Source organism: Camelina sativa, chromosome 10, assembly GCF_030686135.1.
Source record: "Camelina sativa cultivar CO46 ecotype springtype chromosome 10, ASM3068613v1".
Classification (NCBI taxonomy): Eukaryota; Viridiplantae; Streptophyta; class Magnoliopsida; order Brassicales; family Brassicaceae; genus Camelina; species Camelina sativa.
In genome coordinates, this window is record NC_141889.1 from 22,658,269 (window position 1) to 22,730,357 (window position 72,089).

Sequence of the window (72,089 nt, forward strand, 5' to 3'; positions counted from 1 at the left end):
CTCTAAGGCAAATGTGGTGTTGACCTCTTCAAGATGTTGCACCTTCCTTTGTTTGGTCTTAGTAGAAAAAGCTTGACCATCAATGGTTGGCCTCTTAATCCCTTTCTTCACATTGAACTCCATCTTGAAATGCTCACCATGTTCTATTCTGATCTTACCTTGTTTCACCTCGATCACAACACCAACTGTTGCCAGGAATGGTCTCCCTAGAATCAGTGGATCGTCTGGTTCCTTGTCCATATCAAGGATCATGAAGTCGGTAGGCACTTCCACTCTTCCAATCCGGAGAGGCAGATTTTCCAGGATCCCAACCGGATGCCTCACTGTTCTATCAACCATAACCAAATACAGATTACTTGGTTTAAAATCAGTGAATCCCATGTTGTTGGCAACTGACAGCGGCATAATGCAAACTGAAGCTCCAAGGTCGCACAAACAGTTCTTGAAGATCCAAAGTCCTATCGAACACGGCAAGGTGAGAGAGCCAGGATCTCCCAATTTTTCCTCAATTCGCAGCTCAAGATCCAGACACACTCCACTTCTGAGAATCTCAAACCCAATTTCCTTGACAGCAATTTCCTCCTGAAGCACGTGTGGTGGCAAAATTTTAGGTGGTGGAGCTTTACGCTTAGCCATTCACTCTGCAAGCGCCTCCAGCTCTATGTCAAATGCAGAGTTGAACCTTTCCTCTAACTCCCCTCCTGCTGTTGCAGGTGGTTGAGGCTGATCTCGCTTCTCAACATCTACTCGATGCATCATCCGATCACCACCATCGTGTATGTCATCGGGTTCCACTTTGGGTTGTTCTTCAGTTTTTGATTCTCGAACCAGTGCTCGATCATAAACTCGATCAGTCTCCTCGGGTGAAGACTCGGGTTCATACTGGAATATATAGTACTTGGCCTCATTTTTCATTGGGTGTTCCACATCCTCCCCATCTTGATCGTCACTGTCCCCAGTGAGGTAGTCCTCATAGTCATCATCAAGGAAGATGGCTTGAGCAGTGGCATAATCCTTGGGGTTTTGAACAGCTTTACCTAGGAGTTGGTTAATCTTTGGAGCTGGTTGGTTGTTGTGGTTGCGTTCCAGGTATCTAACCTTAGTGTTGAGTGATTCGTATTTGGCATTAAGATCATTGTATCCTGAGTCGATCTTGTTGCTCATCTCTGCGAACCGTTTCGCGATGTCCATAGATGTTGTAGCCTGATTCTGAATCATTTGCTGAATGAGGCCGCGCAACTCGGGTTCTTGTGATTGGTTCTGCGGACCTTGTTGTTGTTGGAATCCAGGTGGTTGGTTGTAGGTTCCAAAATACTGCTGCTTAGGTGCATAACCTTGGTTGTACTGGACAAAAGGCTTATGTTGGACCGGGTTCCCTTGAACTGCAGATGGGTAAGTTTGGTCTTGAGGTTTGGCAACATTCGGGTTCCGATAAGACAGATTCGGATTCGGCTTGAAGTTTTTCTACCCTCTGTTGTAACCTCCTTGGTTGTTGATGTAGTTAACATCCTCTATCTGTATAGTCCCCCCATCTTGTTGTAGAAACTGCTCTTCCTCTGATAGGGCATGAACATGCTGCTGCTGGTTGAGGAGCTTGTCGAGCTTGTCAATGAGGGCTTTCATGTCCCTCTTGTACTTGGCATCTTCCTCTCCTATAGATCGCACAGAGCGATCATATTCCTCATTGTAGTTGCCATCAGATTGAGCCAAGTTCTCCACTAGGTCCCAACCTTCATCGACATCCGTGTTGAGGAAGTTACCATGACTTGCGGTGTCCAGCAACATCCGTATCTTGGGGACCACTCCTCTGTAAAGTGTGCTCAGCAATGAAGCATTGCTGAAGCTGTGATGTGGACATCGGGTAGTGTATCCCTTGAAACGTTCCCAAGCTTCACTGAATGTTTCATTGTTCTTCTGAACAAAGCCGGAAATTTCATTTCTCAGCCTTGCGGTTCTGGAGTTGGAGAAGAATTTGGCCAGGAATGCCTTCTTGCACGCTTCCCAAGTGGTGACAGACTCCTTAGGGAGCGATTTCTCCTAGATGTGTGCTTTGTCTCCCAAAGAGAATGGGAAAAGCCTGAGCTTGAATCCATCTTCACTGACTCCATTGATCTTAGTGAAGCTACAGAGCCTATCAAATTCATCCAGATGATCCAATGGGTCCTCCATTGGCAATCCATGAAACTTATTACTCTGTATCATCTGGATGAGACTACTCTTAATCTCAAAATTGTTGTTCTGCACAGCTGGTGGCACAATGCCATTCCTTTGAGTGTTAGTAGTTGGAGCATCTCCTGCTCCGATATTGGTCCTTGCTTGAGGAGCTGGTGGACCGTTCTGACTATTCATCATCTCCTCAATGATTGCTGGTTCTGGTTGAACTTGTTGTTGTCTGAGGAGCCTAGGTCTGTCGATGCTGTCGATGAAAGGACTCAGGTTCTGGCTACCTCTGGATCGTGTTTTCATGCACAGGTAGTTGTCCGAGTGTGTACACGAGGATCAACTCGATCCAGGTGATCGAGTGACGGGTCGGGTGGGTGCTCGGGTTGTACCTGAGATTCAAAACAAACGATGAGAAAGCAAACAAGTCAGTATCCGGACCAAATATAAACAAAAGAACTTGATCTAGCAAGTGCTGAAATCCTAAAGGTAGCAAAATGAAATCAACCAAATGGCAACGACGCCAAATTGATAGTTGAGTTTTCACCCAGGGTATTAATTCCCTATGCAGTTGTAGTACAAAGGGTTATCAATCCAAATGGTTGTCTATTGCTAGCAGGAAAGATATAATCAGGACAATACAAGTCAAGCCAAGCAGATAGGGTTTTTGTTCTAACAGTCCTAAAATAAATAAAAGAAAGGAATATAAACAAAGAAACCACACGACCTAAGCACTCCATGCAAGCAGTCGAGTACATTCGAGTGGGAGGATCGAGTAAGCAAATGAGATATGAACAGCTCGAGGTATTACTCGATGCAGGTTATCGTGTACCTGATCGGGTAAGTGGTCGAGTAAGCAAAGAAAATGTAAACAAATAAAATACAAAAGCTCCTAAGGATGGGGTAATCGAATCCTAAGTATTCTAGACCAGTACATATGCCTTACATGCCTCAATCAATTATTTCCTAGACAATGAATCTCTAAAACTTTGTCACCACACTCTCGCACTAGCAACAATCAACCTTGATCACTTACCACACTCTCGCACTAGCAATATGAACAAGGAGGCATTAAGAACGATTCATTATTGTCAGTAAACTCAAACTCATCTAATCCCTTACTTAGAGTCAAGTAAACCTCTATCACTGGCTAATTCACGCATCTCATCTACACCTCTCGGTTGCTGAACGCCCTAGATCTAATATCAACCTCTCGGTCTGTTGACAGCATTAAGAACACAAACCTAGAAGGAAATCTATCAATCATTTACAATCAAACTAAGGCATCCTAACCGATCAAGAACACAAAATCATCTATCCCATCCCTAGAAACTTTACTACACTACTCGGACATGATTACAAGGAACAAAATAACGAAAATGAATGAAACTTGCATTGTATTAAAAGATAGAGTAGAGTAGAAAGAGTACAAGATAGAAATCTAAGAAACCTATAAAAACTATGAAATAAAAATGCAAAACGAAAAGGAAAATGTTTGAGTCGCTCAGTTCTCTCAGAGAAGCTCTCGCTCTCTGGTTTGAGGGTCTGCGGCGTGCTCCTTTGCGAGCTAGGAGAGGAGGGGGTTTCTATATGGAAACCCTTTTGACCTAGCTTCCCAGACCTGCCCGATGGTCTACTCGATGGGGTACAAGAGGGTGAAGTCGGATTACTCCTCGGGTGGATCTTCGGGTTGTTCATCATGCTCTCGGATCCTCCTCGATCGTGTTGGGGTTCAAACTTGTTCTTGCAGCTTGATGGCTCCTTCGGGTACATGCTCGGATTGTCCATGGTTTTCCCCATTTTTGGCTCTTTAGCACATGTTTTCATCCAAAATAAGCAAATGCATAAATGAAACACCCTAAATATTCTAAAAGTGAATTCCTACAGTTAATGACCTAAAAATGCTAAGTTAGAGGTATGAACAATGCAAAATATGGACAAAAAAAAGATGCTAAAAACATATAAATTAGAGAGTTATCAATAAACTAGAGAACCAGCAATCCTAACAACATTCTAGGACTCAACTCTAGCAACCTAGCAACGCCAAACAACAATCAATCAAGTCCATAGAACATCTTCCTCTGCATTGCCTTCATTCCACGATCACACTTTGCCTCTACCTGCACCACAAACACAAATTGAGATGCATGAGTATTTGATAAATACTCACTGAGGCAATCCTCCCATCTACTGGGCTATACACACAAGCAATAAGATCTCTCATGCCACAAACAACAACAATAAAACTAACCAGGAACATGAACAAGTGACCCGACACGATCCGGTTACTGTCAGAAGAGTGTCGACCGATACCAGAAGGTGGCGACCGACACTAGATATCTGGTGATGACCAACACCACTTGGGTGTCGACTGACACCTGCTCGACACCCCCGAAACCCTAACGGTGTCGACCGACACCTCCACATGGTGTCGACCGACACCTCCACATGGTGTCGACCGACACTCGATAAGTTCCCGTGCCGTCCTCGCGTTGGTGTCGACCAACACCACTGTCGAGCAGTGATTTCATTCGAACAGAACCTCCGAATCTCGCCTCCAAACTTCTCCTCTTCGTCCCACACAATCCCAGGAACGAATCCAAGCATCAGGAGCTACGAAAAACTCACAAACAACCAAAAACAAACAAGGAAGTATTCAAGGAAGTATCTCATGAAAGCCACGTGTCTCTTTGAGTTTGTGCAGCTTGAATAAGGAATAACTATTCAAGGAAGTATCTCATGAAAGCCACGTGTCACATAGAAAAAATATGATGACGAATTGTCATGGCACATTTCATTCAAAACGTTGGCGACTGATTTTGTTATTCAAGCCTCATGACCCCAAATAGGTATATATTTTCTAGTTTTTAAAATATTAATTTCATAAATAATGGCTTTCCCTCTTTAGGACTCTCAATTAGGTAGTGAATCTAGTTATATAGGTAGTATTTTAAATGATAATTATTTTTGTTATGGCTCTAGCTCGATATATATACGTGTTTTCACAAAAGCTCCTTCATCATCTTCATTGTTTTTGATTATATGTTTTGAAATATAACATGGTGAGACCGATAATTACTGATCATGTATTTTTTTTTAAATTCTCTATCAACCTTCAGGTTAGATTTCTCACCTTTTGTAATCTTACCTTATTTTTATTTATGTTTTGCATAACGTTTGTTATCCATGTTAATTATGCTAATATTCTCATCTTAAACTATTTTGTTCTGTTTTAGGGTGTGCCGCCACATGGTGTCGTACATGAGCAAATGAATCCACCTGCTAATGTTGATGTGAAGGAAATAAAAGCTTCGATTGATATAGACCAAATTCAGCAGGTATGTTAGTTGACGTTTTGAATTATATTACTTGAGAACAAACAATATGATGCAACTCAAAGTTAGATATCTTGTTTGTTTCTTGCATAAAAAAAAAAATCTTTACAATCAAACCACCGATTATTTTATTGAGTTTTTTTAATCACCGGCGGTTTGATTGCAAAGGTTTTTCTTTTAAATGCAAGAAACAAACAAGATATTAAACTTTGAGTTGCATCATATTATTTGTTCTCAAGTAATACCAATTAAAACATCAACTCATATACCTGCTTAATTTGGTCTATATAAATCGGAGCTTTCATTTCCTTCACATCAACATTAGCAGGTGGATTCATTTGCTCATGTACGACACCATGTGGCGAGACACCCTAAAACAGAACATAATTGTTTAAGAATAGAATATTAGCATAATTAACATGGATAACAAACATTATGCAAAACATAAACAAAAATTTGGTTGATTTTATAAGGTAAGAATACAAAAGGTGAGAAATCTAACCTGATGGTAGACAAAGTATTTTTTTTAAAATACATGATCATCAATGATCGGTCTCACCATGTTGTATTTCAAAACATATAATAAGAAAAATGAAAATGATGAAGGAATTTTTGTGAAAAACACGTATATATATCGAGCTAGAGCCATAACAAACAATAATTATCATTTAAAAGACTACCAATAAAACTAGATTCACTACCTAATTGAGAGTACTAAAGAGAGAAAGCAATTATTTATGAAATTAATATTTTGAAAATTAGAAAATATATACCTATTTTGGGTCATGAGGCTTGAATAAAAAATTCAGTCGCCAACGTTTTCCATGAAATGTGCCATGACAATTGGCCATCATATTTTTTCTATGTGGCACGTGGCTTTCATGAGATACTTCCTTGACTAGTTAATCCTTATTCAAGCTGCACAAACTCAAAGAGATATACATTTACCAAAGTTGTAGAATTAACGTTCCAATAATTTTTTTCCTCTGTACGATTCTTAATACAAGTATTCAATCTAGTTATATTAGCATTCTCTTAAATGATAAGTATTGTTCGTTATTTACTCTAGCCCTTTATATATATATATATATATATACGTGTTTTTTACCACCACTATCTTCATTCCCTTCGTCATTTCTATTTTTTCATTATATGTTGTGAAGTATGATAAAGTGAGACCAATTCTTACAACCTCAACCACAACTTCATATCCATCTATGGAAGAATCTTGTGTGACGATGGAACCTCATATGCTTATAACTCATAACGTGATATTAGTGTTTATAAACTTATATCCTCAACCCATCCTCATGTTTTATTGTAAAACTAGGCAAGTTAGTCACCAATTTCACAAAAAATATCAATGTTCACTAGTTCCTTAAATAAAAGTTATTTTCTAACTATAATTTTATATGAAAATAAAATATAGATGATCTTGTCCCTTTACTCTTTTCAACTTATCTCTTCAACCACCATTTTCTTCATGATTAGAGCATGAAGAAGAAAGTAGTGATTGTTCCAATTGATATACAAGTGTACCAAACAAAAACCTTTGTTCGTTTCCATTGTATACAACAAGGCACATCATATTGAAGAGACTAGTCATGTTAAAAATACAAAGCCAGGATTAGTTATAACACGTTCAAAATGTTCACAAGCTAATAACTTAAGTTAGATCTAATGATGACATGTATTTGCTCATATTTTCTCGCTCCACTAAAGAAAAACTAAACAAATGAGTTAAGAGTGATAAACAAAAGTAAAATCAAACTATAACCAATGATATCTTGTAAAACGTGTTTTTTGAAAGCATATATAAGAAAAATAATTAATATTAAGTTTTCTAGCCCAAAAAATTGTAAAACACATTCCTCAGTTTGGCCTAGTAGATGCTACCTTTCAACCACTAAAAAGTCAAAACCTTCTGATAACAAAATAAATTCTTCATCCAAAGCAAAAACTACCCAAAATGATGTTTTATATACCTGATAAAGCCTCCTCGACCGTTGCCTCTCCTTTATTATCGTGATTTTATATTGTCCAAATTCTATTTATCATTTCTGCTATCTCCACTTTCTAAAAAAAATTAAATCACCTCCTGTCAAAAACAAAGCATGCACATTTTATAAACTGTCATAAGGGCATTAATTTGAAAGTTAACACACTAGAATCACACTGTTGATGAAAAAAATAAATGGTTCACATTTTTATTAAAGTAGCAAAATTATCATATAATTATGTTATTTATCTTTCATTTGAAACTGCAACGAAAGTCTAATAACATCCTCTAACAAAATGTGGTATGCAATCATCTAATTTTTCTGAAGGACTTCAATGATTTACTTGACACCTATGTGAACACACAAAATAATATTCCATGACTCAATACTTCCCAGTGTTGATATAAATGGTTTTTCATTAAGTCCAAAATTTTCTGAATACGTAAACAAAGTACCCACCTATCCTCCAAATTTTGTCAAACTACCCACATAATATATTAATGCATTTGGATCGACAAAGCAAATAAAATCGACCATGAGATCTTTTTTAAAAAAGTAAACATGAATTGATATAATCAAATTGAGTAAGAGTATTGAATAACACATTTTAAATAATATTTTGTTGAGAAATAAGTTTTAAACATACAGAGAAACTGAAATCACATTCAATAGTATCCAAAATTCAAAGCTTTCATACAATAAAACCAATAGTGCATAATGTTAGATCCATGTACAAATATATTGTTAGATCTATATGCCTTACTACTCATATAACAAAATCAATCTTAATATTTGGAAAACAAATCAAAATAGAACATGAATTTACATACTCAAATACCAAACTTTGAATTAAAAAGGTTGATACTTTGATTAGTCCTCAATTGCAAGAAAATTATACATATACTTCAAATCTTATCAGTTATTGAATAAGAAACATTTACCTTTTTTGGAATTTCTCTTGGATGACTCAGAAACAAGAAAACAGGAAGAGCTAAGAGATTAATGTATATATGAGAGTGGTTGGGTCAAATAGTGTTAGAGCGTTGCGTATAGATTACATGAGACAATGAAAACAGGAAGAACTTAGAGATCAAATTTCTTGAGAGATATATTTGTTCTGGACATGAGCAATTATACTTTTGTTGGATATTTATACAAGACTATTAGTCTCTTGTTCATTAGACAAAAGAAGATTAAAAACCGATTAATTAGGCTTTTAAGAAAAAAGAATCTCTTAATTAAAGGAAAGATATCTTTGCACTTTGAGAATAACTTTTAAGTGATGTTGTATACAATCACATTAAACATTAGTCTCTCTCTCATTAGTCAAAAGAAGATAAGAAATCAATTAGTTGGGCAATTAAAGGAAATATATCTTTACAATTTGAATATAAATTTAAGTGATGTTGTATGCAATCAAATTAAACATGTCTCTCTCTCATAAGTCAAAATGAGATTAAAAAAATCCATTAATTAGTCTTCTCAAAGTAATATGATTTTTTTTTTTTTTACTATGTGTATTTTCCCGTGTTATGCATGTATCTTACAAAAAATATCTTTACACTATGAATTGTTGTTTATGAAATTATATGATTTTTTAAAAAAACATATTTACTTCAATGAAATGATAAAATAATCTGATCTTCCATATTTCTGTTCATTGCCTTGTAACAAAGATTTATGGGATCTTTTGTTGCACAAGAGTTTGTCTTTTGTCTTTATCGAAACAACCCGACCAATTTTTTTGTTTTTAATTATAATATTAAACTAGTGATCTTATACTTACTAGCAAGCCAACCATATTCAAACCAAACAACAGAACTAACGAAACATTAAACCAATAAATTAAATAACAAGACAAATAATTCAATAATAATTCCATAATAACTAAACCAATGAATCACTCCAACATAAACCATAGAATCAGCAACCAGAACCCACATTCTAAGGGCTCAACTCTAGCAACCTAACAGTAGCTAGACAACAACTGATCGAGCCACTAGAACATCCTCCTCTTCATTGCCTTGAATTCACGATCACACTTTGCCTTTACCTGCACCACAAACAACAATTGAGGTGCATGAGTATTGTCATGAACACTCAGTGAGGCAATCATCCCATCTACTGGGCTATACACACAAGAAACTAAGAATCTAATGTTTATCAAACAACAAACAAACACACACAAACTAGGAAAATAGGTATCAGCCGCCTACTGAAAGGGGTGGTGTCGCCTGATACCCGCCTGGTGTCGACCGACACCGGCCTAGTGTTGACCATGGTGTCGACCGACAGTACCTCTAAATGTCGATTAACACTTCTCCGTTGTGTCGACCTATGACAACCCGTCCCGTGGACCCCACTAGTCCCCGTTAGCCGTCCCAACAGACCCCAAGCTGGCCCTGCAGGGCATCGATCCTAACCCCTCACTGTGGATATCCCACTAACAACCTAGCAACAATCAACCACAGCGGATAACAAAACAATTCCATTAAACCAATAAGAATTCCAACAATAACAATCCAATAACTAACAATGCAATAATCCAGAACCAACAAGGGAATAACCAAGTTCCAACATCCTACAATGCTCTATCAACTCAACACTAGCAACCTAACAATAGCTAGACCACAATCAATCAAGCCTCTAGAACATCCTTCTCCTCATCGCCTTGATTCCACGATCACACTTTGCCTTTACCTGCACCACAAACACATATCGAGATGCATGAGTATTATTAAAACACTCAGTGAGGCCGTCCTCCCATCTACTGGACTATACACACAAGCAACTGAGATTCTATTGTTAAGTTGAGCCAAGAAACACAATCAACACATCAAACAAAGCAAAACTCATATTCGGTTAAGAGTGGTGTCGACCGACACCAGGTTGGTGTCGATCGACACTAGCACAACATGGTGTCGACCGACACCACACTGGTGTCGATCGACACTGCCTCTGTAGACGCGAAATGCACGAATCCGAACGTCGATCCTCCGTTTCAAATCACCACGAAACCGTCCCAAATTCTCCCAATCGCCTCAGGAACCTATGGGAAACACGAAAACAACAACCCAACCAAGCAAACAGCACAAATAGACAAGGAACAACCAAAAAAAAGAGATCTCAGGCTTAGATCAACCATGATCAAGCACTCACCTCTTTTGCAGGAAGATTTGATTGACAAACGGTTGAAACAACACCTTAGGAAGCTTCTCCTTCGTTCCCAACAACAGCTCTCCCTTCTACAGCTACAGATCTCGCCAAAAACCACCAAAAACAAGCCAAGATCTCAAAAACCACAAATTCTCTCCTTTCTCTCTTTTTCCTCTGCAAACAGCGATGACAACACCTTTTAAAACCCTTAACTTTTCGCTTCCCCTCTTATATACTCGGTTTAGGTAACTAAACCAAACAAACCAAACCAAAAATTGCGAATTAAAACAAAACCCGACGAACCCAGAAATAGCGGTGTCGATCGACACACCAACAAGGATTCGTCCTCGAATCCCGCAGAACCGTCCATCCATCAAGGACCTCCGTGCCACTGTCAACACGGCCCGCACGTCCTCCGACCGGACTGCACACTGTCAGCCAAGGTTTCGCGTGCGACTGTCGCAACAGCCCGCACACCTTCGACTGAACCCCAAGGTCTCCCTCTAGCCAATATACTCACATCAAAGACGCTATTTGCTCACAACTACGTGCTTCCCCCGTCCATGGTCGCAACCAACAAATCATGCCGGCTCGCTATCAGGCCAACCACCTTAAGCTACGACATTTAGGAAGTCACTCACACACACTCCCCCCACCCTCAGGTCGCAACCCTCGAGATGTACCGGCTTAATGCCGAGCCGCGGCTCACAGCTACAGTATCCGCGGCTCACTTCCTTTTTGTGGAAACTTCTTATTTATGGACACTTTCCAAAAATAGAAACCCGAGCTATTTCTTTTTTTCCCATGACAACAACCGTCAAACATACAGAAAAACATTCATCTTATTAATCTCGAAAATGTCATAATCGTTACAACCTCAGCGAATATACATAAGAAAAATAAGATACAACAATTCAAGCCATCAACCGGCATCCCGAGCACCACCTCATCTTGGTACTTAGTCGCACAACCAACCACCCCTAAGCGACCAAGTATTAAGAGAGATGGGCTGGAATACTCCGTACCCGCTCCAGCCATGGACTACCACTTGGACCCGGCTAGACAAGCTCAAGTCGCGGCCTGCTTCTCAAACCACTTCTTAAACCTTGCCTTCAACCTTGCCTCGGGCTCCCAAGTTTGCTCCTCTACACCATCACAGTCCCACAGGACTCTCATCAGAGGAATCTTCTTCTTCCGAAGTTCCTTGACTCTCCACACGAGCACCCTTAAAGGTCTCGCCTCCAAGGTCATGTTGGGCTGAAAATCCTCAGGAATCTTAGCAAACAACCGATCACCCTCGTGAAGACACTTCCTCAGCATCGACATATGAAAAACCTTGTGGAACGCACGCATAACCTCAAGCAACTCCAGCCGGTATGCCACTGGTCCCACCCGCTTAACCACTCTGAACAAACCCATGTACCTCAGACTTAACTTAGTCTCTGTCAATGACCTATTCGGACCCCGCAACATGGCCATCTTGAGATACACTCTATCACCAACCTGAAACTCAAGATCCTTCCTTCTCTTATCAGCATAGCTCTTCTGCCGATCCTGAGCCTCCTTCATGTTCAGTCTTAGAACCCAAATCTTCTCTGAGGTGTCCTGAACAAAATCCGCACCATAAATGCTCCTCTCCCCCAACTGAGTCCAGCATAACGGTGTACGACACGACCTCCCATACAATGCCTCATAAGGAGCCATCCCAATACTCGCCTGGTAGCTGTTATTGTAAGCAAACTCTACCAGACTCAAATGATCTGCCCAATGACCTCCCCAATCCAACACGCACATCCTCAGTAAATCCTCCAAAATTTGGATCGTCCTCTCCGACTGACCGTCCGTCTAAGGATGGTATGTTGTACTCATATGCACCTTCGTGCCCATCTCTGCCTGAAATGCCCTCCAGAACACCGAAGTGAACTTAGAATCTCTATCAGACACAATACTAGCAGGCACACCATGCAATCTGACTATCTCCCTCAGGTACTTCTTGGCCAAAACTGCTGCTCCATCAGTTTTCTTGATGGCCAGAAAATGCGCAGACTTAGTCAAATGGTCCACAATGACCCAAATCGCATCAAACGTCCTCGATACAGGCAATCCCACCACGAAGTCCATCGTGATCATATCCCACTTCCACTCTGGAATGGGCAAACTCTGCAATAATCCACCGAGAACCTGATGTTCCGCCTTCACTAGCTGGCAAGTGTCACACTTCGCAACCCAATCGGCTACGTCCTTCTTCATCCCGACCCAGTGATAATACCGCTTGAGGTCCCGGTAAATTTTGGTCGCCCCTGGATGAATAGAGAAATTGCTTGAATGAGCCTCTTTCAGTATCTCCTGCCTCAGGTCCTCACCCTTCGGCACACAGACCCGACCATGCACAAGGATAGTCCCATTAGCAGAGACCTGATACTCCGAACCCGCAGCCTTAGAGGCATTCACCAGCCCCTCATCACTCTCCTGAGCTAACCGCACTCTGCTCAACAAATTCGCTCGATCAGCTGCGTCCAAACCCAAAGGTTCCTGTGAGATAGCAAACAATCTCAATGCACTAATCTCACCTACCAATGCCTCCATATCCTGCTCCTGAGCCGAAGCCGCCCGCTTCCGACTCAAGGCATCTGCAACCAGGTTAGCCTTACCAGGATGGTAGGCTATGTCCAGATCATAATCCGCTACTAACTCCATCCAACGCCTCTGCCTCAAATTCAGCTCAGGTTGAGTGAAAATGTACTTCAAACTCTTGTGATCTGTAAATACATGTACCTTCCCGCCATACAGATAAGACCTCCAAATCTTCGGAGCAAAAATCACTGCTGCCATGAAATCCCAAACATCGACAGCAAAAGCACAGTGAACCCTAGACCTAGAACCGTAAGGGCTCTGATACCAAAATGAAACAACCCTTCCCGTTTTATTTATTTTTTATTTATTTTTTTAATAATGATAATTTACTAGTGGTCCCCTACCCACTAAAAACCTAGCAACAATCAACCACAGCGGATAACAAAACAATTCCATTAAACCAATAAGAATTCCAACAATAACAATCCAATAACTAACAATCCAATAACCCAGAACCAACAAGGGAATAACTAAGTCCCAACATCCTACAATGTTCTATCAACTCAACACTAGCAACCTAACAATAGCTAGAGAACAACCAATCGAGTCCCTAGAACATCCTCCTCTTCATTGCCTTGATTCCACGATCACACTTTGCCTTTACCTGCACCATAAACACATATTGAGATGCATGAGTATTATTAAAAACACTCAGTGAGACCATCCTCCCATCTATTGGACTATACACACAAGAAACTACGATTCTATTGTTAAGTTGAGCCAAGAAACACAATCAACACATCAAACAAAGCAAAACTCATATTCGGTTAAGAGTGGTGTCGACCGACACCAGGTTGATGTCGATCGACACTATCACAACATGGTGTCGATCAACACTGCCTCTGCAGACGCGAACTACACGAATCTGAAAGTCGATCCTCCGTTTCAAATCACCACGAAACCGTCCCAAACTCTCCCAATCGCCTCAGGAACCTATGGGAAACACGAAAACAACAACCCAAGCAAGCAAACACCACAAATAGACAAGGAACAACCAAACAAAAGAGATCTCAGGCTTAGATCAGCCATGGTCAAGCACTCACCTCTTTTGCCGGAAGATTTGATTGAGAAACGGTTGAAACAACACCTTAGGAAGCTTCTCCTTCGTTCCCAACAACAGCTCTCCCTTCTACAGCTACAGATCTCGCCAAAAACCACCAAAAACAAGCCAAAATCTCAAAAATCACAAGTTCTCTCCTTTCTCTCTTTTTCCTCTGCAAACGGCGACGACAACGCCTTCTAAAGCCCATAACTTGTTGCTTCCCCTCTTATATACTCGGTTTAGGTAACTAAACCAAACAACCCAAACCAAAAATTGCGAATTAAAACCAAACCCGACGAACCCAGAAATAGTTGTGTCGATCGACACACACCCGGTGTCGGTCGACACTCACTCTAAAAAACCAAAAACTGGTTCGCGGATGTTACAGGTTGTCATATAAAAAAACTGAAACGACCAACCCATTTTTTTTTAATAAATAAATAATAATAATAAATATACTACAACTAGTGGTCCCATACCCACTAGGCTCCTAACCACAATCACAACCAACAGCGGAAATAACCAATACCAATATCCAATAAATATCCAATAATAAACCAATATTATAAGATAAACAATATCCAGAAGTTAACCTTAGAAAACATAGAACCAACAATCTAGCAATGTTTCTAATAACCCAACTCTAGCAACCTAGCAATGTCAGACAACAACCAATTGAGTCCCTAGAACATCCTCCTCTTCATTGCCTTGATTCCACGATCACACTTTGCCTTTACCTGCACCACAAACACATATTGAGATGCATGAGTATTATTAAAAACACTCAGTGAGGCCATCCTCCCATCTACTGGACTATACATACAAGAAACTAAGATTCTATTGTTAAGTTGAGCCAAGAAACACAATCAACACATCAAACAAAGCAAAACTCATATTCGGTTAAGAGTGGTGTCGACCGACGCTAGCACAACATGGTGTCGACCGACACCACACTGGTGTTGATCGACACTGCCTCTGCAGACACGAACTGCACGAATCCGAAAGTCGATCCTCCGTTTCAAATCACCACGAAACCGTCCCAAAGTCTCCCAATCGCCTCAGGAACCTATGGGAAACACGAAAACAACAACCCAAGCAAGCAAACACCACAAATAGACAAGGAACAACCAAACAAAAGAGATCTCAGGCTTAGATCAGCCATGGTCAAGCACTCACCTCTTTTGCAGGAAGATTTGATTGAGAAACGGTAGAAACAACACCTTTGGAAGCTTCTCCTTCGTTCCCAACAACAGCTCTCCCTTCTACAGCTATAGATCTCGCCAAAAACCACCAAAAACAAGCCAAAATCTCAAAAACCACAAGTTCTCTCCTTTCTCTCTTTTTCCTCTGGAAACGGCGACGACAACACCTTCTAAAGCCCATAACTTGTTGCTTCCCCTCTTATATACTCGGTTTAGGTAACTAAACCAAACCAACCAAACCAAAAATTGCGAATTAAAACCAAACCCGACGAACCCAGAAATAGTTGTGTCGATCGACACACACCCGGTATCGGTCGACACTCACTCTAAAAATCCAAAAACTGGTTCGCGGATGTTACAGGTTGTCATATAAAAAAACTGAAACGACCAACATATTTTTTTTTAATAAATAAATAATAATAATAAATATACTACAACTAGTGGTCCCATACCTACTAGGTTCCTAACCACAATCACAACCAACAACGGAAATAACCAATACCAATATCCAATAAATATCCAATAATAAACCAATATTATAACATAAACAATATCCAAAAGTTAACCTTAGAAAACATAGAACCAGCAACCTAGCAATGTTTCTAATAAGCCAAGTCTAGCAACCTAGCAATGTCAGACAACAACCAATCGAGTCCCTAGAACATCCTCCTCTTCATTGCCTTGATTCCACGATCACACTTTGCCTTTACCTGCACCGCAAACAAAAATTGAGATACATAAGTATTTGATAAACACTGACTGACGCATTCCTCCCATCTACTGGGCTATACACACACGAAACAGTGATACCAATGTTCCAAACAATCAACAAACAAAACATACAAACCAGGAAAACAAACATCATCTCGCTGGAAGGGAGGTGTCGACCGACACCAGCCAAATGTCGACCGACACTGGCCTTGGTGTCGATCAACACTACCCCACAGTGTCGATCGATGCCGTTTTGCTGGTGTCGACCGACACCACTTGTTGTCGATCGACACTCCCTCTTCAACTGCGATCTGCTCGAAGCCGAGGGTCGAATCGCGCTCCAAACGTCCTCCAAATTGCCCAATACTCAAAAACCAACCCATATACAAAAAAACAACAAACAAAACAACAACAAACAAGCAAGAAGAAGGAATCAAAGGCTTAGATTAGCCATGGTCATGCACTCACCTCTTTGCAGGAAGTTTCTGAACCACAGCAACGAATCCAACCCTCCTAGCAAGCTCTTAACACCTTCCTAGCCTTAATATAGGGAACTCCAACAATTGTCTCTCGGGTTGCCACCATACAGCGCGCCCCCGGATCGTCATCCGAAGTCGATATACCAAGTATACTCTCAAGCCACAAAGTCTTAGAATATAGCAGTACTAGGAGAACCGAAGTCCCCAAGATTCGTGAGCAAACAATTCTGAACACGCCTACGTCCTATCCCTAAGCAAATGTCCTCAACAAGACCACCACCAAGGCCAAACAAATGTCCTATACATGACCGCCACAAAGGCCACTCGTCCCGAAGGACCGTCACAAAGACCACTCGTCCCAAAGATCCTCAGGAATCATAGCCAACAACTGATCATCCTCACGGAGACACTTACGCAACATAGACACATCGAAAACCTTATGGAATGCTCGCATAACCTCAGGTAACTCCAGTCTATATGCTACTGGTCCAACTAGCTCAATCACTCTGAACGGACCCATATACCTCGGACTAACCTTAGTCTCAGTCAATGACCTGTTCGGACCCCGCAACATGGCCATCTTGAGGTACACTCTATCTCCAACCTGAAACTCAAGATCTCTCCTCCTCCTATCGGCATAACTCCTCTGTCGATCCTGAGCTTCCTTCATGTTCAGCTTGAGAACCCAAATCTTCTCTGAGGTCTCCTAAACAAAATCTGCCCCGTACATGCTCCTCTCCCCCACCTGAGTCCAGCATAACGGTGTACGACACGGCCTCCCATACAAAGCCTCATAAGGAGCCATCCCAATACTCGCCTCGTAACTGTTATTGTAAGCAAACTCTACCAAGCTCAAGTGATCTGCCCAATGGCCACCCAAATCCAGCACACACATCCTCAGCAAATCCTCTAACGTCTGGATCGTCCTCTCGGACGGCCCATCTGTCTGGGGATGATAAGTTGTACTCATATGCACTGTAGTGCCCATCTATGCCTGAAATGCCCTCCAGAACACCGAAGCTAACTTAGAATCCCTATCAGACACAATGCTTGCTGGCACCCCATGAAACCTAACTATATCCATCACATACTTCTTAGCCAAGAAAATGCCAGAAAATGGCCAGAAAATGCGCCGACTTAGGCTACCGGTCCACAATGACCCAAATAGCATCAAACGTCCTGGACACTGGTAAACCTACCACAAATTCCATAGTAATCATATCCCAGTTCCACTCTGGAATGGGAAGACACTTCAGCAATCACCTGGTACACACATCACACCTCACGACCCAGCTAGCTACATCCTTCTTCATCCCGACCCAATGATAGTACATCTTGAGGTCACAGGACATCTTAGTCGCTTCTGGATGATTAGAGAACATGCTCGCATGAGCCTCTCTCAGGATCTCCTGCCTCAACTCCTCGTCCTTAGGCACAAAAATCCGCCCATATACCCAAATAGTACTATTGGCTGAGACCTGATACTCAGAATCAACAGCCTTAGAGGCATTCACAAGCCTCAAATCATTCTCCTGAGCCAACACACTCTGCTCAATAGATCCGCTCTATCAGCTGCAACCAAGCCCAAAGGCTTCTGAGAAACCGCACACAAACTCAAAGCACTAATCTCTCCTATCATAGAATCCTTATCCTGCTCCTGAGCCGAAGCTGCCTTGTTTCGAATCAGAGCATCTGCAACCAGGTTAGCCTTACCAGGGTGATAAGCTATCTCCAGATCATAATCCGCCACCAGCTCCATCCACCCCCAGCTCCATCCACCGCCTCTAACTTAACTTTAGCTCGGGCTGAGTGAATATATACTTTAGGCTCTTATGATCAGTAAACACATGTACCTTGGCACCATAAAGATAAGATCTCCAAATCTTCAGGGCAAAAACTACAACACCCATCTCCAAGTCATGAGTAGGATAGTTGTCCTCATGCTTTCGCAACTGCCGAAAAGCGTAGGCAATCACCTTCCCATGCTGCATCAACACACACACCCAAACCAACTCTGGATGCGTCTGTATAAACCACATAGGGTTCTCCCTGCTCAAGCAAAGCCAACACTGGTCCAGTATTCAACATCTCCTACATGCTTGCAAAGCCCTCCTCGCACTCCTGTGACCAAACAAAAGGAACATCCTTCCCTGTCAACTTAGTCATTCGACGTGCTATGCTCGCAAACATGTACAAACCTCTTGTAGTACCCTGCCAACCCAAGAAAACTCCTGATCTCGGTGACATTCTGCGGTCTAAGCCAATCCCTGATAGCCAGAATGTGACCTAGAAAACCCATCTCATGCTGCCAGAAACTAAACTTGCTCAACTTAACAAACACCTTTTGCTCACGCACCTTCTCCAGAACTGCTCTCAAATGCACTGCATGGTCCTCAGGAATCTTAGAGAAAACCAGGATATCGTAGATGAAAATGATGACACACACGTCCAGAAACTCCTGAAAAACGCTGTTCATCAATCTCATAAATGCTGCTGGTGCGTTAGTCAACCCAAACGACATCACCACAAACTCAAAATGCCCATACCTCATCCTGAAAGCAGTCTTCCTCACATCTGCCTCATCTATCGGGATCTGATGATAACCCGACGCTAGATCTATCTTGGAGAACCAAGTAGCACCTCTCCACTGATCTAACAACTCATCGATCCTCGGAAGAGGGTACTTGTTCTTCGTTGTGACCCGGTTGAGACCCCTATAATCAATACACAAGCGGAAACTCTCATCCTTCTTCTTAACGAATAACCCCGGCGCTCCCCATAGTGATACACTAGGACGGATGAATCCCTTGTTCAACAAATCCTCTAGCTGCTTCTTTAGCTCTCCCATATCTGCTAGAGCCATCCTGTAAGGAGCCTTAGATAACGGTGTCATCCCCGGTTCCAGTTCAATCGTAAAAGGATTAGACCGATATGGTGGTAAGCCCTGCAATGACTGGAACACATCCTCAAACTCCTCCACGGCCTGAATGGCCGAAATCAAATAAGCCTCACGGCCCTTCTCGATCATCTTCCCAGACTGAATGGCCGAAATCATGAGACTCCCCGAAGTCAGTCTAATCCCCTGGAAAACCAACTTCCCTCCTGAACGCTCAAACTCCACTCTACCCCGATGACAATCCAGGTGAACCATATGCCGATGCAACCAGTCCATCCCCAAGATAAAGTCATACAGCTCCACTAGGCTGTAAGCAAATCCGCTCTCCCACGATCTGAATATTGATACCCCTCGTTCGACCAATGACTCTCAGAGACTTGCCTCCAGCAACTCTGACAACTCCCGCACGCTCTCCGGGATCTCCCTCGATACCCACACTCTCTGTACACTCCGGGGTAATGAAGCTATTAGTAGCTCCAGAATCAAACATAACATGGGACTTAAACCCGCCCACCACCAAGGTCCCTACACAAACCTCATGTGTTGAGAACCTAACATTTTTATCACAGGCAAACATAAAATCTGAACTTACTAAGAATTCACAAAGACAAAGTACCAGAAATTATACATGTGATCGCCCCAGCACTGGTTCTACCAGTCTCTACAGTCGTAGTAACCCGTGGCGCCTGCTCAATCCATGCCACCTGCTGCCCTCCCGGCTGCACCTGCTACAACGCTGCCACTGCTACCGGCTGCAATTTGGGACACAAGGGTCTGATGTGCCCAGGCTCCCTGCAATGATAGCATACACGAACTGCTGCCGTCGGAGCACTCCTCTTGGGACAGCTAGCAATCTTGTGATCCTTGCTCCCACACCCAGAGCAACTCGGACCACCCGGCCTCTGCATAGCCTCCCACCTCCTCTTGGTTCCCTGTGCAGGCTTGCTGCCCTTGCTAGAACCTCCATGATGCTCAACCTTCTTAGGCTGAACTGCTGGACTAATCGCCATTGACTGTGACCGGATGTCCTCCTCGATCCATGTTACAGTCTCAACCAGCTCTGCACGCGTAGCATAACTCCGCCCTCTACAGTGAACCCTCAAGTCATAAGGTAGAGCCCTCAAAAACCTCCTGATCTGAGTCACCTCAGACTCCATATCCCGACCCCAATACCTCAGAAGTTGATTGAACTCCAAGTCAAGCTCCCGCACTGGCCGAGTCCCCTGATCTAGCTGAAGGAACTGAACCTCCAACCTATCTAGTGCCTTTCTGGGAAAATACTTGCGGTTGAACTCCAAGACGAAGTCAGCCCAAGACATCTCCCTCTGCACTCTCCTAGGAGCCACATAACCCCACCACAACTGAGCATCCCCAGTAAGGTTGTGACCCGCTATATCAACCCAGAACTCCTCAGGACATCTTAGAGACTGGAAGTTACGTTCCACTCTCGTCCTCCACGCATCCGCCACAATAGGATCATTACCTCCCGAAAACTGCTTGGTACCAATACGGCCCATCTCTCTTAGCATTCTGACATAACGAGAATGAACCTCTACATCCGTAGCCACTGGCTGCTGCACCTCCGCTGCCACTGGCGGCACTACCGGTGCTTGAGCCGGTACCACACTCGGTAACCGCGCTAACAAATGTGTCAACAAACCCGCAAGGTCGACACCCGGGACTCCACCCACTGGGACTCCCACACCTGGGGCCCTAACATCATCAGCTACTGGAGCATCAACACAGCCCCCTCCAGCCACACTCATGGAATCCCCTCCTGGACACCCTGCGACTCGCCAACACCCGCCTCTGCTGTCACACTCTTGTCTACAGTCTCGCTAACCGCTGGAAGTCTGCCCCTACCCCGACCACAACCGCGTCCACGACCACGACCAGCAACAGCATCCTCTCTAACCATTTGCACTACCATGAACAGAAGGCTACACACGCAATTAAAACATACACAAAAACATAAACTCACCGTGGAATCACACTGTAGGCTCGAAGAGGATGTTTTAGGACTCCATGCCACAGAAAATTGATTAACTAAAACAATCAATCAAGACATGCAATCCCAAACATCACAACAGAAACCTAGTGAACCCAAACCTAGAACCGTAAGGGCTTTTATACCAAACTGAAACGACCCGACCCGGTTTTTTTAATAAATAAAGAATAATAATAAATATACTACAACTAGTGGTCCTGTATCCACTAGCCTCCTAACCACAATCACAACCAACAGCGGAAATAACCAATACCAATATCTAATAAATATCCAATAGTAAACCAATATTATAACATAAACAATATCCAATAATCAACCAACAGGAAACATAGAACCAGCAATCTAGCAATGTTTCTAATGAACCAACTCTAGAAACCTAGCAATGCCAGACAACAATCAATCTAGTCCCTAGAACATCCTCATCTTCATTGCCTTGATTGCACGATCACACTTTGCCTTTACCTGCACCACAAACACAAATTGAGATGCATGAGTATTTGATAAACACTTAGTGAGGCAATCCTTCCATCTACTGGGCTATACACACAAGCAACAGTGATACCAATGTTCTAAACAATCATCAAACAAAAAATACAAACCAGGAAAACAAACATCATCTCGCTAGAAAACTAGCCTTGGTGTCTATCGACACTACCCCACAGTGTCGATCGATGTCGTTTTACTAGTCAAATCTCGCTCTGAACCTCCTCCAAATCGCCCAATAGTCAAAACCCAAGCCATATACATCCATAGGAACCTGTAGCAACCAGTCCCAGCAAGAAAACACACACAAAATAACAACAAACAAGCAAGAACAAGGAATCAAAGGCTTAGATTAGCCATGGTCATGCACTCACCTCTTTGCAATAAGTTTCTGAACCACATCAACGAATCCAACCCTCCTAGCAAGCTCTTACCACCTTCCTAGCCTTGGATCTCTCAAGAACAGCCAACAAAACTCACAAATCTCTCTCAAAAGATCAAGAACCAAGTTTTCTTCTTTTTCTCTCCAAAACAAACTCCAAAACCCTTCTTATCGTCGAAATCCACTTATGTAACCCGGTTCAATGGTTTCCTAGAACCAAACCAAACCAAATCGATTAGAAATTCAATATGGTCGAACCAGAAAACCTTGGTGTCGAGCGACACGACCCTTGGTGTCGATCGACACCCACCCCCCAAAACGCAGAGTTTTGGTTTGCGGGCGTTACAACGTGACTATGCCAAGTTCTATGGTCGATCTCTTGACTGATGGTTTATTTAGTCTCGATTACTTGCTTGTCTTGGTTAATATTTTTATTGCAATAAAACGATGGTTGGTCTAAACGATGTGGAAAACTATCCTATGGGTTGTTTGACATGTATGACTTGATTGAATTAGACTTTTGTTGGATTGAGATTATTGAACTGAGCATAGTGAGACAAGATCACTGCTCCACTAAGCAAACTTGTTTGCTTACGCCTCCTTTTATGGTCGCAGGAAAAGAAAGATCCGAGGATCTGGATTTAAGTGGCTGACGAGGTCGCGTGGCGAAGGCAAGGAAGGGAGAGGATGGTGGCTTTGGGTAGTTTTATTTTTTTGATTAGTATTTTAAAACGATCTACTAGTTTATTTGCATGGCTCTCATTGTACTAGAACCCCATATGGTATTTGGATGCATGTTTATGTTTAATTTAACCCGTTTTTACTCAACCGCTATCGCATATTGTTGAATAAACGAATTATAAATTGATAGGCCCAAAATTGACGGACATGTACGGGTTGGTACGGAATTTTAGGGTCGAGATCTTACAGCAGGGCTTGTGGCGATGGTTGGTTGTAGGACATTATGATGTTCTATGTTAGGCATAGAGGTAGTTCTGGTCAGCATGGTACTCGATCGAGCTTAGAATATTTGCTTTAGAGATATGAGATCTCGAACAACTCATGAGAGACGGTTAGGTACCTATGTACCGTTATCTCAAAGTACTTTGTGTCTTGGGGGTATAATTGGTATATCGAATTTGGGTGACGATTCGAAGACGCGCTATAGTGATAACCGAGAGAAATATTAGACTTCCTGGATACCATAGCTTAAGGGATGAAGCATGATAGCAAGCTGGTAAGATTCAAAGGTTGAAACCTGAGAACGAGGGAGATGCATGAGTTGAGAGTGAATAATATAAGAGATGCGAGTTATTGGCCATATAGACTCGTTATGCGGTAGTTGGAGAATGTGCGAATCATAGTGTTGGTTGCACGGGAGATCCTTGAATGTTGGTCTTGGTGCTAGATTTGAGGACAAATCTACGATGGAGAGAGAGAATTGTAACATCCGCGAACCAAAATTCTTGTTTTGAGATGTGCATCGATCGATGAAAGATTTTCCTCTATGGGACTAGTTAAGCTAAACACATGTGTTGCTGCGTTTTGGGGTTTTGGAAATCTACGGGTCGATATAAAAGGCTTATTGTTGACGCCCTTGACTTATTTTAGCCATTTTTACCTTCTACAAAAGAGAGAAAGAGTTTTCCAGAGAGTTCATATGAGATCAGTGCCTTTTCTTGAGAGATCTTTTGCTATGGTTGGAGATCTGAGGCCGTGAACGTGTTAAGAACTTGATGTGGCCTTGTCTCTTATCGTATTTGGTCTATTCGCAAAGGTGAGTGCGTGACCGTGGCTCTGATCTAAGCGATTAGATGTTGCTTGTGTGTTTTCTTACGTGCTAGTAGGTGAATGCTTGTTCTGATTGTTGTAAATTTTGGATTCGGTTTCTGGCATCTTAGAGCCGAGGAGAGTAGGAGTAAATTGTTCTTGGCGTTCTGTCGCACGATTGCATCAATCGATGCAAGGAGCTCATTGGTCGACGCAGTTAGGTTTTGAAGGCGATGCGGAAGGCGTTGCATCGGTCGATGGAAGGAGTGCATCGATCGATGCATCTAGGGATTTGAAGGTATCGCATTTCTCAACGCAAGGATATAGCACCGGTCGACGCAAAGAGTTTGTCGATCGATGCAAGTGCAGAGAGTTGGCGCGTTTGTTCGTGTAACATCCGTGTTCCGGGAATAGAATTTGAGATACGTTGAGTAAACCAAAAGAGTGAATTTTAATTAATTTTGGTTTAATTAAATCCTGGTCTAATCTAATAAAACCAAAAACCCCTAATCTCTTTCTCAAATTCACGCCTCCTGTCCTGTTTTTGCTATTGTCGACATTGTTATGAGAGAGGGAGAGAAAGGGAGAGAACTCTTAGTTGTTTAGTGTAAAGAAGGAAGAGAAGGAGATGAAGCTTTTTCTTTAGAGTAATGAGAGAAACAGAACTGTCAGGGTTTAGGAGAAGGAATATCCGATTACTCAAAACAATTTGAAAGGTATTGATTTTTGGTAGGGTTGTAGCTAAGAGATTTTCGTACACTTTCCTTTTTATAGAAGTGAATTTGCGTTAATATTCTAGGAGTTATTGGCATTTTAGTGGACGTGTCGACCTTGCTTTTCGCTGAAGGGATTAGAAAGTTAATGGTTCGTTTTGATTTCGTGGTTTCACTTGTGAGGTTGTTCTTTTCTGATTTTTCTGGCAGTTTGTTTTCAATGTTTGTTTATTGGTGCGATTTGTTGTAGGAGCGAGTTTGGTTGTTCTTGGATATTGGAGAGTCTCTCACTTGGTTGTTGTTATTTTTGTGAATCACTTGTTAAGGTGAGTGTGTGACCATAAGCTTATCTAAGCGATTGGGTTGTATGACTTGTCTTGTGTGATGATTTGTAGGTGTGGTGAAAGCGTTATTGGTTGTTCTGTTTAATGGTTGGTTTGTTATATTTTATTTGGATTTGTACTCTTGATTTGCTTGTGTGTATAGCTCGTAGATGGGAGGATCGCCTCACTGGGTATTTCAGGTAATACTCACGCATCTCATTGTGTTTGTGGTGCAGGTAGAGGCAAAGTGTGACCGTGGGATCATGGCAATGAAGAGGACGATGTTCTAGTGGCTCGCTTGGTTGTTGTCTGGCTTTTGTTAGATTGCTAGAGTTGATTCCTAGAATGTTGTTTAGGATTTCTGGTTTTCTGGTTTATGTTGATTGGATCTTTAGTTTATGGTTTTGGAATTATTACGGTTTATTTGATATTGGTTATTGGTTTATTGGTTATTTATTGGTTTTATTATTTCCGCTTTTGGTGTGATCGTGGTTAGGTGGCTAGTGGGTATGGGACCACTAGCTTATATGTTTATTATTATATTATATTTATAAATTTATTATTTATTAATTTAAATAAAAAAACGGGTCAGGTCGTTTTAGTTCGGAGATATTTGGTTTGCTTGTTTCTTTGTGTATTTGATTGTGCTTGTCTTTTCACTTCTGTGTATAGCCCAGTAGATGGGAGGATCGATGCAAGTGCATAAAGTCGGCGCGTTTGTTCAGATCCAAACTGTCCCGCTATATAACCTCGTCCCTTAAGCATATTAGTCTTATTTATAATAGTTTTAACCATTGTCTAAAATTTTATATCCCATATAGAACGGTATATATATACACTTTTTAAAAAACTCGATTGAGTAATATAAGTCTTTTTTAGAAAATTCAAATTGCAGCATATGCAAAAAAAAACCTTCTATTTTTATTATACATATGTTTTATGTAAAAAATATTTTTAAAAACAAATAAAATCATATAAAAATGAAAGCAGAGAAGGAATTTGAAAAATGGTAATTGAGATTTATTATGAAGTGATTTTAGGAAATTTTTGTTAAATATTATCAATATTAGTTTCAAATTTAGGTAATAGTTTGAATATATATATATATATATATATATATATATATATATTATAATAATACTGGAAAATAACAATTTTAGCCGAAAGAAAATTTCTAAAACATCAGCCACATTTATTAAAACCGAGGCTTATTCTCAAAGACAATTACCATTACTTTTTAAACTTTGACTCAACACTCGAATTTCATAATTTTTTTTGATCCTAGCCAGTGATCAATTAAGCTTGACACATAACCTTACTATACATTAAAACAAGTGAAAGAATTATGTATGAGTAAGTAGGGAAAAAACATTGAAATCTAATTATATATTTTGTATCTACTATTATTTCTTTTTTTGGTTTTGAAGATTTACCATTACTGAAATGAATTACTAAATAACTAACAAGCCGCATTGCTTCAGTGAACCCATAACTCTGTAGATCTTTTTCTTTTCTTTTCTTTTTTGAACAAACAGCATCTTTAGATCTTTGTTATATCTTTCCGTATCAAAAAGATGTAACTGTTTTAATCCAGATTTTAATAAAAAAAGTTAAATACACGAGAAACAAAAAGATTTTAAGAAATGAGGGAGAAAAATTATTTAATAAATTTATCTCCCGGTTTCTAGGAAGTTCATTTTCTTTCTGATATGGTATTTGCCTAACATTATGCGAATAAGGTTTGCCATTATTCATCCGCCCACAAGATTCTTCCATAGATGGATGTGGAATTGCGGTCAATGTTGCAAATATCGATCTCGCCATGTTATACTTGACAACATATAATCAAAACCGGGAACAATGAAGATGATGAAGGGGGCTTTTGTGATAATCAAAATACAGTTATTTAGTATCCTATATAAACGCATGTTTTCACCACCATTATCTTCATCATCTTCATCAGTTCTGATATTTCTTTATCTTTCGTGAACCATAACATGGTGAAACCAATCATTGCGACCTCCACCGTAATTCCATATCCATCTACAGAAGATTCATATGCGAGGATGGAACCTTGTGCGCCTTCTGCGCATAACATTACGTAAATAGCTGATCATACTTCACAACATATAATGAAAAAATAGAGATGATGAAGATAGTGATGGTGAAAAACACGTAAATATATACATAGAGAGCTAGAGTAAATAACGAACAATAATTATCATTTAAGAGAATGCTAATATAACTAGATTCAATACTTGTATCAAGAATCAGAGGGAAAAAAATTATTGGAACATTAATTCTACAACTCTGGTAAATGTATATCTATTTGAGTTTGTGCAGCTTGAATAAGGAATAACTATTCAAAGAAGTATCTCATGAAGGCCATGTGCCACATAGAAATGATGACCAATTGTCATGGCGGATTTCATGGAAAACGTTGGTGACTGATTTTCTTATTCAAGCCTCATGACCACAAATAGGTATACATTTTCTAATTTTTAAAATATTAATTTCATAAATCATTGCTTTCCCTCTTTAGGACTCTCAAATAAGTAGTGAATCTAGCTATATTGATAGTCTTTTAAATGATAATATTGTTTGTTATTACTCTAGCTCGATATCTATACGTGTTTTCACAAAAGCTCCTTCATCATCTTCATTGTTTTTGATTATATGTTTTGAAATATAACATGGTGAGACCGATCATTGCTGATCATGTATTTTTTGAAAATGTTTTGTCAACCATTAGGTTAGATTTCTCACCTTTTGTAATCTTACCTTATGAAATAAACCAAAATTTTGTTTATGTTTTGCATAACCATTGTTATCCAAATTAATTATGCTAACATTCTCTTGTTAAACTATTATGTTCCTTTTTAGGGTGTGTCGCCACATGGTGTCGTACATGAGCAAATGAATCCACCTGCTAATGTTGATGTGAAGGAAATGAAAGCTCCGATTGATATAGACCAAATTCAGCAGGTATGTTAGTTGACGTTTTGAATTATATTACTTGAGAACAAACAATATGATGCAACTCAAAGTTAGATATCTTGTTTGTTCTCAAGTAATATCAATCAAAACATCAACTCATATACCTGCTTAGTGTGGTCTATATAAATCGGAGCTTTCATTTCCTTCACATCAACATTAGCAGGTGGATTCATTTGCTCATGTACGACACCATGTGGCGACACACCCTAAAACAAAAAAGAATAGTTTAAGAAGAGAATATTAGCATAATTAACATGGATAACAAACGTTATGCAATACATAAACAAAAATTTGGTTGATTTCATAAGGTAAGATTGCAAAAGGTGAGAAATCTATCATGATGGTAGACAGAGCATTTTTCAAAAACTACATGATCATCAATGATCGGTCTCACCATGTTATATTTCTAAATAAGTAATCAAAACAACAAAAATGATGAAGGAGCTTTTGTGAAAAACAAGTAATTATCATTTAAAAGACTACCAATATAACTAGATTCACTACCTAATTGAGAGTCCTAAAGAGAGAAAGCAATTAGTTATGAAATTAATAATTTGAAAATTATAAAATGTATACCTATTTGGGTCATGAGGCTTGAATAAGAAAATCAGGCGCCAACGTTTTCCATGAAATGCACCATGACAATTGGTCATCATAATTTTTCTATGTGGCACGTGGCTTTCATGAGATACTTCCTTGAATAGTTATTCCTTATTCAAGCTGCACAAACTCAAATAGATATACATTTACCAGAGTTGAAGAATTAATGTTCCAATAATTGTTTCCCTCCTTAAGATTCTTAATACAAGTATTGAATCTAGTTATATTAGCATTCTCTTAAATGATAATTATTGTTCGTTATTTACTCTAGCTCTCTCTATATATATACGTGTTTTTTACCACCATTATCTTCATCCCCTTCATCATTTCTATTTTTCATTATATGTTGTGAAGTATGATAAAGTGAAACCAATTCTTACAACCTCAACAACAATTTCATATCCATCTATGGAAGAATCTTGTGTGATGATGGAACCTCATATACTTATAAAAACATAACATGAGATCAGTGTATATAAACTTATTTCCTCAACCTATCCCCATGTTTTATCGTAAAACTAGACAAGTTAGTCATCAATTTCACAAATATATCAATGTTCACTAGTTCCTTGAATAAAAGTTATTTTCTAACAAAAATTTATATGAAAATATAGATGATCTTGTACCTTTACTCTTTTCAACTTATCTCTTCAACCACAGTTTTCTTCATGATTAGAACATAAAGAAGAAAGTAGTGGTTTTTCCAATTGATGTACAAGTGTACCACACGAAAACCTTTGTTCGTTTCCATTCTATACAACAAGGCACATCATATTGAAGAGAATAGTCATGTTTAAAATATAAAACCAAGATTAGTTATAACACGTTCAAAATGTTCACAAGCTAGTAACTTATGTTAATTCTAATGATGACATGTATTTTCTCATATTTTCTCGCTCCACTAGAGAAATCAAACTAGAACCAATGATACCTTGCAAAAAGAGTTTTTTGAAAGCATATATAAGAAAAATAATTAATATTAAGTCTTCTAGCCCAAAAAATTGTAAAAACACATTCCTCAGTTTGGCCTAATAGCTTTTACTTTTCAACCACTAAAAAGTCAAAACTTTCTCAGAACAAAATAATTTCTTCCTCCCAAGCTAAAACTACCCAAAATGATGTGTTTGTATACCTCATAAAGCCTCCTTGACCATTGCCTCTCGTTTATCGTCGTGATTTTATATCGTCTAAATTTTGTATATCATTTATGCTATCTCCACTTTCTAAAAAAATAAATCATCTTCTGTCAAAAACAAAGCATGCACATTTTATAAAATGTCATAAGGACATTAATTTGAAAGTTAACACGCTAGAAATACACTATCGATGAAAAAAGTAAATGGTTCACATATTTATTAAAGAAGATAAATTATTATATAATTATGTTATTTATCTTTCATTTGAAACTGCAAAGAAAGTATAATATCTTCGTCTAACAAAATGTAGTATGAAATCCTTTAATTTTTCTGAGGGACTTCAATGATTTACATGACACCTATGTGAACACACAAAATAATCTTTCATGACTCAATACTTCCCAGTGTTGATAGAAATGGTTTTTAATTAAGTCCAAAATTTTCTGAAAACGTAAACAAAAATAACATAAAGGACACACCAATGTACCCATATCCTCCAAAATTTGTCAAAATACCCACACAATATACTAATACAATTGGATCAACAAAGCAAATAAAATCGAACATGAACTCTTTAAAAAAAAAAGTAAACATGAACTGATATAATCAAATTGAGTAAGAGTATTTAATAATACATTTTAAATAATATTTCGTTAAGAAATAACTTGTAAACATACAGAGCAACTGAAATCACATTCAGTAGTATCCAAAATTCAAAGTTTTCATACAATAAAACCAATAGTGTATAATGTTAGATCCATGTACAGATATATTGTTAGATCTATATGCCTTACTACTCATAAAACAAAATACATCTTAATATTAGGAAAATAAATCAAAATAGAACATGAGTTTACATACTCAAACACCAAACTTTGAATAAAAAGGTTGATACTTTGATTAGTACTCAATTGCAAGAAAATTATACTTATACTTCAAATCTTATCAATTATTTGAATAGGAAACATTTACCTTTTCTGGAATTTCTCTTAGATGACTCAAAAACAAGAAAACAGGAAGAGCTGAAAGATAGATGTATACATGAGAGTGGTTGGGTAAAATAGTGTCAGAGCGTTGCGTATAGATTAAAAGAGACAATGAAAACAAGAAGAGCTTAGAGATCAAATTTCTTGAAAGATAGATTTGTTCTGGACATGAGCAATTATACTTTTGTTGGATACTTTCATTAGACAAAAGAAGATTAAAACCCCATTAATTAGGCTTTTAAGAAAAATGAATCTCTTAATTAAATGAAAGATATCTTTGCACTTTGAGGATAACTATACAATCACATTAAACATTAGTCTCTCTCTCATTAGTCAAAAGAAGATAAGAAATCCATTAGTTGGACAATTAAAGGAAATATATCTTTACACTTTGAATATAATTTAAGTTATATGCAATCAAATTAAACATGTCTCTCTCTCATAAGTCAAAATGAGATAAAAAAATCCATTAATTAGTCTTCTAAAAGGAATATGATTTATATCTTTACACTATGAAGTGTTGTTTATGAAATTATATGATTTGTTTTTTAAAAACATATTTACTTCAATGAAATGATAAAATAATCTGATCATCCATGTTTCTGTTCATTGTCTTGTAACAAAGATTTATGGGATCTTTTATTGCAAAAGAGTTTCTCTTATGTCTTTATTGAAACAGTATGACCAATTTATTTGTTTTTAATTATAATATTAAACTAGTGATCCCATACTCACTAACAAGCTAACCACATTCAAACCAAACGACAGAAATAACGAAACATTAAACCAATGAATCATTCCAACATAAACCAGAGAATCAGCAATCGTATCCCACATTCTAAGGACTCCACTCTAGCAACCTAACAATAGTAAGACAACAACTGATCAAGCCACTAGAACATCCTCCTCTTTATTGTCTTGATTCCACGATCACACTTACCTTTACATGCACCACAAACAATTACCTTTACATGCACCACAAACAACAATTGTGATGCATGAGTGTTCTCATGAACACTCAATGAGGCAATCATCTCATCTATTTCGCTATACACATAAGCAACTGAGAATCTGATGTTTATCAAACAACAAACAAACACAAACAAACTAGGAAAACAAGTATATGCCGCCTGTTGAAAGGGGTGGTGTCAACTGACACCCGCCTGGTTTCAACCGACACTCGCCTAGAGGTAATTTTCGTAGATCACCTGTTGGTCTAGGTTTTCCAAAAAGTTTCATGACCATATCGATATCCCACATTAAATAAAAATATACATACAGTTGAACATAGTTATAGAGGTGTAAAAAATATAAGCTATGTATATAAATATGTACTAGGTAAGGATATTTTTTTTAGTGTATGTTGCAGTTTGCTGTACGTACATAACATTTTTTTGTTTAGTGTACGCCCATAAATCAGTTTTAATGAGAATATTATTGTAATTTTGTAGTCATCATTAACATATCTTCTTCAACAACCATAGCTAATATTGTCGTTGTTGTTCACCGGAAATTTTCTCTTTTTCTTCTTCTCGCTAGAGTTCTACACACCCATACACATCAGATATTTCCTCCTCTTCTTCTCACCGAAGGTCTACACACTAAAACTCACCGAAAATTTCCTCCACTTTTTCTTCTCTCTGGAATTATATACACCGAACTCACTGAATCTTCTAACACATCCAAACATGCCAGAATTGTACACATCCCACTCGCTGGAATTTTAGACACCCAAACTGGCGGGATTAAGTAGGCTAACTATTAATCTTACCCAAGTTACCTAATTTTTACTTGGCGAGATGGTGAACTTCGTGTTCTTCTCTCTCTCTCTTTCTAGTTCTCTTAAAGGTTAATTACACATTTTTTTTGTCAACTGACGTTATTGATAAACTTAGTTCTAACCAAACTAGAATACAAGGTAGAATACTACGCCTAAAAGAGGGGAGGTTTAAGCCGGCAACCAACAAAAATGTCCCCGGAAACAAAATAATTATATTTTTAAGCCGACGGACAACAATTAAAGGTTAATTACACCTTTGCTACGTAGACGACGATGGATTTCTTTGTATCGTGGATCGATTGAAAGAGCTAATCAAATACAATGGTTTTCAGGTTAAATCATATTTTCATTTTGCCACTCGGATAAATACAATTAGTTTGCCATGTTTCAAAAATTAAATCACATAATGTTTTGGATTATATAATAGGTAGCTCCAGCTGAACTAGAGGCTCTCCTACTGGATCACCCAGAAATTCTCGATGCAGCAGTTATTCCGTAAGTTCTTAATTTTTCTTTTATAATTTATAGTTCAGTTTATACAATAAAACCAAACCAACCAAACTGATGAATTTACTGAAACAAAACTAACTAGTGGTGGAGGCAATGTAAAATCATGGGGGTCAATTAACACCCATGATTTTTCAAAAATGGTTTAGATTCTAATAAAATTTTTAAATTGACCCCCTTGGTAAAATATTTTTGCCCCCATCAAATACTTATCCTAATATAGTCCAATAAAAAATTAAACCCATATAAAAATTGTATGTTATTCGGTTTGGTTATCAATTAGTTTTTTCAGTTTTATGAATTAATAGTTTTATAAAAAGGTAAAATCAGATGTAAATCGGTTTGGTTTTAGCTTCGTTCCAGTTTTTAGATTATTTGGTATTTTTTACAAAACAAAAATTTATATAAATGATATATCAATCAATCCGTTAACATAACTCAAACCACAAAGTGGTGGGCTAGTGGTTCTAGCTTGGTGGAAGAGTCACCATGTTTGTCCAAGTCATGATCGGCTCTCTCCAAGCGCAGAATTGCTGACTTTATCCATTTGGCCACATGGGTATGGGCCCATTGCTTACGGACCATTTGCAAACCTGGCTAGGACTCGTTCCCTAAGAACTAGTCTCTGATCTCTCCATAGGTCTGGAGATTTACTCTGAGTTATCAAAAAAAGTGTCAACCAACCAAACCAAAGACCGAAAACTTAATAAAAATGACAATCAAATAGGTACTTACGTTAACCACAATTAAAATAAATCATTTATTTTGATTCGGTTTACTTTTTCTGGTTATAGTTTTTTTGTCCACTGCTTTTTTCTTTTATATCATTTTTGTGGTATTATAATAATTTTTCTTTTCTTTTTTCTTACAAAATAATTCTGATTCCTATGACTAAAATTTCTGGCTCATGTAACTGAAACTAATATAAAGTTTTTATCTGTTTCTTTGCATCACAAAGGTTTCCGGATAAAGAAGCAGGACAATATCCGATGGCTTACGTGACACGAAAACCTGAGAGCAATCTTAGTGAGAAAAAAGTTATCGAATTTATTTCTAAACAGGTGTTATTTATGACCACGACCATATATATAACTCAATTCAGTTATGTAATGTTTTGTAACTTAGGTGATGGATTTTAGTTAATATGATAAACAGGTGGCACCATATAAGAAAATAAGAAAGGTCGCATTTATAGACTCCATACCAAAGACTCAATCGGGCAAGACACTTCGCAAGGATCTAGTCAAATATGCCATTTCTAAGCTTTAAAAGAATCGATACTTTGTCATTTTTACTTGTATGATTATTTTTATCTGACATAATAACAGAGAAGTTAGAACTGTTTAGTTCGATTATGATTTATATGATCAGAACTTTCCTAGTCGAATCGTATATGTTTCTATCTTTGTGGTTGACAAATATATATTCATCACAACACTGTATATCGTGGTTTACCGGTTCGACCGCAGGTCGAGGAGGGGTCTGAAAATGCTGGTTCTATAACAAAGTAAAGTTCTGCTCTTGCTTTTATGAAGAAGAAATTTAAGATTTTTCGGTTAATGTATTAGTAAACCTTACAATGAAACCACCTTTACTGCATCGAATACCTCAGGGCACCGCAGATCAAGTTAATTAGAGTAGCCATGTTAAAAATGTAAAGCCAAGCATATAGTAATGTTAATTTTGCTTTTTTAATTGATTGATTGAATTGTTTTACTGATTACATAATTCAGGATATTTAAAAATGTACTTATTCATAAAAAAGAAGATTGAAGAGGATGAAGAAAGCTGTGATGAAAAACATCTTTATATATCAAAAGTAAAGTCATAACAAACATTAATTATCATTAAAAAAGAACCATTAATGATTATTTAATAGACTACCAATATAATTAGATTCACTACCTAAATGAGAAACCTAAAGAAAGAAAACTTTAATTTTAGTCAAAATAACAATTTTGACATGTGTGTACCTTTTTAGACTCATAAAATTTGGATAAGGGTGATTGACAAAAAAAAAATGGATAAGGGTAACCATTAAGTCTCACGTCACGTAGAAAATACATGATAACCTGAAATAAATTCAAAACATGTATATATCAAATAATGTATATATATTAATATTTTTAAAATATATTTTGTGTTTTAACCTTTTATTTGTAAGATTTGCATAATTGATTATTATTCATTTGAATAAATATTCAAATTTGGATGAAATATTTTTAATAAAATCTAACATGAATATTTTACTTTTCTTAATTATGATAATCTGAAAATATCTAAACAGAATCACAATTCAATAACACAACTTTTTATTGTCAATACAATAAAATATTAACATTGCATCATTTCTATTGAAAATATAAAAAAAAACTTAATCAATTAAAATATATGTAACGCCCACAAATCAGAATACAATAAAATATTAACATTGCATCATTTCTGTTGAAAATATATAAAAAAAAAATAATCAATTAAAATATATGCATCGATCGATGTATGGTCCGTTTTGTGCGGAACGACTATAGTGAAACGCGTGTTTTGTTGCGTTTTTTGGTTTGTATGTAAGCCAATAACTCGACACTTAGCCACTTTTTAGATCGTTAGTGAAGAAGGAAAAAAGAGAATAAAAGTTCTAAAGGTTTTCATTGAGTTTTGGGTGAGTTTTGGTGCAGTTCTTGAGAGTTTTCTTCTGTGGGAGTGGAGATCCGAGTTTAGAGAGCGTGTTGGGGCTTGCTGTGGTGTGTTCTCGTGCTTGTAGAGTCAGATCCGTCATTCTCAAGGTGAGTGCATTACCATCGCTTATCTGAGAATGAGATTTTCGAGTTTATATGTTTTTTCAGTGATTTGGTGAATTGGAACCTTGTTATTTGTGATTTTCGTTGTTCCTATGAAGTATATTTGGTCTTTGTGTTGTTTGTTCAATAACAAAGAAAAGTTGTGCTCTTAACCTTACTGATTTCGAAAATATTTTTCTGTCTAACTCTAGCATGAAGAAGAAATTTATGATTTACACCTTTGCTGCATCGAATACATCAGGGCAGGGCAGATCAAGTTAATTAGAGTAGCCATGTTAAAAATGTAAAGCCAAGGATATAGTAATGTTAATTTTGCTTTTTTAATTGATTGATTGAATTGTTTTAATGATTACATAATTCAGGATATTTAAAAATGTACTTATTCATAAAAAAAGAAGATTGAAGAGGATGAAGAGAGCTGTGATGAAAAACATCTTTATATATCAAAAGTAAAGTCATAACAAACATTAATTATCATTAAAAAAGAACCATTAATGATTATTTAATAGACTACCAATATAATTAGATTCACTACCTAAATGAGAAACCTAAGGTCCTAAAGAAAGAAAACTTTAATTTTAGTCAAAATAACAATTTTGACATGTGTGTACCTTTTTGGACTCATAAAACTTGGATAAGTGTAACTATTAAGTCTCACGTCATGTAGAAAATACATGATAACATGTAATAAATTCAAAACATGTATATATCAAAACATGTATCTATATTAACATTTTTAAAATATATTTTGTGTTTTAACCATTTATTTGTAAGATTTGCATAATTAATCATTATTCATATGAACAAATATTCAAATTTAAATGACATATTTTTAATAAAATCTAACATGAATAGTTTATTTTTCTTAATTATGATACCTTTATGAAAATATTTAAACAGAATCACAATTTAATAACACAACTTTTTATTGTCAATACAATAAAATATTAACATGACATCATTTCTATTGAAAATATAAAAAAACTTAATCAACTAAAATATATGTTACGCCCGCAAACCGGAAAACAATAAAATATTAACATTGCATCATTTCTATTTAAAATATAAACAAAATCTTAATCAATTAAAATATATGCATCAATCGATGTATGATTCGTTTTCTGCGGATCGACTAAAGTGAAACGCGTGTTTTGTTGCGTTTTTTGGGTTTGTATTTAAGCCAATAACTCGACACTTAGCCACTTTTTGGGTCGTTTGTGAAGAAGGAAAAAAGAGAAGAAAAGTTCTAAGGGTATTCATTGAGTTTTGGGTGAGTTTTGGTGCAGTTCTTGAGAGTTTTCTTCTGTGGGAGTGGAGATCCGAGTTTGGAGAGCGTGTTGGGGCTTGCTGTGGTGTGTTCTCATGCTTGTAGAGTCAGTTCCGTCATTCTCAAGGTGAGTGCATGACCATAGCTTATCTGAGCATGAGATCTTCGAGTATATATGTTTTCTCCGTGATTTGGTGAATTGGAACCTTGTTATTTGTGATTTTTGTTGTTCCTATGAAGTGTATTTGGTCTTTGTGCTGTGAACGAATTATGGTTATGGAGGATGGTTTTGGGTTGATGACAACATCGAGAATCAATGCTAGGGCAGCTACATCGATAGAAATAAGAAGTGCATCGGTCGACGCAGTCACGAGGATTCACAAACAATCGTGACAATGCATCGATCGATGCATCTAGGGATTGAAGAATTCCATCGGTAGTTGCAAGGTGTGCCTCGGTCGACGCAAGGCGCGATGCATCGGTCGATGTAGGGGAGGGTTCATCGGTCGACACGAGGCGTATGTCAGACGATGCAGTTCTCAACTTACGTGTATGTTATGGCTTGGTTGGATATTATTATTGTGGTTGTTGTTTGTGTTTGGAGTTCTTATTGCTTGTGTGTATAGCCTAGTAGATTGGAGCATTGACCCCAGCCAAGATTATGCTCCTTTATCACGGTTCTGTGCACAACTTCAAGCTCCATGTACAACGCCCTGCGCTGTGCCCTACAGCCGCCACCAACGTACCAACAGCTTATGTGCGTGTATGTGCTTTCTACAATATGTCTGTTTCTTCAACCCTATCTTCCTTTATATAGTGAAACCCTAGAGCTTATGTCGGTTTATCCTTGCAGACTACACAACCCGGATCCTGTATGGGCTACACACCAATATAGGCCCAGTTCATGAATCATGCCAAATAAGCCCATATGAAGCAAACATTTACAATAAACTCCACCTTATGCTTCATTTGGTCCAACTCACAAAATCCCCTTTGTGTTGATTATTTCCTGAGAAGAAAAACCAATCTTGTTTTCTCCTGTAGAACCAACAACTCCCAATGATCCTTATATTTGTCCACCTTAGGAATTTTTCAACTTCATCTTCAGAAACTTCAAGAGATTCGCGACTCTCCCTCAAGCTTCCTTCTCATGATGACTGTAATCCCACTTGTAGACAAACTCTGACCACTAAATCCGAGATCTGAAGAAACTCTTACAACCTTGATTCATTGATAATCAATACAAAACACAACCAACATTGACTGTTCTTTTGCGTCCTCTAATGCCATCCTCTGACATTTCTCTGAAATTCCCAGCATCTATCAAATCCTTAGACTGTGTCATGACTGTTTCTATGGTCGAAATTTCTGAAATTTCAGTCTGTGGGTAAATAAGAAGTTCTGGTTCTAGGTGGAGCTGTTGTGAGAAATAGGAGAATCAGTAAAGATCTTCATAAGTGTTTCTAAGACCAGGAGAAACAAGGTTGAAGAAGATGATTTGTGTAAGGAGTTACACGAACTTGTTAGGACAACTGAAGAGCATCCTATGCGATTTTGAGAAGCTGATAAGAACAAGGGTGAAGCTTGACCTCTGCATCTGCCCTGCACAGCTCCCTGCGCTGTGCCCTACAACCGCCACCAACATACCAACAGCTTATGTGCGTGTCTGTGCTTTCTACAATATGTTTGTTTCTTCAATCCTAGATTCCTTTATATAGTGAAATCTTAGAACTTATGTCGGTTTACTATTGAAGACTACACAACCCGGATCATGTATGTACTACACACCAATATTGGCCCAGTTCATTAATGAGGCCAAATAAGATCATATGAAATAAACATTTACAACATTAGATTTTCTTGATACCATACATTCTGGTTTTTAGTACCGTATAGTTTTCCAAGCGTTAGTTTGGTAAACTTTACATCGATTGGTACGTAGGTGGCAAAAAAGAGGCCATGTAAATATGTGTGAATAGAGTTGCGTCTGCCCATTAATATTACAAAGAGAGTAGTAGAAGAATAATATATAATATTGGATATCCACCGAAAATGTGTTCGTCATAATGTATTTGTCAAACTTGTTTTTTTTACTGTTCAATTGACCTTTTTGGATCATTGAATTTTTTTGGTGTTTTGGTTCATGTAATAGCTTCAAGAACCAACCATATACATTATATAGTATTTTCTTCTACGTAAAAACATATGTATTACTATGTTAAACATTGTGAAGTATAAAGTTGGAAGAATTTTAATCATATAATTTAATGATTTATGTAGGTTTATAATTTTAAAATAATGCATTTAATGTAATGAAAAATTCAATTTAAATTTGGAAAAGAAGAGTCAAAGTACATAGTAATTAGGTAACATTACATATTATATATATCCTATGTGTTGGTTAAGAAATCGCTAGGCGCTAGTCGGGCGGCGAGTACGGGCCTAGCGCCTAGCAAAGAAATCAGGGACTAGTTTTTGATAAATTTTAATAAATTTTTATATTTTTTTAATAATATATGTTTAATCTTTATAAAATAAAAACATTTATACATTCAAAAAACACAAAACAAGTTTCCATTCACATGATATACAAAAATTAGTATGGTCTTGATCTTGAGGACACAAAAAATATGAAAAGTCACAAAAGAATGAAGATTACTTCTTCTTCATTTACTTTCTTCAATGATCAAGTAATTAGCATGTGTTAAACTTTTTGTTTAGTGAAGACTTCTTCTTGATTATCTGCAACTGCAACATTTTCAGATCAAACAAAATTAATAATAAAAAACAGCAAGATTACAAGAACTATTGGTGTCACGTTAAACAACAAATAATGACACAAAAAAAAAAAAAAAAAAAAAACCTTAGTAACCCATTGGTGTGTCACAAAACTCAGAGGTTCCATGAAAAACATTCCATTCGAAATCCATGTCAACCATTACTTCATCTTCTTCCTCAGATTCAAAATCATCATCATAAAGCTCTCTTACCTTTGAATATTGGGTATTAGGTACAATACCAACACCAGTACTTTGGTCTTCTTGATGTTTCTCTACAATCCAATCTTCCACAGTTTCTTCATTACCATCATCTACGATCACATCCACCGCTTTCTCCTTGATTTTTTTTGTGCTTGTTAAAAATTCTTGCATTAAATTGGACATAAACTAGGCTGTTTAGACGACTGGCCATTAATCTGTTCTTTTTTTTAGTGTGGATCTGCAAATTAATAAGAGATATTAGAAGAAGGGCTGTAACATAAATAGCTATACTTAGACAGAGATAAAAATATTGAACTAATGAGTAACTCAAACATAAAAGCTGAACATAGATTAAAAACTAACCGCTTCAAAGCTACTCCAATTTCTTTTACAACCAGAAGAGCTAGAAGTCAAAGCAAGCACTCTAGTTGCTAGCTTTTGTAACGTAGGTACATGACATCAATGGGACCTTGGAAGTGAGAAGCCGCTTGAGTTCCAAATTCTTCTTGCAGTTCACTATCCAAATGCTGTTTATTTATATTCACCTCAGATCTAAGCTCTTTATCATGTACTCTCTTCTTTGTTTTCCTGTTCTTTGCTTCTATAAGTGCATTCTTACACTTAGTTTGATCCTCCTTTGTAGACAATGGGCAAGCAGAAACATTTCTCCTCTGATGAGCAATATGTTCTTTCATCCTATAAACTCCACCAGACATTTCTTTTCCACACAACTTGCATTTAACCTTATCAAGAGTTTTTGGATCATACAACACTCCATATTCCCATCCCACATCTTCAGAATTACGTTTTAGTTGTACATCAACCATTCTAACATGTTAAAAAAAATCAAAACATTAGTAAATAGAAACATAAAAAACAGGCTGCCCAGAGAAATAGAAACCAATACACAGAGATATCCTAATCGGCTAGACAGAGCAACAGATAGATATAGACAAAGACATCCTAATCGGCTACAAGATTGTAAATTGAGCAGTAACAATTTAGAGATTTTAGAAAATTACTTGTAAATTCATGAACAAAAAGATGAGAGTGTCTTGACAAATAAATATCAGTTTGAGTAAGAACAATTTCTGGAGATAATTGAGATCAGAAGAGAAAATAGATTAGGTTTACAGTGTTGTTCGGCTTTAATTGCCGAGAGAAGAAGAAGATTAAATTAAATCAAGAGATCTGCGTAAACCTCTGTTTTAAAAATCGCTAGGCGTTAGTTGGGCGGTGAGGGAGAGCTTAACGATTAATCGAAAAATCGGATTTAAATCAGGGATTAATCGGGAACTATTTTAGGGTTTTTTATTATTATATTAATAAATAATAAAATATCTAATTGTTATGGTTATATATAAGTTTTACCGACATGTTACACTAATATTTGATAGCTCAATCGGTTGAAGGCTTATTAAGTATTGCCAACGTGAACAGTTCGATCCCCATGTATGTCTTTTGTGTCCATTTTTTCGTTTTTATTAAGAAGGAGCAAAATAGTATTTCAGCCATCATCTTCTTCATCCACGATTCAGATACTGTAAACCCTAATCTATGGCAGCCATCCTTAATTTTTACAGATTTTATTATATTTTTATCTGGATATGACATAAAAATAATAGATCTACAAACTTAACATCGTATTTAAGTAAAAAATCAATGAAAACAAGATTTTTTTTTCTTTTGTCCATTTTTTTCTACCGATTTGGGTGTAATCGCCGCGGATCTTTGCCGCCTAGCGATTACACGGTGAGGAATCGGGCAAATCACCCGATTTTTTAAACAGGGACGTAAACCATCACTTTCTCCTCAAACATTGATGGGCTTTAAGGCCCAATACGATTTAAATCAGTTTATTACCCATTTTTATAAAAAATTAATGAGCTTTAAAGGCCCAAAACGATTTAAAACAATTAAATATCCATTAAAAGCGAAAAAACATTGTTAACCGATTTTGTTAACCGATTTTGCATTAAACCCATCGGTTAAGCACTGCCTAGCGCCTAGGCGCCCGATTAATCGGCTAGGCGCCCGATTTTTAAAACAGGGATTAAAAAAAAAAGACAAATACCCTATAATAGCAGTAAAACAAGTTTTATTGAAAATATAATATACATTCCACAAATCCCAAAAATAGCACTAATAGACACATTTACAATATTTTAAACTAATTTTTAGAATTTGTTTTCTTCAGTTTGGGTTCTATATATTACATTTAGTTTATAATTTTGAGGGACTAGGGTTTAGGATTTAGAAATAAGGGTTTAGTTTTAAAACATGTGCTATTTTTGGAACTTTAGAGAGATAAAGTGGTAAATTTTGAAAAATAACTTATTTTTGTGCTATTTGTGAAAATTGCCCTAAAACAAAACTGTTTTAGTAAAGTTATAAGATTGATAAATTTGTTTAATGTGACACAATTAATCATTTGTTTATATGAAGAGGATTGTATACGTTTAGATCATGTATCAATATATAATTTCAGATTTTTTTCTATAATTTTGAAAACAAAATCTGATATTGAATTATGATTTTTGTATATATTTATTCAAAATTACTATACATATCAGATTAAATTATTTATGTCTTGCACCATTATTTTGATCATAAGTGAATCTCCTCAATTATCATATTTTTCGCCTCTACTAGAAGAGAGACATCCATTACTATATAATGATCCAATTCAAGTTTTGACACTAGTTCTTTTCCAAGTACAAAACCGCGAAACCATTTTCCAATTACAGAACCACAAAACAAAGAATCAAAATCAGAACGTCTTTCAAAGGCTCAAACTAAACATAAGAAGGAAAACTTGCACCAATTTGTACTCCTTACTCTAGCTATTCCGGTCAGATTATTATAAAGAGTTTCCTATTCATAATTATTAATGACATCAGTTTTAATAAAAAATATATATATCGGGTCTAAAGTCATTTTTCAAATTGATGTTTTGGTTTAGTAAACAAGATATATTAGAGTAATTGAGGACCTTTTATGTGCTATTCAATGTAATTTTATATTTATTTATTTCTATATTTTAATTTTGACTAAGCTATTAGAACCAGAACTTCTGATTTACCCACAAGTAACACCTAAATTGCTTGTAGAACCTTGATCTCTGCATCTGCCTGCGCTGTGCCCTACAGCCGCGACCAACGTACCAACAGCTTCTGTGCGTGTATGTGGTTTCTGCAATATGTCTGTTTCTTCAACTCTAGCTTCCTTTATATAGTGAAATCCTAGAACTTATGTCGGTTTATCATTGCAGATTACACAACCCGGATCCTGTATAGACTACATACCAATATAGGTCCAGTTCATGAATCAAGCCAAATAAGCCCATATAAAACAAACATTTACAACATTTGATTTTCTTGATACCATACATTCTGGTTTTTAGTACCGTATAGTTTTCCATGCGTTAGTTTGGTAAAATTTACATCTATTGGTACGGAGGTGGCAAAAAAGAGGCCATGCAAATATTGTATGTGTGAATAGAGTTGCACCTGCTCATTAATATTACAAAGAGAGTAGTAGAAGGATAATATATAATATTGGATATCCACCGAAAATGTGTTCGTCGTAATGTATTTGTCATTTGTCAAACTTGTTTTTTTTTTTACTGTTCAACTGACCTTTTTGGAGAATTTTTTGGTGTTTTGGTTCTTCAATTAGCGTGCGTGATTTAGCTTCAAGAACCAACCATATATATTATATAGTATTTTCTTCAATGTAAAAATATTTGTATTACTATGTTAAACATTGTCAAGTATAAAGTTGGAAGAATTTTAATCATATAATTTAATGATTTATGTAGGTTTATAATTTTAAAATAATGCATTTAATGTAATGAAAAATTCAATTTAAATTTGGAAAAGAAGAGTCAAAGTACATAGTAATTTGGTAACATTACATATTATATATATCCTATGTGTGTATCAATTGGTTTTAAGTAAATAAGAATAAGTAGTATTTGAAATGAATGAAAGTGTTTGAAGAAAAGGATAGTAATATTCTTTTTAATGCGAGAATAAATTATGGGATTACCACATAAGCAGACAACTCTCTAATATATAGAAGATTCTTATTTAGATTGAACATATTTATTAAGAAAAAAAACAAATACCCTACAATAGCACTAAAACAAGTTTTATTGAATATATAACATACATTCCACAAATCCCAAAAATAGCACTAATAGACACATTTACAATATTTTAAACTAATTTTTAGAATTTGTTTTCTTAGGTTTGGGTTCTCTATATTACATTTAGTTTATAATTTTGAGAGACTAGGGTTTAGGATTTAGAAATAAGGGTTTAATTTTAAAACATGTGTTATTTTTGAAACTTTAGAGAGATAAAGTGGTAAATTTGGAAAAAGAACTTATTTTTGTGCTATTTGTGAGAATTGCCCTAAAACAAAACTGTTTTAATAAAGTTATAAGATTGATAAATTTGTTTAATGTGACACAATTAATCATTTCTTTATATGAAAAGGATTGTATAAGTTTAGATCATGTATCAATATATAATTTCAGATTTTTTTCTATAATTTAGAAAACAAAATCTGATATTGAATTATGATTTTTGTATATATCTATTAAAAAATACTATACATATCAGATTAAATTATTTATGTTTTGCACCATTATTTTGATCATAAGTGAATCTCCTCAATTATCTTCTTTTTCGCCTCTACTAGAAGAGAGACATCCATTACTATTTAATTATCCAATACAAGTTTTGACACTAGTTCTTTTCCAAGTACAAAACCGCGAAACCATTTTCCAATTACAGAACCACAAAACAAAGAATCAAAATCAGAACGTCTTTCAACGGCTCAGACTAAACAGAAGAAGGAAAACTTGCACCAATTTGTACTCCTTACTCTAGCTATTCCGGTCAGATTATTATATAGAGTTTCCTATTCATAACTATTAATGACATCAGTTTTAATAAAAAATATATATTTCGGGTCTAAAGTCATTTTTCAAATTTATGTTTTGGTTTAGTAAACAAGATATATTAGAGTAATTGAGGACCTTTTATGTGCTATTCAATGTAATTTTATATTTATTTATTTCTATATTTTAATTTTGACTAAGCTATTAGAACTGGCCTAATTTGTGCAAGACTTTTATAAGAGATATCATATGTTGACTTCTTGCAATCTCAAATGGTATATAAAAAGGGAGATTACCAATTGCTCTAAAACCAGAAAAAAAAAACAAAAAAAAACTTAGATTAATTTAGAGAAAAACAGCTACAAATACAATAATAATGTCGGAACAAAAAATTCAACTTGCTTCTCTTCTGTTACTTATTTGTCTCATTTTTCCTCAATCAAATGGTTATATTTTCGATCTCTGTTTCTTCATATAAAAAATATATTTAGAAAACTGAGTTAATTCATATTTTTTTTCCAGCAAAACAATGCATCTTCGAAGGCCAATGTGTAACTGTTGAAGACTGCAACAACATATGCAAAAGCGGGGAAGATCCATTCTTGTGCATGCGTTCAGGCCCAAATAGAGGCAAATGTTGTTGTTTGAAGAAAGATGGTTTTGTAATAGAATGATATATTCATATATTTTGTATATCAACACCTATCATAATATTTAAAACTAATAAGATAATAGTTATCAATTGCAAATTTTTTCACAGAAGTATGATAATTAATTACCATCATATACAAAAAGTTGAAAATATAAAAAACTATCATTGATGCTTTGTTTCTCCCATCTAAATTCAACCCCACACATTTCTCAGTAACCTTCCTCTTCATTACAAGTGAATCAATAGACTTCTAAAAATGAACAATTCTTGGGTTCACTCCTAAGGTGAACTCCTTTATTCACTTCTCCTTATTTTAACCAATATAAATATGAATCTTAACCACTTCATTTGTAAACCCAAACCAACATATAATTTTGTTTTAATTATAAAATCTAAACCCTAACCACTTTATTTGTAAACCCAAACGGACATATAATTTCGTTTTAATTATAAAATCTAAACCTTAATCACCTTATTTGTAAACCCAAACCGAGACATAATTTCATTCTAATTGTAAAATATAAACCGAACCAATAATTAACTTTCCTTAATTAAAAGTATACAGAATTTGTTTTCTTAATTTGTTTTGCTTTTTAATTTAATTTTTGATTTATTTTTTAAATGAAATAATTTATACACGATTTTAATTGGTTGAAAAGAAGAAAGTGAACAAAGGGGTTTACCTTAGGAGTGAACCTAAGTATTTTTCTCTAAAAATATGTGATGTGCATTTCTATGACTACGAAAGTTAGAAATGTTATACTATGACTTTCACGGCCAATATTTATATTCTATAAATACTATGATATAGAATATAACATGTGGCATAAAACACATGCTTTGACTGTTTTATGGATGGGGGCGGGGCTGATGACCTTCGAACTATATCATGCTATTGTTAATTGCTAATTGCAGACATTAACACGAATGTATACATGATTTCAGCTCGAAAAAAAGTGAGAGAGTAGAATTACATTTCGAGTACTATATAGTATGGACACTTTCCTCGTAACTGAACAAAGACTTTGAATGGCAAGTGCTCACATGAGAATATATGTTTCTTTTACACGGAAAATGAAATCTTGGGAATTAAATATTGACATCTATATAGTCGAGGTTCTTTAGAACAAAAATTAAGCAAGATTCAATAAAGGATATAGGTAATTTTCGTCGGAGACGAACACAACCCAAAAATAGATATCAGTTTGACAAGAACCTACTAGAGAATGAATCTATAGATGTCCATAGATTTATTAAGGCTATAAAAAGTACTCAAAAACCTAAATTATTGTCATCACCTGCTTTAGTTGAAACAAAGCATTATTGCTATGTTCTTTCGATTTTCTACACAATTCTACAATATGCTAAGTTACTAAACTGAGAACAACAATCATCTAATCGCTTATCAACATAGCAATTAGTAGAACTGGTAAGGTTGTGTTTTTTTTTGTCTTTATTAACATCTGCAAACCAATTTTATGGTTTTTAGGATGGGTGTGGATTGACACCAAGAAAGGTGTCGGTCGGCACCAATAAAATTTTGTTCGATTGGGTTTGTTTTAAATCACCAAGTTCGGCGGTTTGTTTTAGGAGACACTCTAAACCAAGATATTAAATGCTGGAAGTCGACCAATGACTTTGAGATCAGCCTCTTTTGTCATTTCCAGAGAGAAAAGAAAGAAGGAGAAGTTCCAGTGAGTCTTTGAGAGTTTTCAGAGAGTTCTTGGCCATTGTTTGAGAGATCTGTTCTACTGGGGTGGTGATTTGGAGCTAGGATTGTATTGGAGGCTTGTTGTGGTGTTGGTTTGTCGGTTATTGGTCAGAAACTTCCTGTTTAAGGGGTGAGTGCATGACCATGGCTGATCGAAGTTTGAGAATTCTATTTTTTCTGTATTCTATGAGTGTTTGATTGATTTTTATTGCTTGGTTATGGTTGTTTGTGTTTTCAATGGCTTATTGTGGTTTTTGGGTGAGCCTTGGCCGCATTGGAGGCGATTGGAGACGGAGATCTACAATGTTGATCATAGGAAAACGATTCTCGGCATCAATGTTGGTCGACACCTCAAGGGTGTTGACCGACAATAATGTGAGGACGACACGAGGGCTCTAACAAGTGTCGGTCAAAACAATAGGGAGGTGTCGGTCGACACAAATAAGGTTTTTGGGGAATGTCGAGCAGGCCTCACCTTCGTTAAACTTTCCTCATCCAAACCGAACTCCATCCGTTCTCCTACAATCCAAACACATAACAACATGCTAGTGTCGACCGTCTATGCCATACCACAATACAAAAACTTGATTAAATCAGAAACCAACTGTTAATTTCAAAAACCCACCATTGAGTATGGATCATGTAGCACCACGAAGACCCCCACCAAATTCCAGCCGAATCGGACTCCGTTTCATCCTCTAAACGTTTTCCCAAAGTAGCCTCCGTGAACTAGTCCGCGCAGCCCATATGCGAGTATTGGTGTCGATCGACACCACTATGATGTTGATCGACACAACAATGGAAATCACGAACAGAGCCACACTTCAAGCTCCCTTTCGCCACAAAACCCTAATCCTTTACAACCATAGATTTCCTAATTGATTAAACACCAAATAATACGGCTTACCTTGATAACAGCCATGAGAGAGCCTCCTCCTCTCTCATAATTCCCCACCAAGTTCCCATCCTTCCCTTCACACATGAAGAAAGTAGATCTCCCTTCTTCCCTCTTATGTTCCAACCACAAGGTCTCTTTCTCCAGCATCCTTGATACACAACGGAGGAGAAACTCCCCTCAAATCCACTACTTGATCTCCTCTTCTCCCTCACTAGGGCAGGAAACAGATGCGAGAAGGAGTCCCCAACTCGAAGTGGGCATTCTGCTTTTTATAGGAAACTTTAGTATTTCACCAAATCCACTAAACCGCACAAAACCGAAGAACAAACTAAACTGACAACCTGTAAACATTCCAAACCAACCACCAAAACCGAAACTCGGTTCACAGACGTTACACACTTGAAGGTAAAAGTTATTTGTTAGCAAGTAATATCTTACAGGTGATTTATAAATAGTTAAGTTGAGAATTTAGTTAATAATTTTATCGAAAAAAAAAAAATCAAAGCCTATTAGTACCTTGAATTCCCATTAATTGCTCATTAATTATATATAGTTTTCTTGTAGTTATAGGCGTGACCTTCCCTCTATTCTTTTCAGCCTACATCTTCGAAAGACGACAACAACTTTCTTTATAAATCTGAGCATGAAGGCACAAATTATCCATAATTTGATAAACATCTTCCAAAGACGACAACGTTCTCTCTTGCGCTTTACAGATTGTTTCAATTTTCTTATATTTGGGGATTTTTTGATTTTGATGACTTAGTTGAAACTTTAGAGTTTGATTTGTAGATTTTAAATCTAATAGGAATCAAAATTTCAGATAAATGAGGGTTTATAAGTTGTGGATTTAGATTTGGGAGTGCTTTAAACCGGTTTGTGTGTTGTTTGTGTTCTGTTCCATAAACAAAACTCATATCTTCTGTTCCATAAAACTTAAACTGACATTATGTTTAGTTGTTTGTGTAGCTCCAAAGGAACTCTTCTTCAAAATTGATCTTCTTCTTCGTATCACTCATGGTGGTTTTCTATTTTGTAGGGACAATCCGAGACTCAACCCTCAACAGTCTCATTTTCTTCATCATTTGTGTGTTGGTTATAGGCTGAAAAAAACAAAGAAGAAATATTTATATTTGCTCTTTTTTTTTTTTGCAAACCGGTCATGTTTTTTTTTGTGGTGAATCTTAACTTTAAGAATATATTTTTATGCCTGAAACTTCGTGTTTGGTGTCGGTTTTCTAATTGGCAGTGGCACTTGGGGAAGATACAATCTACTTTTGTTGATGATGTGTATGTTTTGTTGCCACTACCGATGAGGTAAGTTCCTTTTAACTTTTTTTGAATTTTTATATGATATGTGATTCTCTTTAGGTTCATTTGGGTTTGAAAGTTAAACCATTTTTTAATGGAGATAGAGCAGCTTTTCTTTTCTAAAACTGCTTAATTTTGTTTCGTATCTTCTTGTTTGCTCCAAGTTCTAGAGATAGAGAAGCTTCTCTTTTCTTCTAATCACAAGGCATATTAGTATTTTGTATGGTTAGTTAGTACATTAGGGTGATTGTTCTTGTTTTTTCTAAACGTTTAACTACGTTACAGGTTTTTGCATTGAGAGATAGTTGATAGTGAAATTAAGCATCAAACTTGTTTAGTTGGTTTGGTTTATGAAACATCAATTGGTGAGTCGTTAGTTGTTTGATATCCTGCTGGTTCATTTGTTCAGTTTCATGTTCAAGGCTTGTCTTACTTGCAGTTAGCATCTATTATTCATACTCATACTTGTTTTTCACTTTTTAGATCATGTTCAAGAGGTATAGAGCAAAGAATTAACAAATTAACTCTTCTATGATTCACAACTTTCAAGGTAAGTATTCTTTCCCATATACTCTTGTTAAACCTTTACGTCTGTAGCTATTGATACATTTGTTTCAACTTAATTTGGTTATATCCATTTGATTCTCAGAACCTCCTCATATAAGTAATTGGTTTTCAAGCTATGTATATGAATCGCCGATGCTAGATACAAGTAATGGTTATGAATTCTCTGATTATGGAGGAAGTGTGAATGTATAAAGGATATGGAATTGTTGAATATATATCTGATATCTATGTACAAACTATATTCTGTTTCAGTTGGCTCATTTGTGACTGCTTGATGTGTTTCTTGTTTTCTTTTCCTGCTCTAGTTCTCCTACTCAATTCACCATCTGTAAGTAAAACTCTTTCAATCTTAGTTTCAGTATCATGAATCAATGTGTGTGTGTGTGGAAACTATGCAGTTTGTTGATGACTGTCGCAGCTGAAAAGAGACTTGACATTCATTATCACATAGTGTATCAAAGGTTGTTAAGGATGCTGGTGTTATTCTTCCAAAACTTTAAGTTACAAAATTAGTTATTTATTTTATGTAATGTAACTATGTATGTAAAATCTGTTTTGTGTAATGAATGTTCTCCATAATTTATATAATATTTTTTATATATAAATCTGATTAAATAAATTTTGTAAAACAGGGGTCAAATATACAAATCTATATTCAATTAAATTTCTATAGCAAAAAATAAGGATATAACATTCAATGGATAATTTGTGTCAATTTGTAACAAATTTATGACAAGTAATTCTGAAGATTTTTGTGAGGAAATTAGCCACAAGATTTTGTGACTTTTTATAACTACAAGTTACTGATATCTCTGTTGCAATTTATAACGGGTAGTTACAGAAAAATGTAACAAGTAGTAACAAATAACGATAAATTAATTTGTATCTAATTTGTGGCAATTTGCGATAATTTGTTAAGCGGGGTTTTTAGAATCGCCTGCCACGTCAGCCCTGTGTAGCAAATGTAATATTAATATGTTTTCAAAGATTTTTTTTTTCATTATATAAGGGTTTAGTACAAATTCCTTTGCTGCTTCGATGGATATCCAGTTTTAGATTTTCTTGATAGCATACATTCTGGTTTTTAGTACCTGTTTTTAGTACCGTATAGTTTTCCTTGCATTAGTTTGGTAAACTTTACATCGATCGGTACGGAGGTGGCAAAAAAGAGGCCATGCAAATATTTGTGAATAGTTGCGCCTGCCCATTAATATTACGAAGAGAGTAGTAGAAGGAAAATATATAATATTGGATATCCATCGAAACCGTGTTCGTCATAATGTATTTGTCAAACTTGGTTTTTTTTCTGTTCAATTGACCTTTTTTTTGGATTATTGAATATTTGGTGTTTTGGTTCATGTTATTGATATATCCATTTAAGTTCTTCAAAATTAGCGTGCGTGATTTAGCTTCAAGAACCAACCATATACATTATATATTATTTTATTCTCCGTAAAAACATATGTATAACTTACTATGTTAAACATTTTCAAGTATAAAACTTGGAAGAATTTTAATCATATAATTTAATGATTTATGTAGGTTTATAATTTTAAAATAATGCATTTAATGTAATGAAAAATCCAATTTAAATTAGGAAAAGAAGAGTCAAAGTACATAGTAATTTGGTAACATTACATATTATATATATATATATATATATATATATATATATATATCTTATGTGTGTTTGGCAATTGGTAGGTGCCAGTGTACTGCTGTTTAGGAGCATAGCCTTGATTGTATTAGACAAAAGGCTTTTGCTGTTCTTGTTGCCTTGGACTATGGATGGGTAGATTTGGTCTTGAGGATTTGCAACATTCGGGTTATAGTATTATAGATTCGGGTTCTGTTTGTAGTTGTTGTACCCTTTATTGTAACCTCCTTGATTATTGATGTAGTTCCCATCCTCAAGCTGAGCACTCTCCCCATCTTGTTGCTGAAACTGGTCTTCCTCAGAGATGGAATGGACATGTTGTTGCTGGTTGTGGAGTTTGTCAAATTTGTCATTGAGGGCTTTCATGTCTCTCTCGTACTTGGCATCATCCTCTCCAGAAGATCGCAATCATACTCCTCATTGTAGTACCCATCCACTAAGTCCGAACCTTCATCAACATCCTTCTTGAGGAAATTCCCATTACTAGCGGTGTCCAGCAACATCCTTATCTTAGGAACCACACCGCGGTAAAGTGTACTTAGCAACGAAGCATTATTGAATCCATGATGCGGGCATCTGCTGGTGTATCCCTTGAAACGTTCCCAAGCTTCACTGAACGTCTCATTGCTTTCCCGAATAAAGTTGGAGATGTCATTTGGCAGCCTTGTAGTTCTGGATTTAGAGAAGAATTTGGCAAGGAACGCCTTTTTGCATGCTTCCCATGTTGTGAGTTCTCCCAAATGTGTGCTTTGTCACCCAAAGAAAATGGGAAAAGCCGGAGTTTGAATCCATCTACACTGACTCCATTGATCTTGGTTAGGCTATAGAGCCTATCAAACTCATCTAGATGATCAAATGGGTCTTCCATTGGCAATCCATGAAACTTGTTGCTCTGTATCATCTGGATGAGACTACTCTTGATCTCAAAGTTGTTATTTTGAACAGCAGGTGGCACAATGCCATGTCTTTGAGTGTGAGTAGATGGAGCATCTCCTGCTCCTATGTTGGTCCTCTTTTGAGGAGCTGGTGGACCATTCTGATTATTCATGACTTCCTCAATTGTTGTTGGTTGTGGTACTTGTTGTTGACAAAGTAAGCTTGGTCTGTCGATGTTGTCTATGAAATGACTCAAGTGTTGGCTACCCTTAGATCGTGTTTGCATGCACATCAGTTAATCGAGTGAGTACACGATGGTCTGCTCGATATAGGTGATCGAGTGACGGGTCGGGTGGGTACTCGGGTAGTACCTGAAATGCAAAACAAACAAACACGAAAGTAAATAAGTCAGTTCCGAACCAAAGTATAGAAAAGAACTTGATCTAGCAAGTGCTGAAATCTTAAACGTAGCAAATAAAATTCAACCAAATTCAATCTCTTAAATCTTGCTAAAACACTCTCAACAATCAACCTTGGTCACTCTCCTACCCAACTCTCGTTGGAGAAACATGACCAGACAGACATTACAAACCGATTCATTATTGTCAATAAACTCCTTACACATCTAATCTCTTAGGCTAAGTGAGTAAATCTCTAGCACTGATTGATTCAAGCATTTTAACAACATCTCTCAATGGAAAAACACCCTAGATCTAGTCTCAACCTCTCGGTCTGAAAATAGCATTAAGAACATCAATCTAGAAGAAAATTTATATAAAATAAACATTCAAGCTAAGACATCCTAACCGATCAGGAACACATATTTGTCTATCCCATCCCTAGAAACTTTATTTCACTACTCAGATCTCGTGGTAGAAAGCATAAAAATACAAATGAATGAATATTGCATTGTATTGAAAATAAGATAAAACTAATGAAGTACATAATCAAAATAAAAGGAATAGCAAAATAAACAAAATTGAATCCTACCAAAAGTGGAAAAAATGTTTGAGTCGCTCAAGATCTCTCTCAGAAGCTTTCGCTCTCTGGTTTGAGTGTCTGTGGCGTGCTAGGGCGAGAGGAAGAAGAGGGGGGTTTATATATGGAAACCTTTTAACCTAGCTGCTCAGTCCTGCCCAAGGGTCTGCTCGAGGCGGTGCACGAGGTTTGAGTCGGGTAGCTCCTCGGGTAGGTCTTCGGGTTGTTATTCTTAGATCTTAGATCTTCTTTGATCGGGTTGAGGTTCGGACTGTTCTTCTTGCATACTTGCTCCTTCGGGTATATGCTCGGGTTTGACCTTGTTTTCCCCCATTTTAGGCTCTAAAGCACCAGTTTTCATCCAAAATGCACAAATGCAACAATGCAGCACCCTAATTGGCCTAAATGCAAATTCCTACAGTAAAGGACCTAAAAATGCTAAGGTTAGAGTGTTATAATGCAAAATATGGACAAAAAAGGGTGTCTAAAACATGTAAATTAGAGTGTTATCAAGCACCAACATGCAACTTGAGTCGACGCTACTCCACTCGACCGACGCTTCCGGGAGAGACGACAATCCACTCGACCGACCACGATAGACATGCGACTCAAGGATTCAAGTCATGCAACTCAAGACATGCGACTTCAGGATTCAAGTCATGCGACTCGACCAAGCACGCTTGAAATGGACGACATGCGACTCGATCAAGCACGCTTGGAATGGACGTCATGCGATTCGACCAAGCACGCCTGGAATGGATGTTATCCCCCTCGACCAACCATGCCTGGAAGAGATGACATCCGACTTGACCGCACACGTCAGGAAGAAAGACGCTTCGACTCAGCCAACCCGATTCCCGAACCGACTCTCCATCTTGTCGTTTAATGTTTTAGGGCTTTCCATGTTTTATCATAAATAAATGAAACAATTGCATATACACCCACTTCCATAAGATAGTCTTACACTCACACCTACTTCTTGGCCATGGTGTACTTTTGAGCATGTTTTGGCAAGTTTGTCATAAAATAGAGACTATTTTGCCCTTGGATGATCTCCTCTTATCTTTTCTCTATTTTTCTCTCTTGTTTTTATCTTTATTATCATTTGTTTAATTATTATTAATAATTTTGTATATTTTTTTGCACAAAATATTATGATTACATTTAAGATGCATATTTTGCTATACTTTAGATGAATAAGTTATACACTATCTTAACATTTATTTTATGATAAGTGGATAGTAAACTGTGGATACTTACTTGATTAGACTATTAAATTCATAATTTGAATATGTAATATGGTTGGTTAGATGTGTTTTTATGGATGTCGTCCGCATTTCTACATTTTAATATGCCTTTTGCCATATTTTAGATAAATAAGTTATATGTTATCTATTTTTATCTGAACATTTAGAGTTATAATTTAGTATTTAGGCTTTTATACTTTAGGATTTAGGTTTTAGGAGTTATGTGGATTCATTGTTAATATTTTGGGTTTATGGTTTAGAAGTTAGGGTTTATGGCTTAGATTTAGGGTTTAGGATACAATGACAATATCAAATCCATATATTCATGGTCATATGGACACTATAGAATTTGTGGATTCTAAGATTTAGGATTTAGGATACAATGCCAATATCAAATCCATATATTCGTGGTCATATGGATACCAATAGAATTTATGGGTTCTAGAGATTTAGGGTTTAGGATTCATCGACAACATCAAATCTATATATTCGTGGTCATGTGGATACCAATCGAATTTGCGGGTTTAGCATACAACGCAACATCAATCCATATTTTTGTAATCATGTGGATACCAATAGAATTTGTGGGTACTGGTAATAGATCAAAGTTTCTTAAAACTTAACCAAGTGGTACTTATGAATATAATATTTTGTTAATCCATTATGCATCTAATTTAATCTTAAAGTATGTGGACAAACAAGTGTATTTCATATTGAAAATTTAGTTAAAGAAATTTAATAATTTCTAAGTTATTTAATGAATTTAGTTTGGAATTCTAATTTGTTAATTTGACTATGAACACCAATTCAATTGTATTTGATTTAGATTAGACTCATAAAGTATTATTTTTTGTGGAAAAAAAATATTGAAAGATGCAAAACAATGTTTATTTATAAGTTAAACTTAAAACATTTGTAATTAAAATGAAAAACAAATGTGTAAAAAAATTAAAAGAGAAAGAGAAAATAGAAAGAGAAATGAGAAGGAAAAAAAAGTAAACTAAATATAAAATGATTAATTATAAAAAAAAAGAGAAAAATGAGAAGGAAAAAAATAAAGTAAAGGTAAAGAGAGTTAGGGAGTGTGTTGTAATTTACAAGTAAAAAGTACAGGTGTAGCAAAAGTAGGTGTAAGTGTGAATAAAGTTGGGAAAAATGGGTGTGAGTGCTATTTTTCTAAATACATTAGGTTAAGTCTTTGCACAAGATATCTCGTTTTTTTCCTTAAGACTTACCTAGCCAAATAAAATGTGTTCTGATTTTGTAATGATATCTTTGAATTTATTTAGTTTTTGCTTTTGATTTTTTCTACAAAGTTACTCATCTCATTTTTTATCTATCTGATTATGCTTAACTCAATGTTTTCTGGGTTTGTATCCTTGGTGATGGTGATTTCTGGATCCGAGTAGTGTTAGAGTTTTTGAGGATGGGATAGATTAGGTGGAGGATCTTAGTATGTAGGGTGTTTAAGTTTAGATTCGTATGATTCTCTTCTGAATTAGAGTTAGAAATACTATTTTTTCTTTGATCAATTGGAACTAGGGCTTAGACATTTCCACACCCAAAAGGTGTTTGATGAAATGTCTGACCAACTAGTGTCAGAGACTTACATTCCTAGCATAAGAGATTAGTTGTCTATTGTGTTTGTTGACATGAATGAACTGGTTTGTCATGCCTGCTCGACCATGTTTCTCTAGCGAAAGCTAGGTTTGGAAGTGTTTGAGTCTAAGTAGCTTCTTCCAAGAGATTGGATTAGCTAAGTCGTGATGTTCATTATCTAGGGATAGTTTGCTTGTGGCATGTTAAATACTCTGTAGACTAGGAGACTCCGCCGACATCAATTACTCCCATACTTAAGACTTCTATCTTTCTGATTGTTATTGCATTCCTGAGACCGTTTCTGTTCTTATTGTTCAGTTCATGCTTAGACTTTTTTTTGCTTTTACTTATTCACGTTCCCCTCTTGTCATGCATGTGCGCTTCTAGTTTTGTAGTTTATTTTCGTTTTGCATTTTGATCATTCTATGATTGTTGGACAAACACTTTTTTTTAATTGGCTTGACTTGTGATTGCCTGATTGCATCTTGAGTGATAGCGTCATCCCATTTGGATTGACACTTTAAGTACTACAACTACATAAGGTTAATTGAACCTGCTAGGATATACATAAAAAATCCTAGTTTCAACTTCTGCTGAAGACACAAGCATCAAGTTTCTATGTTCTTAGGGTTTGGATTTGCGTTTCAAGTCAACATGAGATTAAAAAAATCCATTAATTAGTCATCTAAAAAGAATATGATTAATATCTTTACACTATGAAGTGTTGTTTATGAAATTATATGATTTATTTTTTTTAAACATATTTACTTCAATGAAATGAGAAAATAATCTGATAATCCATGTTTCTGTTCATTGCCTTGTAACAAAGATTTATGGGATCTTTTGTTGCACAAGAGTTTGTCTTATGTCTATATTTAAACAGTATGACCAATGTCTTTGTTTTTAGTTGTAATATTAAACTAGTGATCACATACTCACTAACAAGCTAACCACATTCAAACCAAACGACAGAATTAACAAAACATTAAACCAATAAATTAAATAACAAAACAAATAATTCAATAATAATTCCATATACTAAACCAATGAATCATTCCAACATAAATAAACCAGAGAATCAGCAATCGTATCCCACATTCTAAGGACTCAACTCTAGCAACCTAACAGTAGCCAGACAACAACTGATCGAGCCACTAGAACATCCTACTCTTCATTATCTTGATTCCAGGATCACACTTTACCTCTACCTGCACCACAAACCACATTTTTGATGCATGAGTATTCTCATGAACACTCAGTGAGGCAATCATCACATCTATTGGGCTATACACACAAGCAACTGAGAATCTAATGTTTATCAAACAAACAAACACAAACAAACTAGGAAAACATGTATCTACCGCCTGCTGAAAGAGGTGGTGTCAACTGACACCCGCCTGGTGTCGACCAACACTCGCCTAGAGGTAAATTTTGTAGATCACGTGTTGGTCTAGGGTTTCCACAAAGTTTCATGACCATATCGATATCCCACATTAAATACAAATATACATACAGTTGAACATAGTTATAGAGGTGTCAAAATATAAGATATGTATATAAATACGTACTAGGTAAGGATATTTTTTTTAGTGTATGTTGCAGTTTGGTGTACGTACATAACATTTTTTTTAGTGTGCGCCCATAAATCATTTTTAATGAAGGACATTATTGTAATTTTGTAGTCATCTTTAACATATCCTCTTCAGCAACCCTAGCTAATATTGTCGTTGTTGTTCACCGGAATTTTTTTCCTTTTCTTCTTCTCGCTAGAGTTCTTCACACCAATACACATCAGATATTTCCTCCTCTTCTTCTCACCGGAGGTCTACACACCAAAACTCACCGAAAATTTCCTCCACTTTTTCTTCTCCCTGGAATTATACACACCCAAACTCACTGAATCTTCTAACACATCCAAACATGCAAAAATTGTACACATCCCACTCGCTGGAATTTTAGACACTCAAACTGGCCGGATTAAGTAGGCTAACAATTAATCTTACCCAAGTTACCTAATTTTTACTTCGCGAGATGGTGAACTTCGTGTTCTTCTCTTTCCCTCTTTTTAGTTCTCATAAAGGTTAATTACACCCCTTTTTTTTTTGTCAACTGATGTTATTGATAAAGTTGGTTCTAACCAAGCTTGAATACAAGGTAGAATACAATGTCTAGAAGAGAAGAGGCTTAAGCCGGCGGACAACAAGAATGTCCCCGGAAACAAAAACAATTGTATTTTTAAGCCGGCGGACAACAATTAAAAGTTAATTACACCTAATATTTAATTTTAATTTTTGTTTTATAGAAACTAAACAATTGCATTGGTTTGCTTCCCAAACTAAGAACTGGTTATCCACTTATAAGGGCAATTTTTTAGTTTTTGGTCAGTGGTTATTTCATGAGAAGTTAATATGACTTTGTCATTCGTTGGTGAAAGAAAATGTTTTTTTGAATGATATGTGAAAATTTCTTTCTAATTAATCCCTCGTCTCAGCCATGACAAGAGATTGCGTTTTATATGTGAAGAGTGTCAAACTGTGTCATTTCCTAGTTTTATTAGGCCGAATATAAGATTTGATTTGTGAAAAACATAGAAAAATAAACAATAAATGAATTGACAACGCACACAAAATGTCGACGGATCGAAATGTGTCGTAGTGCCGACAGTACTTTTTTTAAAAAAAAATTAATTGTTGTTTGTACTAACTGTAAATATTAAATATGAACTATAGGGTTGTAAAACTTGTTTATAACAACTATTATATCGTGGCCAAATTAAGATCTATTTATTTAGTTATTATTAATTATTTTAGTACGGACTGTGAAAATTAAAAATGAGTAATAGGGTTGTAAAACTTGTATAAACAAGTTTCATAGCCAAATTAAGACCTATAGCCAACGCTAAAACATGATAGCGCAGTAAACCTAATTTGTGTCATCTTTTTCCCTTTTATAAACCCTAAGTATATATATGATGTAACAAGTACCTGATTAGTGGTCGTCAGATTCGTAGATTTGTACAGACATACCCACTGTCTAGTCTCTTTGTATGTTTAGTGATAGAACTTAACATGTAAAAATAATAAATTGGAACTACATCTAGATTCTACTAGGTCTTACCACTTTCATATTAAAATTATAATAATATATTAGTTTTACACTGTATTTGTAATTAACTTTAAATACTTTCGGTATAAGATTTTAGTAAAAATAGTTATATCACGTTTTTAATTTTTTAATTTACTACATTTACTACAAACAAAACAAAAAACAATAGTTTTGACTAGGAAAAATTGGTGGGAATTTCAATATTTCGGCAGTGTAATAGGATTCTAATTTATAAAAAAATTTGAAAACTTCAACAAAATCATCAAAAATGAATAAGTTTATAGTTTTAAAAATTACTAGAGAATATTTTATAGTTTTCTAAAATCTTGTAAAGTAATCCAAACAATCTCTATATTTTTGTGATAGTTTCTATTACTTTATTTTATAAAAAACAGTGTGTAAAATCATGAACTGAAAAACTTATAAAGTCTTCTTTTATTTAGAAGATCCAAGAAATTCTCGGTCAATTGATAACATATTAAATGAATTCATTAACAATCCAATAGCACAAAACTTTTATTGACTTTATAAAAGTTTGAATCCAATAACCCAAATTTGTTAAGATTTAAATGATTTTTACAAATCAATAACTAATAACACTAAACTTTAACATAGTTTAATAAACAATCTCTGCATGTGTAAAATCATGAACCAATAACATAATAATTAAATTCATTAACAATCCTATATTTTTTTGTTTTAATTGAATAACACAATGTTTTTATCTAAATATGATAACCCAATTTTGTTAAGAATTATAACGCCCGCGAACCAAAACTCTACGTTTTGGGGGTGGGTGTCGATCGACACTGAAACGACCTGACCCATTTTTTTTTTAAATAATAATAATAATAATAATAACTAACTAACTACGACTAGTGGTCCCATACCCACTAGCCACCTAACCACAATCACAAAACAACAGCGGAATAACAATACCAATTAAATAACCAGTATCCAATCCTAACAATTTCAATGTCAAACAACAGGAAAACAAGGAACCGGCAACCTAACAAGTTCTAAAGACCAACTCTAGCAACCTAGCAACGCCAGACAACATCCAATCGAGTGCCTAGAACATCTTCCTCTTCATTGCCTTGATTCCACGATCACACTTTGCCTTTACCTGCACCACAAACACAAATTGAGATGCATGAGTATTTGATAAATACTCAGTGAGGCAATCCTCCCATCTACTGGGCTATACACACAAGCAACAATGACTCCAATGTTCCAAACAATCAACAAACAAAATACACAAACCAGGAAAACGAACATCGTCACACTGGAAGGGAGGTGTCTACCGACACCAGCCTAGTGTCGACCGACACTGGCATTGGTGTCGACCGACACTACCCCACAGTGTCGATCGATGCCCATTTTGTTGGTGTCGACCGACACCAAGTGGTGTCGACCGACACCAAGTGGTGTCGATCGACACTCCACCTGCAACTGCGATCCGCACGAAGCCGAGGGTCGAATTTGGCTTCCCAATCTCCTCCAAATCACCCATTACTCAAAACCCATGCCGGAAATATCATTAGGAACCTGAATAATCCAATCCCCAGCAAGAAAACACACAAAAACAACAACTAACAAGCAAGAACAAGGTAATAAAGGGCTTAGATTAGCCATGGCCATGCACTCACCTATTTGCATGAAGATTCAGACCAATAGCAACGAATCCAACCCTCCTAGCAAGCTTCTATCTCCCCTTTAGCCTCAAATCTCCTAAGAACAGCCAACAAACTTCTCAAAAATCACCAAAATCTCAAGAACAAGGTTTTTCTCTCTTTTCTCTCCAAAACAAGAGAAACAGCGACAAACACAACTTGCCAAAACCCGCTTCTGCGACAAAACAGCTAAATAGTTTGGTTCAATGGTTTTCCCTAAACAAAAACGGTTCAAATCGATAATTAAATTGATCTAATCGAACCAGAATAAGTGGTTTCGACCAACACCACTTGAGTGTTGATCGACACCTACCCCCAAAACGCAGAGTTTTGGTACACGGGCGTTACAATTCTCCCCCAGCAAAATAGATTCGTCCTCGAATCTCGAACAACTCCCAGTCAAGGACTCATGTGCTACTGATCCCACGGCCCGCACTCCTCCGACTGATATACGAAAGGTCACTTCTAGGTGATAGACTCACGCTCCAGGCGTTATTTGCTCTCGACTTTTGGACTCACCTTTTTTTACTCACAGGCCCAAACCTTGAGTTTTTATTGGCTCCTCATCAGACCGAAGTCTGCATGCCATAAAATTGGCTCCTCATCGGGCCTAAACCCGCATGCCACAATGTATATAAGGGAGTCTAATACTCGTCTCTCGGGTTGCCACCCTACAGCGCGCCCCCGGATCGTCATCCGAAGTCGATATACCAGCCATCCTCCCAAGCCACAAAGTCTTAGAATATGACGGTACTAGGAGAACCTAAGTTCCCCACGAGTCGCGAGCAAACAATTCTGAACACGTCTGAGTCCTATCCCTATTCAGGTTTCGTTTCCGTGGCTCGCGTAAGACAACACAATGTCCTACCAACAACATATCCCCTCACTGGAATACCCCATGACCACACAAGGCCACACAATGGCTAAACAGCCCGCCACGAAGGCCACACAATGGCTAAACAACCCGCCACGAAGGCCACACAATGGCTAAACAGCCCGCCACAAAGGCCACACAATGGCTAAACAGCCCGCCACGAAGGCAACACAATGGCTAAACAGCCCGCCACGTAGGCCACACAATGGCTAAACAGCCCGCCACAAAGGCCACACAACGGCTAAACAGCCCGCCACAAAGGCCACACAAGCCCTCCCCCAGGCTCTCCGCCACCAAAAATGGACAAATTCTAGCACTTACCACTTTTGGAAACTTTCCACTTATAACAACTTCTAATTCAGGGAACTTCCCTCCAAACACTGCCTTGCGGAAATTTTGTACCCCAAACAACACCTCATCTTGTTACTGAGTCGCACAACCAACCACCCCAAGCGATCGAGTAACAAGAGAGATGGGCTGGAATACTCCATTCCCGCTCCTGAGCTGAAGGAGGAACTTTTAACCACTGCACATGGCTCTGTGTGGTTAAAGGTGTTTGAGTTGTTGGTCGTGGACATGGGCGTTGTTGTCGTCGTGGTGGGGCGGGTTCCCGAGGCCAGCGAGTGTGTGGTCCAGAGTTCCACGAGGAGGTACGTCGTAGGATCGCAAGCATATCAGCAGGTCCCAGAGGGGATTAGCCGGTGAGCGTTCCGTGGGTGCTGGAACCCAAGTGTGGGGTTGCAGCAGGTGGAGCCCAGGGTCGAGATGATCGCTTGGCGGATCTGTTGGCGTGCTGTGGGAGCGGTTCCCGAGAGGGGTACCAGTGCAGGCTCCAATGTACCGCATGAGGAGGGGTGCAGCTGAGGGCTGCGGATATTGAGGACTATCCATCTTTTGTTAGGAGGATGGAGCAGTTGTAGATGACCGGTACGAGATTCTTCTCGAGAGGTATCGAGCCTAGAGGGGCAGATAGGTGTTCATATGCAGTTGGATCAGATACTTCTGTGTTTGATGGGTAATCCATGTTCATATGAGAAGTTGAGTGGGAAGGTGTAACATTGCATTGTTATACTTGGACCACAGGAGGAACTTTTGGTCGGGATATGTTTATAGTCGTTAAGGATTGTTGCTCCTGAGGGGATTGTGATTCCCCTGAATACCGCTCGAGGGGCTGGGTCTCCGAGACTAGCAGAGGGGATTATGTTCCCCCGAGGGGATGAGTAGTTCCCCTGATACCGAGATCTTGCGGATTGTGGTCCAAGAGTGAGACGGTATAACTCAAAGACGCTGATCTGAGAGTGAGATCGGTATGGCTCAAAGGTTGCGACCTAAGGGTGGAAGAGTTGGGAGCAAGCAATGCCTAGGACGTGAGTATAAACATAAGGATTTATTGTAGGCCTTGAGAGATTGACGGTGGTTTAATCTCGGGTTTTAGATGTGTTGACCAATGGGCCAGGGTTTTATTGACCGGAGCGGTTATGAATGTGTGGCTGTTGCACCAGGATTATGAGGCCGGTGGTGCTGGAGTCCCGGGAAGGGGAATTGCAGCAGGTTTAAGCGGGGAAAGGCATGTTTGCCAAATACATAAGTTTACGAGAAGCCTTCATGGCAGGATAATCTAATCGGTTCGACGATTTGGATTATGTTCATTGGAGATGGACAAGGTTGTTAGATTCAAGGTTTTGGTAAGCTTGCTAAGGGAAATATGGCAAGTGGTTTGAGTCGGCGGCTTGCAAAGCATTTGATGCGGTGAATCAGAATGTGCGAACGCATGGTACTTGTTTGTTTTATTACGCTCGTATTGATGATTTGTTGTGGAGAATTGCTAAGCGAAAAGCTAACTTTCTAATAAGCTATCTTGTGGAAGTTTCCCTAAGAGGCAAGTTACTAGAGGTTCTTGGAAGGACAAGAGGTGTGGATATCCGGGTGGTAGTGAGTTGATGTCAGCATACTTGATTATTAGTCTAGTAGAGCTGAGGAAGAAATTAAGGATTCTTACGTCTTATTACTTCACCGTGGGAGCATCGGTGTTGTTCGTCAAGTAAAAGGACGTAGTATGGGTATGAGTTCGTGGCGATGCCGTTTGGGTTAACTAACGCACCAGTTGCGTTTATGAGATTGATGAACAACGTGTTTCAGGAGTTTCTGGACGTGTATGTCATCATTTTCATTGACGACATCCTGGTTTATTCTAAGATTCCTGAAGAGCATGCAGTGCATTTGAGGGAAGTTCTAGAGAATCTGCGGGAGCAGAAGTTGTTTGCTAAGTTGAGCAAGTGTAGTTTCTGGCAGCGTGAGTGGGTTTTCTGGGTCACATTGTGTCTGCAGATGGAGTTTCTGTAGATCCGGAGAAGATTCAGGCTATCAGGGATTGGCCTAGACCGCTGAACGCCACGGAGATCAGGAGTTTTCTCGGGTTGGCAGGGTATTACAGGAGATTTGTGCAGGTGTTTTCGAGCAGAGCACGACCTATGACAAAGTTGACAGGGAAGGATGTCCCTTTTGTCTGGTCACAGGAGTGTGAGGAGGGCTTTGCAAGCCTGAAAGAGATGTTGACCACTGCTACGGTGTTGGCTTTGCCTGATCAGGGAGAACCCTATGTGGTTTATACAGACGCATCCAGAGTTGGTTTGGGATGTGTGTTGATGCAGCATGGGAAGGTGATTGCCTATGCTTCGCGGCAGTTGCGGAAGCATGAGGACAACTATCCTACTCATGATTTGGAGATGGGTGTTGTAGTCTTTGCCCTGAAGATTTGGAGATCTTATCTTTATGGTGCAAAAGTACATGTGTTTACAGATCATAAGAGCCTAAAGTATATATTCACTCAGCCCGAGCTGAACTTGAGGCAGAGGCGGTGGATGGAGCTGGTGGCAGATTATGATCTTGAGATAGCCTATCATCCCAGTAAGGCTAACTTGGTTGCTGATGCTTTGAGTCGGAAGCGGGCGGCTTCGGCTCAGGAGCAGGATATGGATTCTCTGGTAGGAGAGATCAGTGCGTTGAGCTTGTATGCGGTTTCTCAGGAGCCGTTGGGTTTGGTTACAGCTGATCGAGCAGATCTGTTGAGCAGAGTGCGGTTGGGTCAGGAGTCGGATTTGGGGCTGGTGAATGCCTCAAAGGATGTTGACTCAGAGTATCAGGTTTTGGCTAATGGTACTATTATGGTGTATGGGCGGATCTGTGTGCCCAAGGATGAGGAGTTGAGGCAGGAGATTCTGAGAGAGGCTCATGCGAGCATGTTCTCTATTCATCTAGGAGCGACTAAGATGTACCGTGATCTCAAGAGGTACTATCACTGGGTCGGGATGAAGAAGGACGTGGCTAGTTGGGTTTCGAGGTGCGATGTGTGTCAGCTAGTGAAGGCTGAGCATCAGGTACCAGGTGGATTACTGAAGAGTCTTCCCATTCCATAGTGGAAGTGGGATATGATTACTATTGAATTCGTGGTGGGTTTGCCAGTATCCAGGATGTTTGATGCTATTTGGGTCATTGTGGACCGGTTGACTAAGTCGGCACATTTTCTGGCCATTAAGAAGACTGATGGAGCAGCAGTCTTGGCTAAGAAGTATGTTAAGGAGATAGTCAGGTTGCATGGGGTGCCAGCGAGTATTGTGTCTGATAGGGATTCCAAGTTCACTTCGGTGTTCTGGAGGGCATTTCAGGCAGAGATGGGCACTAAGGTGCATATGAGTACAGCTTATCATCCCCAGACAGATGGGCAGTCAGAGAGGACGATCAAGACGTTGGAGGATTTGCTGAGGATGTGTGAGTTGGATTGGGGTGGCCATTGGGCATATCACTTGAGCTTGGTAGAGTTTGCTTATAACAACAGTTACCAAGTGAGTATTAGCATGGCTCCTTATGAGGCTTTGTATGGGAGGCCGTGTCGTACACCGTTATGCTGGACTCAGGTGGAGGAGAGGAGCATGTACGGGGCAGATTTTTTTCAGGAGACCTCGGAGAAGATTCGGGTTCTCAAGCTGAACATGAAGGAAGCTCAGGATCGGCAGAGGAGTTATGCCAATAGGAGGAGGAGAGATCTTGAGTTTCAGGTTGGAGATAGAGTGTACCTCAAGATGGCCATGTTGCAGGGTCCTAACAGGTCATTGACTGAGACTAAGTTGAGTCTGAGGTATATAAGTCCGTTCAAAGTGATTGAGCGAGTTGGACCAGTGGCATATAGGCTGGAGTTACCTGAGGTTATGCGTGCATTCCATTAGGTTTTCCATGTGTCTATGTTGCGGAAGTGTCTCTGTGAGGATGACCAGGTGTTGGCTAAGATCCCTGAGGATCTTCAGCCCAACATGACTTTGGAGGCGAGACCAATGAGGGTTCTCGAGAGGAGGATCAAGGAACTTCGGAAGAAGAAGATTCCTTTGATAAGAGTCCTTTGGGACTGTGATGGTGTGGAGGAGCAGACTTGGGAGCCTGAGGCGAGGATGAAGGCAAGGTTTAAGAAGTGGTATGAGAAGCAAACCACAACTTGTGCTTGCCTAGCCTGGCCCCATCTGTAGTTCGTGGCTGGAGCGGGAATGGAGTATTCCAGCCCATCTCTCTTGTTACTCGGTCGCTTGGGGTGGTTGGTTGTGCGACTCAGTAACAAGATGAGGTGGTGTTTAGGGTACAAAATTTCCGCAAGGCAGTGTTTTGGAGGAACGTTTCCTGAATTAGAATTTCTATAAGTGGAAAGTGTCCAGATGTGGTAAGTGTTAAAAAATGGAAAGTTTTATGTGAGATAGAATTTGTCCATTTTTGATGGCGGAGAGCCTAAGAGAGGGCTTTTGTGGCCTTTGTGGCGGGTTGTTTAGCCGTTGTGTGGCCTTCTTGGCGGGCTGTTTAGCCGTTGTGTGGCCTTCGTGGCGGGCTGTTTAGCCATTGTGTGGCCTTCGTGGCGGGCTGTTTAGCTATTGTGTGGCCTTTGTGGCTGGTTGTTTAGCCATTGTGTGGCCTTCGTGGCTGGCTGTTTAGCCATTGTGTGGCCTTCTTGGCGGTCCTTTGGGACAGATGGTCTTCGTGACGGTCCTTCGGGACGAGTGGCCTTGGTGGCGGTCCTGTTGAGAACATTTGTTTGGCCTTTGTGGCGGTCCTGTTTAGGACATTTGTTTGGCCTTGGTGGCGGTCCTGTTAGGACATTTATTTGGCCTTTGTGGTAGTTCTATTTAGGATATTTGTTTGGCTTTTGTGGCGGTCCTGTTTAGGATATTTGTTTGGCCTTCGTGGCGGCTTGTGGGGCAGTGAGATGATCCTTGTGTGGTCATGGGGTATTCCAGTGAGGGGATATGTGGTTGGTAGGACATTGTGTAGTCTTACGCGAGCCACGGGAAGGGAACCTGGTTAGGGATAGGACTCAGACGTGTTCAGAATTGTTTGCTCGCGACTCTAGGGGAGTTTAGGTTCTCCTAGTACCGTCATATTCTAAGACTTTGTGGCTTGGGAGTATGGCTGGTATATCGACTTCGGATGACGATCCAGGGGCACGCTGTAAGGTGGCAACCCGAAATACGAGTATTGGACTCCCTTATATATATTATGGCATGCGGGTTTAGGCCCGATGAGGAGCCAATATTATGGCATGCAGACTTCATTCTGATGAGGAGCCAATAAAAACTCAAGGTTTGGGCCAGTGAGTAAAAAAAGGTGAGTCCAAAAGTCGAGAGCAAATAACGCGTGGATCATGAGTCTATCACCTAGAGGTGACCTTTCGTATATCAGTTGGAGGAGTGTGGGCCGTGGAGTCGGTAGCACATGAGTCCTTGACTGGGAGTTGTTCGAGATTCGAGGACGAATCTATTTTGGTGGGGGAGAATTGTAACGCCCGCGAACCAAAACTCTGCGTTTTGGGGGTGGGTGTCGATCGACACTCATGTGGTGTCGGTCGACACTCATGTGGTGTCGTTCGACACCACTTATTCTGGTTCGATCAGATCGATTTAATTATCGATTTGAACCGGTTTGGTTTAGGAAAAACCATTAAACCAAACTAGTTAGGTGTTTTGTCGCAGAAGAGGGTTTTGGCAAGTTGTGTTTGTCATCGTTCTCTTGTTTTTGAGAGAAAAGATAGAATAACCTTGTTCTTGAGATTTTGGTGATTTTTGAGAAGATTGTTGGCTGTTCTTGGGAGATTTGAGGCTAAGGGGGAGATAGAAGCTTGCTAGGAGGGTTGGATCCGTTGCTAGTGGTCTGAATCTTCGTGCAAAGAGGTGAGTGCATGACCATGGCTAATCTAAGCCCTTGATTTCCTTGTTCTTGCTTGTTTGTTGTTGTTTTTGTGTGTTTTGTTGCTGGAGATTGGATTATACAGGTTCCTAATGATGTTTCCGGCATGGGTTTTGAGTATTGGATGATATGGAGGAGATTGGGAAGCCAGATTCGACTCTCGGCTTCGTGCGGATCGCAGTTGCAGGTGGAGTGTCGATCGACACCAGCAAAAATGGGCATCGATCGACACTGTGGGGTAGTGTCGGTCGACACCAATGCCAGTGTCGGTCCACACTAGGCTGGTGTCGGTCGACACCTCCCTTCTAGTGTGACGATGTTCGTTTTCCTGGTTTGTGTGTTTTGTTTGTTAATTGTTTGAAACATTGGAGTTATTGTTGCTTGTGTGTATAGCCCAGTAGATGGGAAGATTGCCTCACTGAGTATTTATCAAATACTCATGCATTTCAATTTGTGTTTGTGGTGCAGGTAAAAGCAAAGTGTGACCGTGGAATCAAGGCAATGAAGAGGAAGATGTTCTAGGGACTCGATTGGATGTTGTTTGGCATTGCAAGGTTGCTAAAGTTGGGTCATTAGAAACATTGCTAGGATTGCCGGTTTGGTGTTTCTTGTTGTTTGACATTGAAATGGTTAGGATTGGATATTGGTTATTCTATGATGGATTATTATTGGTAATTTAATTGGTATTGTTATTCCGCTGTTGTTTTGTGATTGTGGTTAGGTGGCTAGTGGGTATGGGACCACTAATCGTAGTTAATTATTATTGTTATTATTATTATTATTATTATTATTATTATTATTATTATTATTATTATTATTATTATTATTTAAAAAAAAATGGATCAGGTCGTTTCAATATTTTAAATGACTTTTTACAAATCACAAACTAATAACACTAAACTTTAACAGAGTTTAACAAAATCTTGATCTAATAACAACATATTATACATAATATTTAAAATCTTTAAAATTCTATTAAATTTTCCAACCAATAACTCCCACTTCAATGCTCTGATTGGTCTTTCCGTCTGTGTCAGCTTATTTTTTCTAATATAAATATTGTAACAGTCTTAGAGCTATCCACAAAAACAATCTAAGAGCAAGTTCAACGGTGATTTTTAACCGATTGTTAAGGAATGCTTATGATTAAAAATAAATCAAAACACATTAATAATGCTAAAATCGATTCTAAGTTAAGCATTTTTAGAATCGTTTAGGATCGTATATATGTCGCTCTGTCATTGGTTGGAGAAATTAACAAAACAAAAAAAAAAATCTGACCAAAGATTTTTTCTTCTTCTCTTTCGTTTCCTTCGAGCCGATCCTCCTCCTCTGAGATTTTCATCTCAAGACTCAATTTGTCGAATTGAGAGAACAGATGTGTCGGAAATCAGTTTCTAATCCGCCGTTATCACCATCCACGCGACGCCGGTGACAACTTCAACCTGATACCTCAACCGCAAACACCAATCAGGAAGTTAAAGACATCGATGAGTTTGGTTCAAGGACGCTCCAATCTTGTCCTCATGGTACTACATCTCTGATTTGAAGTTTAGATATATACTATCTTCTGAATTGAGAGTAGAAATTAGAAATTTAGGATCTACTATTGGAGCATACCATTTTACAGTTTTTAAAAAAAGTTTTTAACTTCATTATTTCTAATTGTTATAATTAAAAGCATACTTAAAATCTTTTTTTAACACTCCACCGTTGAACTTGAAAAAACTTGAAAAAATGACTAATTCCGAAATATTGTCATCCCTGATCAATCCAAGAAATGGTTTCTGCAAAGCAAACTCCACATTTTACAGTAAACGCAAACCATTGGCTCTTCCCATAAACGAATCGCTCGACGTCACCACATTCATCTCATCCCAAACACACCGTGGCACAACTGCCTTCATAGATGCTCGCATGGACCTTCGCATCAGTTTCTCCGATTTATGGAGAGCAGTGGTTGGAATATTAGGTGAGATGATGAAGAAAGAACCAAGTGGACAACGAGTGAGAAACCAAGTTACCAAAGACGATACAGCGATGTTGCTTTACTCGTCAGGGACAACAGGACGAAGCAAAGGTGTGATTTCGTCTCACGGGAACCTAATAGCACATGTGGCGAGATACATTGCGGAGCCATTTGAGCAGCCACAACAGACCTTCCTTTGCACTGTTCCATTGTTCCACACTTTTGGTTTGCTCAACTCTATTATGGCCACTTTGACGTCAGGTACTACCGTTGTTATCCTACCTCGGTTCGAGCTCGGCGAGGTGTTGGCGGCGGTTGAGAAATACAGAGCCACGACTCTGATTCTCGTGCCTCCAGTTTTAGTAGCCATGATAAACAAAGCGGATCAGATAAAGGCGAAGTACGACGTTAGTTTCTTAACAACAGTGCGGTGCGGTGGAGCACCGTTGAGCAAGGAGGTTACAGAAAGGTTTATGGAGAAATATCCAACGGTTGATGTTTATCAAGGTTACGCATTGACGGAATCCAACGGTGCAGGAGCTTCAATAGATTCTGTGGAGGAGAGTCGGAGATACGGTGCGGTGGGATTGTTGTCGTGTGGTGCAGAAGCAAGGGTTGTGGATCCGGAGACAGGCCTCGTCATGGGTGTGAACCAAACGGGAGAGCTTTGGCTTAAAGGGCCTTCTATTGCCAAAGGTAAATTAGATATAATATTTTATTTTTTTAATAAAACATGCTCCATCAAATCGTACTAGGTTTTTTTGTCATGATCGCACCAAAATCAGTCTAATTTTTTTTTTTTTTTTTTTTTTTTTTTTTTTTTTTTTTTGTGTTTGAAGGTTATTTTAGAAATGAAGAAGAAATTATTACTTCAGAAGGATGGCTTAAAACAGGAGATCTTTGCTACGTAGACGACGATGGATTTCTTTTTATCGTGGATCGATTGATAGAGCTAATCAAATACAATGTTTTTCAGGTTAAATCATATTTTCATTTTGCCACTCGGATAAATACAATTAGTTTGCCATGTTTCAAAAATTAAATCACATAATGTTTTGGATTATATAATAGGTAGCTCCAGCTGAACTAGAGGCTCTCCTACTGAATCACCCAGAAATTCTCGATGCAGCAGTTATTCCGTAAGTTCTTAATTTTTCTTTTATAATTTATAGTTCAGTTTATACCATAAAACCAAACCAACCAAACTGATGAATTTACTGAAACAAAACTAACTAGTGGTGGAGGCAATGTAAAATCATGGGGGTCAATTAACACCCATGATTTTTCAAAAATGGTTTAGATTCTAATAAAAATTTTAAATTGACCCCCTTGGTAAAATATTTTTGACCCCCATCAAATACTTATCCTAATATAGCCCAATAAAAAATTAAACCCATATAAAAATTGTATGTTATTCGGTTTGGTTATCAATTAGTTTTTTCAGTTTTATGAATTAATAGTTTTATAAAAAGGTAAAATCAGATGTAAATCGGTTTGG

General features: G+C 37.6%; 3 protein-coding genes, 1 long non-coding RNA gene and 2 other non-coding genes across 7 annotated transcripts in view; 5 read left to right on the forward strand and 1 right to left on the reverse strand.

The window, feature by feature from the left end:
* The first annotated feature begins 1,840 nt into the window (after positions 1-1,840).
* On the forward strand, positions 1,841-1,947 carry LOC147937197 (small nucleolar RNA R71). Its single transcript, XR_015569697.1, has one exon. It is a non-coding gene; the product is annotated as a small nucleolar RNA R71 (small nucleolar RNA).
* A 1,595-nt stretch (positions 1,948-3,542) lies between these two features.
* On the reverse strand, positions 3,543-4,547 carry LOC147937198 (uncharacterized). The gene is made up of 2 exons (XR_015568014.1): positions 4,412-4,547; positions 3,543-4,280 (listed from the first exon to the last, which is right to left on the reverse strand). It is a non-coding gene; the product is annotated as an uncharacterized LOC147937198 (long non-coding RNA).
* Positions 4,548-5,219: 672 nt separating this feature from the next.
* Positions 5,220-34,687, forward strand: LOC147937199 (4-coumarate--CoA ligase-like 8). The gene is made up of 7 exons (XM_087468704.1): positions 5,220-5,246; positions 5,397-5,498; positions 28,178-28,279; positions 33,051-33,125; positions 33,221-33,288; positions 34,259-34,361; positions 34,456-34,687. Exons 1-7 carry the CDS (start codon positions 5,220-5,222, stop codon positions 34,567-34,569), a joined length of 591 nt encoding a protein of 196 aa, XP_087324830.1. The 3' UTR covers positions 34,570-34,687.
* Positions 34,688-45,559: 10,872 nt separating this feature from the next.
* LOC147937200 (putative defensin-like protein 277) lies at positions 45,560-45,997 on the forward strand. Its single transcript, XM_087470282.1, has 2 exons — positions 45,560-45,701; positions 45,778-45,997. Exons 1-2 carry the CDS (start codon positions 45,632-45,634, stop codon positions 45,927-45,929), a joined length of 222 nt encoding a protein of 73 aa, XP_087326408.1. The 5' UTR covers positions 45,560-45,631; the 3' UTR covers positions 45,930-45,997.
* A 6,612-nt stretch (positions 45,998-52,609) lies between these two features.
* LOC147937201 (small nucleolar RNA R71) lies at positions 52,610-52,716 on the forward strand. The gene has a single exon (XR_015569765.1). It is a non-coding gene; the product is annotated as a small nucleolar RNA R71 (small nucleolar RNA).
* Positions 52,717-70,212: 17,496 nt separating this feature from the next.
* Positions 70,213-72,089, forward strand: part of LOC104719479 (4-coumarate--CoA ligase-like 8) — a 3,320-nt gene continuing 1,443 nt past the window's right edge. The window contains exons 1-3 of one of the 2 annotated variants that reach the window (XR_015569074.1): positions 70,213-71,287; positions 71,431-71,567; positions 71,663-71,730. Coding sequence is in view for 1 of the 2 variants with exons in the window: in XM_087470283.1 (XP_087326409.1) it covers positions 70,360-71,287; positions 71,431-71,567; positions 71,663-71,734 (1,137 nt within the window). In the remaining variant the exon portion in view is untranslated. Of the gene's footprint in view, positions 71,288-71,430; positions 71,568-71,662; positions 71,735-72,089 lie in introns of those variants that run through there. The other variant, XM_087470283.1, reaches the window with a different exon arrangement.

Bases quoted from the DNA above. Each gene is read 5' to 3' on its own strand.
- LOC147937199 (XM_087468704.1), top strand. From the start codon at position 5,220: ATGGTGAGACCGATAATTACTGATCAT. The intron at 5,499-28,177 runs GTATGTTAGTTG...GTTCCTTTTTAG, and splicing joins ATATAGACCAAATTCAGCAG to GGTGTGTCGCCACATGGTGT. The intron at 33,289-34,258 runs GTAAGTTCTTAA...TGCATCACAAAG, and splicing joins CTCGATGCAGCAGTTATTCC to GTTTCCGGATAAAGAAGCAG.
- LOC147937200 (XM_087470282.1), top strand. From the start codon at position 45,632: ATGTCGGAACAAAAAATTCAACTTGCTTCTCTTCTGTTACTTATTTGT. The intron at 45,702-45,777 runs GTTATATTTTCG...TTTTTTTTCCAG, and splicing joins CATTTTTCCTCAATCAAATG to CAAAACAATGCATCTTCGAA.